The sequence below is a fragment of the Erithacus rubecula genome (assembly GCF_903797595.1).
Source record: "Erithacus rubecula genome assembly, chromosome: 8".
NCBI lineage: Eukaryota > Metazoa > Chordata > Aves > Passeriformes > Muscicapidae > Erithacus > Erithacus rubecula.
This window is the reverse complement of record NC_136659.1, coordinates 1,396,870-1,457,518: the sequence shown is the minus strand read 5'-3', so window position 1 is coordinate 1,457,518 and position 60,649 is coordinate 1,396,870. Positions and strand designations below refer to the sequence as shown.

The following is a 60,649-nucleotide window of genomic DNA, read 5'->3' as shown; positions in this document are numbered from 1 at the left end:
AGAATGTAAACAAGAGGTTTCAACTTTTAATGTTTTCAAAGGAGGTGGCAGCACAAGGGGCAATGGTTTTAAAGTTGCAGAGGGCAGGGTTAGATCAGATGTTTGGAAGAAATCTCTCCCTGTGAGGATGGGCAGGCCCTGGCACAGGGTGCCCAGAGAAGCTGTGGCTGCCCCTGGATCCCTGGGAGTGTCCAAAGCCAGGTTGGGTGAGGCTTGGAGCCACCTGGGATAGCAAGGGATAGAAGCTATCCCTGCCCATGTCCCTGCAGGGTTTGGAACAAGATGAGCTTTAAAGTCCCATCCAACTCAAACCATGCTGGGATTCTGAAATTCTACAGGCATGATCATGGGCACATATCTAACAGCTCTGAGATGCTGAGCTGTGCTGTAGAGATGGAGAGTGGCTGGAAAGCCCAGGCTGCTCCCTCACTGGGGTGCCAGCTTCTGTTAAGCTGCAATCCTCCTTTTATCTCCAGCCCTCCCTCAAGTCAGTCCGTGGCACTATTGCACAGGAATAACCTGGTTTCCTCCCTCTGAAGCCTGAGCAGTGTGCTGACAGCCCCGCATCAGCTGGTTTGTAGCTGGGCTTTGTTAAACCCAGCACTAATTCCCTTTGGTCCCTCTGCCTGGCTCCAGTGAAAGCCATCAAACAGCAGGCACTGCAGCTCTGCCTGGGATTTGTTTGCAAATGTAGACACTTGATGGTGAAAAAAGGAATGCCAGCACTTCGCAGCCTGGGAAGCAGCTGAACCTAGCCCTCAGCACTGTGAAACCGTAATTAAGAATTCAGGAGTGTTCTGCTGAAGCCTGTCAGCTTGGCATGGCAGGGGGATTGTTTTCCCTGCCATGTCAGCGATTGTGACCTAATTACCTGCTTGAACACTGGGTGTCATGCAGGATGGGTGATGGAGATGCATTCTGGGGCTGAAGATACACTCTCACTTTGGGGGGGTCACTGTGATCACTCCTCTGTGCTTCACATTTTGCTGCAGGGACACGCTGAAGTCTTGGAGACCCTCATGTCTCTTCTGCAGCTTGGGAAGGGAATGAACAGCAAAGCTGCTTGTTTCATGCCTTCCTGGGCTGTGCTGCTGCTGCAGTATCCCAGCACCATCCCAGCACTGAGATATATCTGTCACATGCTGTTTGTCCCCTCATCCTCTTCCCAGGAGCCAGTGCTGAGCAGCAACCTTGCTTCAAATGTGCACAGTCCCCTATGGTAGAGCCAAGAGGGACACAGAAATGGATATTCACCCAAATCTGCTGAGCAGCAGAGGTGAGCACATTGAGAAGTGATGCTGTTTGAAGGGGAACAGCTTTGCTGGTAGCAGAATTTTAATTTGGCTTAGGTTTGGTCTGTAGCACAGAGGAGTATTCGAGCTGCTGGAGAAAGGAAAGGTGTGTAGTTAAAGAGCAGGTCACCTGCCAGATGCTCCCAGGCAGGAGGAGCACTGCTCCAGGGATTAATTGGCTTGCAGGGACAGTGTGAGTCCAAAAGGGTCATGCAGATGTGCTGAGACACTCCTGGCACACTTCTTTGCTGTCACTCAGGCCAGGACTGTCCTGGTTGGAGATCCCCATCTGTGGGTGGAGGTCCCAGGTGGGGCTGTTCAGGGCACTAAATGCTCATTCTTTTCTGCCTACTGACCTTCCCCAGGTGAGGAAGTGACTGTTGCTGGTCCCTGCTGCTGTGTCAGTTCTTTAGGAACAGTCTCATTCTCAAAGGGTCAACACAAAAACACTGACAATACATGCAGGGGAATCCCTGCTGCAGCTGCAATGAGCTTGAAAAATCAGAGAGGGCACAACCAGGACACCTTACCTGAACCAGCCAAAGGGATATTCCATGCTGCATGAGGATTACATCAGGGTGCCCAGAGAAGCTGTGGCTGTCCCTGGATCCCTGGAAGTGTCCAAGGCCAGGCTGGACAGGGCTTGGAGCAACCTGGGATAGTGGAAGGTGTCCCTGCCCGTGGCAGGGGGTGGAATGGGATGAGCTTTAATGCCCTTTCCAACCCAATCCATTCTGGGATTCTATGATGATGTGCTTAGCATTAGCAGCTAATGGAAAACAGGAGGAAAGGGGGATGTTCAGGTAGAACTTATTTTCATAGGAAACAACATGGATACTTGCATGCAAAAATCTACACACTTCCACGTTGCTTCTTTAATACTAGAGAAAAATAGAGGCAGAATTACCTGCTGCACATCCCCTGAGCTGCACTAATAACCATCTCCCCAAGCCTGACCCTGGGTGCAAGCTCCATCCTTCTGTGAGAATGTTTGCTGTAAACAATGTACTTGTTATCAGGGAAGTTAAAAGGAGGCTTGTTGGATTGGCAAGAGATAAAAACCCAGCCATGCCTGCTTCCCATTCCAAGGCTCAGGGAAAATCACTGCAGAGCCCAAACATCAGCTAAATTGTCAGGAACGTGGGAATTGCTTGAGATGTAGGGGCTGTGCGTGGCTCTTCCTCTAGCTTTTTTAAGGCTTGGTTGGTATGCTGTCCACAGCAACCCAGGGCATCTTGCAGAATTCCAAATCCTTAGTTAAATGCAGCTGCACTTTGTGAGAACTTCTTTTTCTGGCAGTTAAAAAAAAAAAAGGGGGGGGGGGGGGGGGGAGGGGGAAGGGAGAAGAGATGGTAAAAAATGAAGATAGAAAGGATTCTGATGAAAGGGAATGGCTTATTAAAAGGATTCAGGAAGAAGGAGAGTAAGAATAGATTGTCTCATGGACTTTGAATGGAGCACTTGGGGGAGAGAACTGCCCCAGGGCTGGGAGGTTGAATCTGTTAAGTTTTTTCCTTTAATTTGGGGCAACAGGAATTGCTACAGTGCCTGGATCAGTATTAGACAATGGACAGTAAGCAGGGAGAACCGTGTGAAGCAGAAAATGACAGGACATCTGCCTGTAGCTCACTTTGAAAGAAGTGGCACATCTCTGTATCTCAGTCTCAAAACTGAAGGCTGGACTCCATCCATGGTCTCATACCATAGGAGGAATCACCTAGTATCTGTTGATTTCTGCTTTTCAGAATTTTTTGGTGGATAGTTTCATCATTTCAGGTTTTGCTCAAGGCAGGAACTCAACATTCTTCCACCAGCAGTGTGTGTGGGGTTCTGCCTCTCGCTTGCTAATGTCTGCTTAAATTTTTTTCACTTGCATGAAAAGGCAGCCTAGCAAATTAGAAGCACTTCGTAGGCATTATGCTGCTGTTAATTATGTAGGAGCCCAGACACTATTCACAGCATAATAGGAAAACTACCAAAGCAAATGCAGCAGTCTGAAATGCCAAATTAAGGTCTCAGCTCTTGAATGCAGCTAAATCTGCAAGTGGATGCTGCACACTGCAAGTGTGGGGGTCCATGCTGCCCTGAGTGGTTCCCAAGCTTTATCCAGTGCATGCATCCCAGGATTAGAGCTGTGTTTGCAGGGGGATTCCTAGGTGAGCTGGGAGCCAGGGGAATCACCAGGGGCTGCACTGGGCTCTCTGGTTAAGGAGAAAGCTGCAAATGACCTGTGCAGCAGCTTTTTGGACCACATCCTCCCCAGTTCATGCACTGTTGTTCTGTAACACCTGTTGGTACCTTCTGTGTGTTACTTAAAGCCCAGCAGGTGTTGCAGCTGATAATTCCAGGTGGGGTCTCAGTGAGTGCTTGCTGTTTTCTGTCAAATTTTTTATTTGCCAGGTGGCACTAAGGGAGCCACTTTTACAGCTCTCACTGCACACAGCCAGGCCACTGGTCAGTTCTATTTTCTTTGTGTTGTAGGCTCTGTTTTCATCTCATGGCTGAGTCCATAGCAGAGAGAATTGCCTGGACACAGTCCTGAGAGAAATTCATCTTCATTACAGAAGGTGGGATTTCTCAACCTGAGAGCTCTGCAGTGACATTTACATCAGATTTAGATTTATATTAGGAAAAATTATTGACTGGGAAGGCTCCTGGTATGGGTTACCCAGAGAAGCTGTGACTGCCCCATCCCTGAAGTGTTCAAGTATGTTTGCTGTAGATGGATTGACACATAATTCTGGTGCCTTGTTATCTGTGATTGAGGAATTGCTTTCCTTGTTTGCTACCTGGTAGTTTTCCTGCTGACAGCCTGGATTAGAGGTGGGAAATTCAGCCAGCAGTGCCAGGATCTTGTTTAATCCAGGTATTTTGAGTAACCATGCCAGTGCCAAAGTCAATTGCAAATTCAGCAGGTCCTGACTGAGTTTTGTCATTTCTTGTACAGGACAGCCCCAGTCAGATCAGTCATCCAGCACCTGACTCTGGGGAGACATTCCAAGAACAAACTCCTCTCTGTATTAAGTCTGCTTTTTTAAAGTCTGACATTTATTTTTTTTTTTTTTTTTCCATTTTGTAGCTTCTGAGCTTGAAAATCATGCATTCTAATAATATTGTCCTTAAATATCCTGTAATTATGTGATACCTTTATGGATAACTGTATATCCATTTTTGCAGAAGTAATATAAGAAAGATGCACTTGGATGAGGGGTAAAACACCCCTCTACTTTCTACTTTGATCAGACTTCCTGGATCTTTTCCAGCAAAGATTCTTCAGGAACTAGGAAAAGATTCCCACTCCTCTTCTACGACTGAAAGCTCCACAGGACAAAAATAACTGTCATTAATATTGTATACATATTTTGCCAGAGGATGGCAGTGTGGAAGGGCTTGAATTGCTCTGGGAATGCCTTTGTCTCAGCTGGGGAAGGAAAATGCCACCTGCTTTCACAGCTTATGCACCCAAACAGCTCCACCTTCAGCCAAATCAGAAAAATGAGGTTGAGGCCTGGTGGGTTAAATGGATTTGAGCTTTAATATTGCCAAACCAGTGACCTACCCTGACAGTGCTGTCCTTAAAGGGAGAATAATCCATTGAAGAAACCAGTTTTTTGTTAAAATACAAAGTTTGCATGGGAAGGGAGAGTTAAACATATGTCAGCTAGAACTGGGACTGGAGCACTTAAGTAACTATTCCAAAACTATCCCCAAACTTTTGGAACTATTCCAAAAAGTTCAGCTAGCAATCTGTGAGCCTCTTGGGCTAATCCATAAGAAAGTAATAATGAAAAGTATGTGGGGTTTTTTCCTATTTTTGTGCTCCATCAGCTTGGGTTGGTAAAACCATTAGAATATTTGTCAAAATATTCATTGCCTGCTTCTCCTTCCAGCTTGCAGAGGTGGCAAGAGACTGAAAAATTTACTGTCTCCTTAGTACCAAACCAGTGGCTTTCTTCTGTCTGCAAGGCATTGATCTAGTGCTTACAAACAATTCCATATGCACTTCAGACAAATCCATTTCCCAAGGATCTGTCCTGCAGCCTGGTGTTAGAGCTCCAGATGCTGGCCAGTCCCCTTGTCACTTGCTCTTAAAAGCAAGGGAGAATTTGGATCTGTAACAGAGTGGTCTTTGCACCACTTAATTAGTGGTTTGTCTGCAGATTATTCTGTCTTCATGTTTTTAATCCTGGCTGTGAGTGAAGGAGATGAATTTTATTGTATTTGGGTTTGGTTGTTTATTAAATCTTATCTAAAGTACAGAGAGTTCAGCAACACTTCCATCCACCAGCTAAAAGTGAGCAAAATGGAGATGAGCCCAGCTGCTACAAGGTCTGTTAAAGCTGAACAGTCCAATAGAGAATTAACACCTGTATTATTGATACTTTTGACCCAATAACCAAACTGCTGTGACCCTCAGTGCAGCACTGACTGTCCAACCAGAAACTACTGCCTGAAACCATGGAGAGGAAGGACACCCAAAATCCTCCATCCTGTCCCACACCTATCACTATATTATAAAAACTCCAAATTCAAAACCCTTCACCAATTGAAATCACACACTTCTATTTAACTACACACCTGTGACTTTAACTCCATAACTCAAATTTGGAAGCTTCTCCAAGGCCTTAGCTAAGTCAAAAGCAGTGTTCTTCAGGGGGTCAGTGCCAGAAAACTCAAAAATCCCAGGTTTCTGGGCTCCAACAGGATTCACAGGCTGTTCCCAGGGTTGGGTTTGTGTCCAGCTGCCCCAGTTCCACTGGCTTTGGGACAGCAAATACCAAGTGACCCTCGAGACCATGAGGTATTTCCAGGTGCAGGGGCTGGTGACACCTGCACAGCCCCTCTGCAGAATGATTGGAATTGCTGGGCAGTGAATGGTTTTGCATCTCAGCAGGAAGCTGCTGCCCCCACCTGCATAGTGCCTGCCTGTGTGTGAGAAATGTGGCCAAATCCTGCATCCAGCTGTATCCCAGGGAGAGGAACCTTGTGGCTCTCCAAAGAGCCAGGAATATCTGGAAAAGGAGGCAGGAGGATACCAAAAGCTGCTAGAGGGATTGTACAGTAAAATTAAAACTTGAGGGGTTCAGAAGTGCTTAACAGGAGCTTCCTAGTGCTGATATTAAAGTTAAACCTCTTCCCTGTCCTTTGGAAGCCTAACTTCCTTGAAGGCTGTGCCTTCACACACTGGTGCTGTGCCTGTGAACTCTGTTTGTGCAGCTTCTGAGCACTCGAGGCTGGTGAATACAGCTGCCAGTGTCCTCTGCAATCCATTGGGACAGTGAGGAAATGCCTCCAACACCACCAGAACCACAGCCAGGGCTGGGCTTTGCCTTTTGAAACCCTTTCCTCAGGCCCATGGGGATGCAGCAACAGAGCTGGGTACAGGTAAAAGGGTCAGTGGAAAGCCCCAATCCAAGTCAGGGGATGCACCAGAATCCAGACAGGAGCAGCAGGAGTTGAGGCTGTAGGCAAAGCTGCAGATGGGTCCAAGGGGTCACCTGCTGCCTTGGGATGCAATGCAAGATGTGTCCAGAAATGTGTGTTCTATCACCATCTGTTAAAACCAGCTGGGGCAGTGACCCTGATCTCCTGGCACATATTAAACCAGCTGGGGCAATCATCTTTATCTTTCCCACAGCCCATCCTCCCTCCAGGAAGATATCATCTGCTGCTGGCCCATTCAGTGCCACTGTGTGACTGATAAAATTACATCATCCCACTGGGAGATGCTCCAGCCAGGGGAGCAGCCAAGCCTTTCCTACCCAGATAAAAACTGAGATTTTGAACAGCAAGGAATCTTCTTTCCACTGGATTCCAGAGGAAAGCCAGACCTTCCCACATCATCCCTGGACCTTCAGAGGAAACTGCACCTTCTACAGGAGCACTGCTCCAGCTGAACCACATCTGCCACTGCAGGAGGATGCAGCCACCATTGAATGGGACTGCTGCCAACACCCTGACTGACTGACAGGTGTCAGCTTGGATTCTGACTCTGTCAGAGTTTTTGGGATTGTTCTTTCTAGTATTTTATTTCTATTTTAATTTCCCTGGTAAAGAACTGTTATTCCTAATTCCCATATCTTTTCCTGAGAGCCCCTTAATTTAAAAATTATAATAATAATTCAGAGGAAGGGAGTTTACATTCTCCATTTCAAAGAGAAGCTTCTGCCTTTATTGGCAGACACCTGTCCTTCAAACCAGGACACCTGCCTTCCAGCTCAGGTCAGGACTGGGTGCCAGGCATGGAGCTGAGCAGCTCTGGACAGGACTGCGGGTGGGGGCTGCTGGTGCCATCAGGGTGCTGGTTCTTGTGGCTCTGCACTCAGCCAGCCTCCTGCTTCCAGCTCCATCTCCACTGGATTTCCATGTGCTGATAGTATTGGAGCATTTGCTGTTCCCCCTGCTTGGGAGAATGAGGAATGTTTCACAGGCAAACAATGAACAGGCAATGAATCCGTGTTTCTGACTTTCCACATTCCAGCAGTGTTCCCAGTATCAGTTGGAAAAGCAAGGACAAATTCAACAGCATATTTTCTGTGGCTTACATAGGTCAGCACTCTAATGAAGCTGAGCTCAGCTAGGCTGAGCTTAGCTGTGCTTTGACAGTTTTGAGGGCAAAACTCCTGAGCTGAAGATGCTGTCCAGTTGTTTATTTGCAGTGGCTGAAGAGAACTGCTGAAGAAATAAATCCAGGTTTGCCAAGGGAATTGTACTGTGTAGCTTGGCATCTGTCAGCTGAGTCCTGGGCCAAAGTCACTTCCTTGGCTTCCTTCTCATCTAATCCTTAGCTGGTCACTCCTTGTAATTGGATTGAGCAGCTAGAATATACAGAATAGAGCTGGGACCAAATTCCAGGCTAGCAATGGAGCACAGAAGCCTCTTCTCACACACTGGCCATTTGCTTTGCATCTTCTGCCAAGTCTGTTGTGCTGGGGACTTGTGACACTTTCCATGTGCACTGCACAGCTCCATGCCTGGAGAGGAGACACCTCAAAAGCAACAACAAGCTTTCTCAGAACTCAGCTGGGCTTTGTACTCATGAATAAAATATCTCCCTCCTTGGTTTACTTAGGGATTTTGTCTGCTGAGATGGTGACAGGAAACCAGGAAACTGTTCTGCAAAATAAAAATAGGGTTTATTTACGTGGCTGTCAAATATTTGGTGTCCACACTGGGCTGAAATGATCCACCCCTTGAAGCAGAAAATCTCTGTTGCACATGGGGCACTGTGATTGAATCCTGTTGCCTTATAAAAGTCAGGCTTCAGAGGTTTCCAGTCTCACTGGGGCTGAGTTTTCTGCTGTCACTGTAGTTGTCATTTCTGTCCTTTCTTGCCTCTGTTTCCTCCTGGAAGACACACAGAAGCCCCAGGGATATTCTAGCCTGGCAGGAGTGAGAAGCTTTTTGCACAGACAGGGACATTGCCACTCCCACTAAGGAAAACACCTTCACTGGAAGCAGAATTGTGTTCAAGCAACCTAGCAGCTTTCCATGGTGCACTCACTCAGTGGTGGATGAAGGAGGACCAGAGTCCACCTCAGCTTTAGTAAAGCCTTTGATGCTCTCTCCCTACATAGGAGCTGATAAAGGGCAGGTCAAGGAAGTGGCCAGTGGGGCAAAGTGAAAACTGGCCAAATGACCAGAAGGTGCTGAGCAGTGGCTACAAAGTCCAGCTGCTGCTGAGGTTCCCTGGGGATTGATTACATTGATTGTCATTAATTACCTGGCTGATGGAGCACAGCATTTCCTCCCCACAGAGTCACAGCCTGGTTTGGGTTGGAGGGGACTGAAATTCCATCTCTTTCCACCCCCTGCCATGGGCAGGGACACCTTCCACTAATCCAGGCTGTTCAGAGCCTCATCCCACCTGGCCCTGGGGTCTACTCAGCATTCAGCACATGGCCTGCTGATGCTCCACCACCTGCAATGCCCAGCATCTAAAAGGACATCAAATTATTTCTACTATTTTCTGCTAAGTGTGTTAGCTCTCATATGTAGTTTTTTCAATGATACTTTACAGTTCTTGCTCTGATGTTTATTTTAATACTGAAATAAACATCCAACAAAATTGTTCCCATGGGGGTAATACCTTCACTCTAATGTTCCTCTGCTATAATTGCATTATATTTAAAACTTAGAGAACTAAAGCATAGAAGCAACCTGAATATGGGATTAACATCTAATATTATACCATCAAAATTTCTGTTAAATGACTATATCAATCCAGCATGAGTCTTTTGTTGTATTTACAAATTTTAGAAAACTTTCACTGAGTTGAACAACACATTAAGAGTTCAAAGCAGCTCAAATGAAAATAAACCCAAATTACAATTAGCTCACAGTGCTCCCATCTGGATTCTCCTCTTACTTGTGGGACATCTAGTGGCAGAAAGGAGACTGGATCTTGGGAGACAAAAATGGTATTTAAAAATGTGATTCTTGCTTTTTAAAAAGGACACTGAAACATTTTTCTTCACGATGGTTGGAGCTGAAAGAATTGTGTGGTCTTTCAGTATTGATATTTAAAAACATGTTTGGCTTATAGTGACAAAAGCAGTTTGTGTGGGAGCAGCAGGGACAAACTGCAACTTGCTTTTCTTAGTGCTTTCTGTTGAGAAATAGCTTCAAGAAGAGTTTTCCCTGATCAAGACTGATCCTTGTTCCAGCTTCCCTGAGTCTCATTTATGACACCGAACTGCTGCTTCCAGAAGCTGTTTATACATTTTATTTCCCCTTGATGGTTTCTCTGTCAGATACATCCTACTGCTGTCCCTAAGCTTCTCAGGCCAGGTGGGGGGCTCTTCAGCAGATGGAGCAGAACTCAGCCTGGCTGGTTGAATTTGGAAATACAGGTGACTAGTGAGGTGGGGGGCAGGAAGAAAGAAATGTTGTGCTCAAACCTTGCTACACCTGCAGGATATTCAATGTATTCTGTTAGAACTATTTTGGAGAAAGAAGCTCAGATTTTAATGGGTATGGCCTGGAATGGGACAGCTCCCTTTTCCCTTCTGTGTTCCTCTTTTCAGGCCAGGGAGAGGTGCAGCACAGCCCAAATAATGGATGCAAGAGGAGCTTTCTAGAAGGCATCAGCTGAGGGTGGCACTGAGCTTGCACAGCAAGAGGTTTCCTGGGCATTGTTCTGCTGCCCCACTCCACTGGCTCTGTAAGAATAATTGTGGAAACAGTGGAATGCTTTTCCTTTTCTCTTTCATTTTTTCTCTGAACTTTCCACTCTTCTTGGCAACGCCCATGCAAATATTCCTTCTTGATGGAGCTGGAAGGACTAATATGAACCACTGTAACAGCCTTGGGTATTTCACAGCAGAATCAGAGGTAGCATATGTACTTGCCTTTAAATTTCTGCTTTAATGGTGTGGGGTTTATCACCTTTCTAGCACTTGGCCTGTTTGAGGGCTTTTTTTTGTTTATTCCCATTATGATCTGCAGCCTTAAGGGCACAGAATCCACTCAGCAAGCAAATTGATACTCCTCTGACCCTCAGTTTTGGGAGTGTGTGTAGCGGGGCCCTAATGGGAAGATTAGCTGAAATTTCTGAGTTCTGTCAGTACATTTCTGCACTTTAGAATCTAAAGAAAGTCATGGCTCTGCCCCTTGGCTATCAGCCAGGTAACAGATGGGCTCTGAAGGGTTGGGTGACATTTTCAGAGAGGGTGGAACACCTGGGAGCCCTGTGATGCTGTCCCGTGACACACCCTCACTCCCTGTCCCCTAAATAAAGACCCAATGGTTTCCCTTCTTTTTCTTGGCTGAGCACGGTGCTACAAGGTGTGGGCCGTCCCTTTGGCCAGCTGTAGTGGTTCTGAGGTGATCCAGCCACTCAGGTGGAGGTGGCCCAAGGTCCCCTACCAGCACTGGTTGTTCCAGCATGCAGGTGGGAGGCTCTGGAGCTGTGCCCATGTGTGAAGCCATCCCCACTGACACCTGAGGCTTCAGGAGTGAAGTCCAGTGGTTTTAAAGACTTCCATCCAGGCCTGCAACACTACAAGACATTTTGGAGAGACCCAGACTGCTGTGGAATCTTATCACTGGGAATGCTGGGGTTGGAGAGGTGGAACCCTCCCTGTGGGTCAGGAGAGAGATCCCCTGACCTTCTCTGCAAATCCTCTTTCTATTCCCATTTTCCCAGCCTCCCTCATTGACCAGGCAGCACTTGCAGTTCATGCTTTGATAACATCTAATTTTTCTCATTTAAAATCTCTTTGAATGTTTTGCATTAATTCAATTTGTAACCAAAGAACAGTGTAGGCAATCCCACCATGGATCTCTAGCTTAATTCTTCCACATCCAAAGTTATGACTCAGGTTCAGCCACACTGCCACAGGTTTTACACAGCTGAGCATTCTTGGGCTCCAGTTTTTAGGGTTGTGCCCCTCTGAGCAATCCTTTTGTTGTCCAATCTCCTGATAGCCAGGAGCACCTGCAAGTCTGCAAGCTGAGCTTTAAAATCATCCAAACAATGGTTGTGAAGCCTTGTTTGAGAATGAGCTCACTAAATGTGTGTGTGTTTAGGGGAAAGTGTATGAGCGGCATAAACATTGGATTTTGAGAGAAATCTTGGAATTACAGTAGTTCATTCCATACCTGGAATCAAGGGTGAATCAGGGAAGTTGTTGTTACACAACTCTGGCAACTGGTGGAGACAAAAGGAAGGGCTGAGAGAATTGGGATTGTTCAGCTTGGAGAAGGCTCCAGGGCAACATAACTGACCCTTCCAGGTCCTGAAGGGAACCTACAGAAATATGGAGAGACTATTTACTAGGGATGGAGTGCCAGGACACAGGGAATAGCTTCCACTGCCAGAGGGCAGGGATGGATGGGATATTGAGCAGGAATTGTTCCCTGGGAGGGTGGGCAGGCCCTGGCACAGGGTGCCCAGAGCAGCTGTGGCTGCCCCTGGATTCCTGGCTGTGCCCAAATCCAGGTTGGACATTGGGGCTGGGAGCAGCCTGGGACAGTGGGAGGTGTCCCTGCCATGGCAGAAGGGATTGGAATAAGGTGAGCTTTAAGAACACTTCCCACCCAAACCATTCTGGGATTTTGTGTTCTACTCTGAGGCTGATTGATGCACCAGCCTGCTGAGCCCAGGGCATCTCTGGGCCAGAGAATGGCAGGATTTACTGCAGTTGTTTATTTTGGCCATGACACTGGAGCTGTTGGGAGTCTGGCCAGTCTGACAGGTCTGGTGCTGGGACAAGCCCATGAGCAGCCTTTGGGCTCAGGAAGGGTCAGGTCTGATCTTTCTGGCTCTGGATATCCAAACTGCCATGAGGGGAGCTGCCTGCCTCCCCTTTTCTGTTGGGATGTTTCTTTTCACAGAATCATTATGCTGGAAAACACCTCTGAGATGGAGCCCCTTTCCTGCATTCCTGCCAATTGAGCCACAGGCATAGATACACCTGCTCCTGGTTTTCCTCTGCCATTCCTAAAATTGGGATGATTGGACACATTAAAAAAGGGAATTTCCAGGTCTGTCAGTGGGAAAGGCAGTAAGGTGAGTAAGAGGATGTTCAGCTCACTGCCAGGAATGGAGCAGTCACAAGTACAGTGTGGATTTGGGTAACAAAAAAAGGACATCAGAGCTCCTGCTATGCCCAAAATTTGCTTTAGAGATGGACTTGATTTGCAGGTACCATTAAACTCACCTACTGTGGGATGGAAAATTACTGCCCTCACATTCTGTCTTTGTCCTGTTGCAATCCTAAATACTCAGAGAGATGTTTATCCATGCTGTTAATGTGTAGTAATGGGATTGCTATTTAAAAAATCGATACAAATCTCACACTAAAAAAGAAAAGCTTATAGATTAGTCTGTCAAGAGCTGTCTTAATAGAGCTGTCTGACATTTGAGACACTTTCCCCAAAAGTACTCTTTCAGCATAAATTACTTCTTAAATGTTGCTGCCTGCACATTCCAGCCCAGCTAATATAAGTTGTCAGAGTGAAAACCTTTCTCTGCAGCTTCAGAGAAACTGGAAATCATAAATGTTTTAATTATATTTTTTCATTTGATCAAGAATGTGTTCCCTCCTAAGTTAGGGAGGGGCAGTTTCAAACACATTCCTTACTTTTGTGGTTTCAGCCATCTGGGTAGGCTGAAGAAGCAGGAGAGGTGGGGATGATGGGGAAGTTTAGAGCAGATCTTTCTAATACTGCCACTTGCCGTGTGTGGAAAGCTGAATGATGCTGACTCGATTGAGACTCCTTTTTGAGATGCAAAAAATTGCTAGCAGATTGTATATGCATTTATAGTCTAGGTAATTGAAGCTGGCTTTAATACCCCTTTCATATTTTAGCAGTACTCCTTCTCATTTCCTTCCACAGCTCTGGCTGGAGTGTCTCTGGTCCTCCTCTGTCACTGTACTCACAGCCTTCCTGGTCCTGACTCTTAAAGACCTGTTAAATTGCAATAATTGCAGTTATTCATCAAGTTCAGGGTCATGTCTTTGTGGGCTGTGTGTCCTGGTGAGAGCCTGAGACCAAAAGAGGTTCCCAGTGCCCATAATTTGCAGACCTGCAAATTTTGGAGAGTTGCTGCTGCTGTTGCTCTCTCCAAGACTTAGCACTGCCCTGGGAGGTACAAGACTGTGATTCAGGGGCATGTTTGACTTCTCTCCATCTCAACATCTGCCCATTGTGTTACCATTACTCTGATTCAGAAATAAAATTAGTCTAGAACTGGTAATTGTCTCTCCTCTCCCAGGTAACAAGTGGCAGGACCAGAGAAAATGCCCTCAAGTTGCCCCAGGGAAGGTTCAGGTTGGATATTAGGAAAGATTTCTTCCTGAAAGGATGGTAGGCATTGGAACAGGTTGCCCAGGGAGGTGGTGGAGTCACCATCCCCAGAAGTGTGGGCTTTTTCACCACAGTGAACACCCCTTTAAAATCTCTCTGCCTTAAAAAGCCCAGATAGCTTCAGCCTTGCCTTACCTACATTTTAAAGAATTTTTTGAATTCACAAACTTGCTGTAGAGTTGGATATCCCAGAAGTTAACTTTAAATCCTATTTATCTATATGCAAAGTCCGCCCTCAGGCAGACCAAGGCCAAGCCTAAAGGCCTTAATGCCTGGTATTGCAAGTAGGGAGGTTAATCCTGGTGAAATTTTCCTCCTGTTTTGTAGGGTTTATTCATAACCTGTTCCTCTCCACCACTTTTCCAAGTCTCCTGATTCCCAGTAGCTGTTTTTTAGGGACACACCATTCCTGCCTCATGCTGATCTTGCTGTGAGTGGTGCCTGGCTTTTGAGCAGCCCATTCATCAGCAGACCTTTGTTCCAAGGTTTGTTCCTTGTCAGTGTCTCCATGGTGGTTTTGTCAGGTCTGTGGCTGTATTTCTCTGTGATTTCTCTCTTTTTCCCTTGGAATTCTCAACTGACAGAGTCTCCCCAGTCAGATAACCTTGCTGGAGTAAATATTCTCACACTCTCACCTGCCCTCATCAACTGATGTGACTGTGGGGATAAAAATACTTGCATTTTTTTTCCACCTAATACTTTTTTCAGCTGCTTTTTCCAGGCTGTGCTTCCAGCTGGGACTAAGGCTGGTGTCAGCACAGAGCCCAGTGAGCTGTTCCAGCCTCACTGCAGGCCACTGATGGACCAGGACAGCTACAGAATAAATAAATCACACTCAAAAATCCTTGCTGTCTTTAGGAGGAAACTTCTGCTCTTGGGATTTTGAGTGGTCTTTAACCTTGTGAACAAAATATCTTGGGAAAACAACAAGTGAACACTTTGCATTGCTCTTGTGCTAAGAATGCTGGAAAAAGGCAAGTAGACGATCACAACATTCAGACTTTCACTGGAAAAAGTCCAAGCCTTACAGAAATGGATATTCTGGAAGCAGGACTAAAGGGTTTTAGAGTTTATTAACTGAGTCAATGGTACCTGTTCTGGCAGGGACAGTGACACAGGTGTTCGTGCAGCTGGCTGTGACTCCAGAGGGAGACTGGTTGGGGTGACAGTGATGATGCTCTGTGTCCTCCCTGCTGCATGTGAAATCTGGGAGGTTTCTCAGAAGCAGAAGCTCTCCAGGAGCTGAACTCCAGACAAGTCCTGCACTTCCCCTTTGTGCCTGACCCTGGGCTCGTGCTGTTCTTACCCTCAAAGTCGATCACAGCCACCCACCCTCCCCAGACACCAAGCTCCTCATGGGCTTGGGAGAGCAATTAAATGTGTAAGTGAGTGGATCAAGTTCATGGTTTACTCCAAATCACTTACCTTTCATTTTAATGCTGTGCGATGGACATAAAATCAAGTTGATAAACTACCCCACATAAAGAACGCACTGCTCAGTGTTTTTAAGCACCTAGGCTTGACAGCAGCAGCTGATTAATAATTAATTAAAATAATGGTCAGGGAAAGAAATACAACTTTGCCAATCTATAATTACTTGGATGCTTCTTCATACATTTTCCATGAGAGTCTTTTCCTTGTAAGACTCTGGAAAAGTATATTTAGTGTTTGTTTGCTTTCAACTATGGTTTTCAGCGGATATTGACTGAAACAGCATCTTAATCAGTGTGACCTCAGCCTCCAGGGGATTTTTTTCCATTGACTCTATCTCTTCCTCCTTGCCTCTCCCTGTGTGCTGAAATTCTTGTCAGAGCTGCTAACTCTGTTACCTTTAGTGCTTCCTTTTTAAAGACTCTGTTTAGCTCAAAACTTTTCCCGCACATTCCCATCTTGGGGAGGGAGGGGGCCAGCCAGTTCTTGCTGACTGTGACCCGAGCTAAATTTCTTGAAAGCAGTTTCCTCCCATCCTCCTACTTTTCTCAAACTGATTTTCCAGCAGCAGCTGTGCTGAGAACAAATTATTAAGTAATGCAAAGCACTGTAGAGCCTTCAAGGAGCTGGGTCTTCTGTGTGAAGACCACTCAAAATGGACAATTCAGCTGTATTTTTCTACCTCAAACCTGAAGTGTGGCTGTTTCACTTTTTCCCTGTGAATTTGGAAGGGTTCTTGTGTTGCTTTCATCTCTGAACTCTCTGACACTTAGTTTTTCATTGCTTCCTATTTCAGCAAGTTTAACTGAATCCAGCTTTTTAATTTCAAAACTCAAAGGGGTCCTTGGCTTCTCATTCCCTTGTTGTTTTTAGAAAGCAACATCTTCAGAGTGATCTGGAATGAATTCTCACTTGATTTCCAACCAGACTTTCCAGCTGAACATTCCTCCTGCACTGTCTTAGTATTATTTCCATGGGGTTGATGATTCTTTATTTCTGTCCCAATTTCTTCTGTGGCAGCAGGAAAACAGAAAGCAACAGGACCTGTACAAGTTATCTCCTTGACCTGGTGAACAGGCAACATATTCCTAAAAGCAGAAGGGTTTTTCCATAGCTTAGCTAGAAGTTTGTTAATGCCTGACTGCATGTTTTTGGTCCCCTCCCAGGTAAATCCTGTCCCAGGTGAATAAAATGTCCTGGAATCTTCCTGGTTGGAAAGCACCTTAAATATCATCTTGTTCCCAACACCCAAGGAGAGCTTGAGATGGAAATGTACTGTGGGATCCTCATTGTATTTGCAACTTCCTGATGTGGGAATGTGGAGAGAAAATGGATCAGGCATGTCTGGGGTGTGCAGGAATGGGGCAATGGACACAAGCTGGAGCAAAGGAATGAGAGAAGAGCAGCTTGGGATAGTGGAAGATGTCCCTGATTGTGGCAGGGGCTTGGGATGAGATGGAATTTAAGGTGCCTTTCAACACAAACCATTCTGGGATCTTCTTATAGTAGAAAAAAACTCCACCTGAGGATGTTCAAGCACTAGAAAAGATTCTAGAGAGACTGAGGGATTTATATTCTTTGAGCTCTTGAGTCATGTGTGGTTTAATTCTGACTTACTTGGACTTCTAGAGGCAGCTTCGCACTTACTCTGAACACTCTGATTTCCATGGGTTAAAGGCATTTCACCCAAGATATCTTTGGATATCTGATTAAGTGTGGCTTTTTGGGGTGGGATCATCTCCTGCCTGCTGCTGACACACACCATTACCCACAGAGTGGTGTGAGATTGGAATAGATGTGCAAGGTTTGCATGTTACACCCAGCTCCCAGAGAATGGAGACTGAAATAGTCCCAAGCATATGTTAATTTTCACTGAGTATCAGATGAATTTGACAGCGTGTTTTAGTCCTATGGCTCTGTGGAAACAGATGTACTTCTTCACTGGAGAAGTTTCTTTGGATTAAATGAACACTTGAGAGCCTTTTCTTTGGTGTTACCACTTGTCTTTGTGCTGCATGGCTTTGATTTCTGTATATGATCTCAGTGCATGCAAAGTAGGCACAGGATGTTATGCATAAACTCTTAAAACAGAAAGATTATATAGTTTGGCTGAATTCTGAACGTTACAACAGCGAGTGACAGCAATTCTTGCTAAGGATAATACTCTGAATCTTGCAACAATATTACCATGAGCCTTAAAAAATTAATGAACTTGGTATTTTCCTTAATATTCTAGCTATATTCAAATATACTTGATTACTGAAATGTGTCCTTCCTTTTCATGAAGGTGGTTTTCATGAAGTTTTGATGTGAAACTGAAAATAATTTAATTAATTTATTACTTTAAATTTGAAGTTTTTTTAGTTTTGAAAGTTTTGGTTGCTGAGACTTCCCTGTGATTGTCACCAACTGGAATATTCTGGATTAATGCACATTTTAATTTTGATCCTAGCTAAAATCTAAGAAATCCATGGAGCTGTAGATAAGATGTGAGCCTACAGCATTGAAACTGTTGGAAGTGAGTCTCCAGCTGACTGCTGAATTGATTAGAGCCTTCTTGTTGCTTTTTGTTTGGGTTTTGGGTGTTTTTTTTATCTGGTCTTGAGCATTCATCTCCTCTCTTCACCTCTCCTCATTTTTAAAGCTTGATGAACACTTTCTCAGAACATTTCCATCAAATAAAGTGCATAAAAGCCCGAGGTGCACAATTTCTAGTCACTCAACACTGATAAACTGAAAATTACATAATTCTTTCTGGTGGATTTTTTTTTTTTTCTCATTATTTTTAGGGCTTTTACAGAAAGAATCTGCCAGTGTTCTGTTCCTACCTATTAATATTTCACACCAAAATGCACTTTCAGAGCTTTCTGGGCTGACATGCACATCGGAATGATTTCATTGTTCTTCAAATGCAATGCACTCTCACACTGAAAGGAAATACAAGTGTCTGCATTTAGGAATGCAAATTGTGCAAAAGGGTTTTAAATGCTTGTGGACAGCAGGATGGGTGATGAGGGAGGGCAGGACCACAACTCTCTGCTTTGTTGTATCCCCATTTTCAAGGCCCCACAGCATTAGGTCCTCATCTCTGCAGGATCATGCTTAAATTTTTCCAGGAGACTTTTGTCTTTCAGCGAGACTAGTTTGACACTCAGACTAGTCAGAAGTGCTTCTAATAGATTTGAATTCCATTAAAAATCCCTTTTTGAACAGTTCCAACATCACTAATTGCCAAAATATTGCCATTTTGCACCAGCCTGTGTTCTCTTTTCTCTTTGGTATGTCCTTTAGTGTGTCATTGAAGGTTTGATGGAATGTTCTGTTACACCCTTAGGTAAATGGCTAAAAATTGCTTTCAGCAATTAATATTAAATTAAAAGTCCCTGTGACTTGAGAAGCCAGATGGAAATATACCATTCTACAATATTTGCCATTCAAAATGAGTGAGAGTCACTGGAGCTGGGATCTTCTGTGAAACTTGGGTTGTCTCCAGCAGTACACCTGCCATGCTGAATGTAGAAGAATGGAGGAACCAGAACGTGTTGCCTACACACTGAGCCTGAGCAGTTCTCACCACAGAAAAGTGTTCTCTAGGCTTTTCCAAGATTTTCAAAGACCCAAATCCCAAAGAAATGGTGCTGTCTGTGCTTTTGTTGACAAATTTGTATGCAACAAGACTTATGCCACCTATGCTTGGGTAGTTTCAGGTCTACTTTGAGTAGTTTAATTGACCTTTCTTGCCTTGAAGATCTTCTGTGGCTCCTGATTTCACTGTGCCTTCATACAAGGCACAGTAAAACACTTTACAAAATTAAGACAGCAAATTGCCTGTATTATTATGGCAGATAATCTTCTGTATTTCTCCCAGGTTTTTGTGCTCATACTCATTATGTTCGAGGTGTTTCTAAGGATGAGAAGTGCTCAAGTTATCTTACAGTTCTCCTTTAGGTTATGAATCCAAAATCCCAGCATAAAAAGGGTGAGGAACCACACACAAGTTATTATCCCTGTTCAAGGTGAGCTTCTGCAGCTTGGATAAAAAGGAGAGCAGTGGATTTTTGTACAAGCAGTAAAGTGGTGCAGAAGGCAGGTCATGCACAGCAAATGGATCTCTGTGTGCAGCTGCATCAGTCACAGTTTCCTGCTCAGGAACAGGAGCAGTGTTAACAGCTTGCAGCCAAAGCAAAAGAAATCCAGAGGGATTTGGGGGCTAGGAATGTTCTTTGTGAGTCTCCATGTAACGCTTTGTTTGAGCTGCTGTAATTAGTAAGTACCCTGGCTGTTCTACGACAGTGTTTTGACATTTTGTTCTCTCTGGCAATCCATGGGGAGAGTTGAGATGACAGGATGGTCATGATTAGCACTCAACAGAGTAAGTATTAGTTTTTTTGGCCTGTTTGATCCATCATACTTTTAACTATTGGATTCTGTGGAGCCTAAGCTTTGAAACCCCACGCACAAATCTCCAGCAAGACATTGCCTTGAAACAGTGGGATAATAATTACAGAATCCCAAAATGGTTTGGGTTGGAAGGGACCTTAAAGCTCATCTTTTTCCACCCTCTGCAATGGGCAGGGCCACCTGCCACCAGAGCAGGTTGTTACAATGTGTTCTCAGAGTTCAGCCAAAATAACCTTGCTCCTAAAAAGGGATTTCATGGCCAGTAATGGTGATATCAATGCTCTCAGCGCAGGATGGTCTCCTCGGCATTAAATATGTTGCTTGGTGTGGTTGAACAGAAGCAAACTTAATTTTAAAAAGACACAACCACCCCCAACCCCCTCCATCCCCAAAATAAATACTACAGAAGTGTTAATATTTATTACACAGAGAGTAGCAATAGGACACGGGGAAGTGGTTTTAAACTGAGAGAAGAGAGGTTTAGATGAGATGATAGCAAGAAATCCTTCTTGTGAGGGTGGGCTGCCCCTGGATCCCTGGAAGTGTCCCAGGCCAGGTTGGATGGGGTTGGAGCAGCCTGGGACAGTGGAAGGTGTCCCTGCCTGTGGCAGGGGATGGAATAAGATGGGCTTTTAGGTCCCTTTCAACCCAAATCATTCTGGGATTCTGTGACATTACTAGCCTTTACAGGTACATTGTCAATTCTGCCTTCACCCATAAAAAGCCCCTCTCAAGCTTTCAGAAGTTCTGGGATAGAAAATTATTTACTGTCAGCTACTGAAATAATTCCCATTGTACCTTTTTTTTTTTTTTTTTTTTTTTTTTTTTTTCTGCACAGTGTTATCCAATCCCTGTGGCTCTTCAGGCACCATTTTCCTTAAAACTATTCTCTGGCTTTCTACTTCTTTCTAAACAAAGAGAAGGCTTATTCAGGTGCAGAAGAATCTTTTTTTCTTCACAGTCTCTTCACTGCTCTCAGTACAATGGAAAATATTTTTGTATCCATGTGAATTTCTACTTCTTAGTAATATAAGTGCTTGCTGCATTTATAATAGCTCTCCCTAGTTCAAACCCAGAGTTACAGAATTTCTGTGAATTGGGAGACGAGGGATGTGCTGTGCAGTTTGGCAAGTTCTCACTGAATTCTCTGCTGGAGTCAGCCCTGATTTTGCTGGAATACAGTAAATGCTAACATATTCCTGTAGATTTGGAGTACCTGTATGTGTATTCTCAGATCAAGAACGCAGGAATACTGGGAAGTGTGAATTATTGCCCATGGAGGTGCTCTTGTCTTTGGAAAATATTGATTATCCTTACCCTAAAAACTCCCAGAGAGCATTTTTGACTTATGTTTGGGATACCAAATTTCTTACTTGGGAACCATAAAGTGGCATCCAAAATCTCTCTCTTTCCAGGTTTGCTCTGCCTAAGAGGACCAGGCATAAGGGTTTGTTCCTCAACTGTGCACTAACATTTTAAAAGGAATAACTGAACTCTCTATTTACGTACTGAGTAGTTACTTTTCTTAAGTTCCCAGCCAGACAGGTTTCACATGACAGTGATCTAGGGACTGTCTGGTATAAACCACAGTAAAGATTCATGTTCAGAACCTGGGGAATATTGCTGCATGACCATAGTCCTGCTGTCCATGAAAACTCTGTTTTAGGGAAGCAGGGTGTCAGAAAATGCACAGGAGCTATTTAGCTCCTTCTCAGGTTTAGCTGCAAATCCTTGATACATGTTTTCTTTATATTCCTTAGGAGCAGTGGTATACTGAATGTGTTCTGTCTTTGGGCTCAACACACAGACATTTTAGGGAGCTGTTAGATGCTGCCATGTGAGTGAAGCCCCTAAGTGACAATTTATGAAAATGCAGATGTGTATATGCCAAGGTAATGTGAGATTTAAGACAAATAAACCTACCTTCCATCACAGAAGGAAAGATGACTCTGAGACTTAAAATCCTGGAATGATTTAGGTTTGAACCTCAAAGCTCAAATTTTCCACCCCATTCCACAGTCAGGGACCCTTTCCCTAGACCAGGTTGCTCTAAGCCCTGTCCAGCCTAGCCTAAAGTGGTCCAAACTGGGTGATTAAAAGGCTGTAGGAGGTTCTCCAGCAGCAAATGGGGTAGCACTGCTTTCTGCAGGGAAGGTGGCCTGGGGACAATCCATCTCTCCAAGGAGTTCCTGCATATCGCAGCAATATGAATTGTTTTACCCGAGTGAAAAGCTTTAAATCAAAGGCAGAAGAAAACCAGATTGCTCCATACTGAGTGTGAAATAAAAAACTAAGGAACTGAATCTGATTTTTGTTGAGTAAAAACACTTTTAAAAACTTCTATTGCACTCGAGAGTGCTCCAGCAACCTTGTAGTAAATTAGATTAATAGGTGTGGATTTTACAGCTGCTTCATTATCTCCTGCTACATTAAAATCTAATTATTTATTCCCACAAGTGTTTTCTTTTACTTCTGGCTTTTTACTGGTGCTGTTGGTGCCACAAACGAGCTGTGGTGCTATCTGTTCCTGCAGCCCATGGGCAGCAGGTGGGACAACATCTCTCTTACAAATAACCCACAAGTGCTGTTCCCTGCACCCTGCTGCAATTAAGGAGCTGGTGAATAATTCTGCTGCTCCTGGCTGTGATCCCTCCCTCCCTTCAAACGAAGGCATGACACAGATAAAGGTGGGGCTTTGCCAGCTCGGGTATTTCAAAGCCTTCCTCTCGGAGTCATGATTGCAGAAGGAGTTCTGGGGCATATTCTGGAGACTTTGGTAAGTCTGTGCTACTGATGGAATGTTGGGTTTTGTGTCCTTTGGGTTTGCTGAAATTGTGGGAGCAGCTGCAGCTGAAGTTTTGTGCCATCCTCTGCTACTGGAGAAGTTTCATGTAAAGCCAGTGTTGGGAATTGTTAATGCAAATAGTGGTTATGTTTATCTGGGAGCTTCCTGAGAATGGAGCTGGTCTTGCTTTTGCAGTTGCAGGCAAGTTTCTAAAAGCCTCTTAATTTGTTTCTTTAGGACTTGATTTTTTTACCTTTTTTTTTTTTTTTCCCCTTTTTTAAAGTCACCACAGGCTGAAGATTTTAATGGATATGCTCCTTGAATTGCTGTGGAAGTTACAGTCTTACACTTTAGAGGATTATTTTGGAGATTATCCAATGGTTGTTAATCTTAATATGTGTTGTTTTAAGGAAGTTATGCTTAAATGTGTTGAAGATCTTATATATTTAATTTAATAGGCTGGAAATACAATAGAAAAAGAATAGTTTGCCTGTTCTGTGGACTGCAGCTGTGTCACATCTTTTAGAATCTGTGTAATTGCTGTGTTATCTCCAACACTCATGGAGTTAATGAGCATTGCTCACTGGTATCAGCTAAACGCTGTGCTATCAGTGAGGTTTTTCAGAATTTAAAATTAAATAGCAGGTTTTCAGGGGGGCTCTGCATTCTCACTAACTTTTTTCAGTTTGTTTGCTGCATGTTCGTTATCAATTATTTACAAAAGTAGCAAGGCAAACTTGAAATCCTGTAGTGTTTGGAATTAATAATTTAATGCCCTTGTTTCCTTTTAATCTCTTGTCTCTGCACTTATGTCCATACTCACTATTCTGGTATTAAACTTTATTAAACAAATCAACAATGAAAGTAAAACTGTCAATAAGTTGCATAGATACAATGTAATTTTCCTCCATGGGGCTTTTATCTTGAATTACAGCTTTAAAACCATCTTTACACTGAACACTAATCATATGAAATATTCACAATTTCTTTCTGTGTCATTAGGAAATTGGGAAATGTGTTTCCCAGTGCAGAGCTGCCTGTGTCCTTAAACCTCAGACTTCATCCTTATCAGCTGCCAAGGTGCAGTTTCATGGAGTTTCTTGCTGCCTGTGGCTGTCAGGTGTTTTTTCATGTCCATATGATGTGTGCCAGCTTTGAGCCTTTGTACTTTGTATACAGCTTCCCTCTTTTCCTTAGTATCCTGTTTGACAAGCGTGCCCCATAAGAGACAATATTTTTGGAATAAACATTCCCATAGTATCAATTACTGTTGCTGACCAGGTTTGGGTCCCTTATTCTCTGCCAGCTGGGTTTTCTTCTTCAGTCACTTTTGGATCACTGATGAAGAGATCACACAACAAGGGAGTTCAGAGCAAAGAGGGTTGTACTTGTTGCTCCTCTGGGCTGAGAATCCCAAATAGCTGGGGCTCTGTGGAAGGTGACACCAGGTCAGGAAGGTGCCTGACAACCTTTTCAGTGATGAAATTTTCCCCAATATCCACCCTGAGCCTGCCCTGCCCAGCCTGAGGCCGTTCCCTCTCCTCCTGTCCCTGTTGCCTGGAGCAGAGCCCGGCCCCGGCTGTCCCCTCCTGTCAGGGAGCTGTGCAGAGCCACAAGGGCCCCCTGAGCCTCCTTTGCTCCAGGCTGAGCCCCTTCCCAGCTCCCTCAGCCCCTCCTGGGGCTCCAGCCCCTTCCCAGCTCATTCCTGCCCTGGACAGGCTCCAGCCCCTCGGTGTCCCTCTGGCTGGAGGGCCCAGAGCTGGACACAGCCCTGGAGGGGCCGGGCTGTCCTGGGGCTGTTCCAGCATGGCTGGCACAGCCCAGGGCCTGTGTTCAGCACCATCACCAGCACTGCCAGGGCCTTTTCCAGCTTCCCAGCTGCTCCTCCCTGAGCCTCAGTGTTCCATGGGGTTGTTGTGAGCCAGGGACAGCACCAGGCCCTTGGCCTTGCTGAGCCCGGCCCAAGGATCCAGGCTGATCCCTGTGCAGAGCCTTCCTGTCTCCAGCAGATCCACATCCCCAGCTGAATGTCTGAGCTTGGTGTCCTCCAGCAGATCCACATCCCCAGCTGAATGTCTGAGCTTGGTGTCCTCCAGCAGATCCACATCCCCAGCTAAAAGTTTCAGCTTGGTGTCCCCCAGCAGATCCACATCCCCCAGCTGTGTCTGCAGCTTCCTGAGGGTGTCCTCCATCCCCTCATCCCAATAATTGAGAAAAATGTGACATGGCTCTGGTCCCACTACTGAGCCCTGGGCAGCAGTGCTGGTGACTTGGACACCAGCTGGATTTCATTCTGTAATTCTGTTCTCCACTTTATGGGCTTTTTTCTAATCTCTTCCATCACTCAACAGTGACAGAGTGACTCTGATCCCCGGGAAATCTGCAGAATTTGGGGGAAGTAGCTGTGGGCTTCTGCCACGCACAGTAAACAACACCAAGTCAGTCATGCTCCCCTTCAACATGAAATGTTTTTCAAAGGATTTTTAAAATAACTATATACATAAATATACATGTCTTTGTGGAAACTTGCCTTTTTTTACTGCTTCTGGGTGCCTGCTCACATCGCATTCTGTCATTCTGTTTACAGCTGCAGCTTCCCACTGCCTGTGCCATTCCTACTGTGTTGTGTGCCCCAAGGAAAATTTCACACTTGCTGGTTCTTGGCTCTCAGGAGTTCTGTGTTTACAGGGTGATGCTTCAGTGTTGCTGTGCCTGGGAGGGGTGTTTTGTGTGCCATGCAGTGGCAGTGTCACCCCAGAGGCAAACCCAGAGCACACAGCCAGGGAAAAGGTGGGAGAGACGACAGTGGAGGAAACACAAGAAGGTTCTGAGCTCCCCATGTCAGTTGGCTGACAGCTTTTCTCTCAGGAAAAGGCCTTTTCCAGCATTATTTGCAGAGTGGCATTGAGGGAATTGAAGTATTTGTATTAGAATAAATAAGATTTTGTTCTGTGCTTTGCTGTGAGTGCAGTGATGTTCCTTCAACACAGGGACCTCAACACAGGGATCTGCTTTAGAGGGTGATTGAAATGTGTTTGCTTCTTCAGGTCACTTTTCAACTTCTGGATCCAATATGCTTTAAATGCACTTGCTCTTCAGTTTGCTCGTGTGGACTGTCCTTGTTCTAGGAGTGGCATCAGTGGTGGGTGCTGCTCCTCTAAACTCCTGGGGTCCTGCTGGGCCAGCTGCTTTGACACTGAAGTTCTTCCTCTGTGCCTGAAATGTTTCTTCTTAATATCCCCCTTAATTTGCAAATACGTTGGATTAAGGACTGTTGGTGTATGTAAGCCATGAGCTTGTTCAGAGACAAAAGAGTTAAAATATAAGAATGGATTGAATGGGATGGCATACAAGGTATATATTCCTTTCTCAACAGATGCTGAGTTGGAATTATTTTGGAGAGGGGAAAGAGAAAAGAAAGTCTTTTTGGAGTATGAAATGACAGGAAATATTTTCTCTGAACTTTTGTTTCCCATTTTAGGGATAATACCCTTCCTAATTCTTTATGCTGGATTCAAATAAGCTCTTATTTGCCTTTGCTGTTGTGTAGTGCTCCTCCACCTGCCCTTCTCCCACGCTTTTGCAGGTTTCCATGGGCAGCATGAGGCACCGAAGAAATGGCAATTTTGAGAGTTCCAGGCTGCTCTATTCCAGCATGTCTCGCAGCATAGACATGGCTTGCAGTGATGCTGTGAGTACCTGGCACATGCTGGCCCTTGGGAGGGACCACACTGGTGGTGAATTATGTCAAGGGCAGGGTGATGGATTTGTCACTTCCCCTTTATGGAGAAATTTTCCTAACCAGCGTGAAAAACGAGGTTTACTCTTTTGGTCGATTTAAAAAAGTTTAATAAAAGACAATAAGCGACAAATAATCCAGCAAAAAGTTATAATGGCTGGTTGTTTAGTATTTAGCTAAGAGCTAAATACTAAACTTGTTTTGGAGACACTCTTTAAATGTATCAGCCCATTGCATATTTATAGGCTTGTTATATATTTTTTAACTTTTTTTATAAACTGTTTTTCAATATTTTGTCCATTTACATGGCTACTTTTTGAGTTTGTTTTTTAGAACATGTTTTTTTTTAGAGTGTGTTTTTTGGCTGTGGTTTTAATTTATTTTTTATTAGTCTTAATTTGGGCTGTGGTTTTTAATTTTTATAGATGGTGTTGGTAACTGATATATTAGTAGCAGGTGTTTTTACTGGGTGTTAATTAAGCAGATAGTTTTCTTATTACAATGACACTTTTAAAATTTATTTATGTTACTTTTAAAGAAAACTCTATCTTAAAAACCATTTCAACACTATACATATAGTATTCACTTTAATATTTGTGAAAAGCTAATGCCATAATATGTATTTATAACACCAGTGACCTCCAAGCAGCAGCTGGCACAGTGAAACTCTAAGGGTGTGCTGCTTTTGAACCCTGTAGCTCTTTATTGTGTTTTCTTCATCCCTTCTGCTTTTGAACCCTTTTGCACATGCCAGTAAGAGACAAATTTCTCTGTGTGAAGAACCACCCCAAGCTCTTCTAGCAGCTTGATGGCCAAGGCAGCAGCCAACATATGGTTATGTTAAGCATCCTTTCAAGCCTGAAAGATTTGCTGATTCCAGCAGTCCTGTGGCAGATTCCCTGTTCCTCATGGGTTTGCAGAAGGCCCTGATGGCCAATTCTTGGGACTTTAGCAAGTGCTATCCCCTCTTTAATTTTTTTTTTTTTTTTTGGTCTTGTGTGTTGTGACTTTTACTGGTTGAATGTATTCCCTTCCATTTTTCTTTTTTTGGATATAATACTTGTAATGTTTTTTCTGCTTGGAATAACTTCCACCTGCTGTTTAACCACAAGAGTTGTGTCAAAGGGGTGAATTAAACCTTAGCTTGGTTTCTTTCCCTTTGTGTCCTGAGTGAAATCTTGCCCTGCAAATCTAAACTGTGCTTGAAAAAGCTAACAAAAACCCTCAACCCTTTATCAGCAAGTGAGAATTCCTCTTTGCTTTCTTAGCAGAGGCAGATTAGGGGTGAATTTGCATTCCCCGTGGCTGAAAGCTTCTCCAGGGAGTTTCAAGGTTAAAAGGAGTGTAAATGGCTAAACAAGCTGGAGAGACTTTGAGTTCCACTGAGCTCCCATAAAGGAGGACATGATTTGAATGAAAGTGAAATGAGTGTGTTGAATGAAAGCAGCCCCTACCCTAAAGAACCTTACTGTCTTCTCTTTTTAATCTTTATTTCTTTGGGAAGAATGTCTGCCATAGTGTTTTAAGCAGTATCTTTTTACTGAGTTCTCTTCTGTTTCCTGAGTTATCAGAAATAAACTTAAAAAAATTATTTTTCAGGATTTGGCCAACTTCATCCAAGAAAACTTTAAGAAGAGAGAATGTGTCTTTTTCACAAAAGACACCAAGTCAATGTAAGGAGATACTTTTCTCTTGTTTTTCAAGAATGGGGGGCTGGTAGGTGAGGCTATTTCTGTCTGCCAAGGCAAGGAGTAAAGTTCTGGGATTTTTCTGTTCAGAGTCTGGATCTAGCAAAGCAATCTCACCTTGGTCCCCTTGTTTGTTACTCCACAAGTAACTTGATGCCAAACTAGCGCTCTGATCTTCCAGCAGCTCCATCACAGGGTTGAATATCAAATTCCCTATTTGAAACATAACTGGGGTAATATCTAGGTGTTTTGGAGAATACAGCACTGGTATTGGTGTATGACAAGGTATCTATCAGAGGTTTGCATAATTTAAATTTTCCTTTGAAACCCAAATCAAAACTTTCATGCACAAACCTTACACAGGCACTAGGTTTTGCTAAGGCTGATGTTCTCTTAAGACAGGATTTTAAACTGGCTCCATTTTCAGGTACGGGTACCAGTGCAGTGCTGGTTTGAGGACCATAACATTGTTTTGTGGTTTCTGAGTTTTTTGTTTCTTTAGGCTCAGGAGAAAAGTGATCAAACTAATATAGCTGCAGAAATCCTAATATTGAGCTCTGAGGGCTCTCTGACACCACTCTTCTCTGAACCTGGGAGGAAAAATGCCTCAGAGAGAGGGAGGGAAATTAGTCTTATTTCAGAAAGTCTCACTCAGGTCCTCCTCTGCCACCAAAAATGGGATGTCTGGCACAGCACCAGCAAAGGATGGAGGAGCTGGTTCTCATCAGCTTCTTCCTGCAAGCCCTCTGGGAGAGGACTGCAGAACTTGCTGCTGGGTTATTTTTGTCTAGATAGTTTTAAGGTAAGCTGGTTTCATTTGCACAGCAGAACAGAATAGTAGAAGCCTTTCTAGAGGAGACCAGCAATTACCCCTGCTCCATGTCCTCTGAGGAAGCAGCAATGTGGGATATGGAGAGGACCTTTAAAATCAAGTCAGCCCAGCACCACCACTAAACCACATCCTCTGTGCTCAGGATTCCTCAGGGGTCTCATGCCTGTTCACTCTTCTTTCAGGGGTAACTTGTGTAAATGTGGATACCCTGAAAATCAGCACATAGAGGGCACCCAGGTTAACACCACTGAAAAATGGAACTACAAGAAGCACACGAAGGAGCTTCCTACCGATGCCTTTGGGGACATTCAGTTTGAAAACTTGGGAAAAAGAGGAAAGGTAAGGGGAAATATTGAGGATATTCATGAGGCCCCAGTTGAGTACCAGTGGAAGCTCCTCAAAAGCAAGGAAGGTGAAATGGATTTTAATCTTAGGGCAGGAGTTAGGCTACAAAGGGACAGGAATTTGTTTCTCAGGCCCTGAATGTAGGTAACAAAGGATAATTCCTTCTGTGTTACTTGTTGGTTAGGCTGGTGATGGGAGTGAAAAGAGAATCTCTGTTTCCAGGCATGGCAGGAGGATGGGTGAGTGAGTGTGATATTCAAGGATTATTTTGTATCCAAATAGACCAGCTTGCTCAAGCCTATAAACAACTGAATATTGAGTATTTCCCAGGGTGGAGATGCAACAGTGAGAGTAAGTTCTGGAGAGATGTAAAATATCTGTGGAACTTCAAAAGTTTTATTCCATTTGTTGGGTTGTTTTTTGTTTGTTTTTTCCTGTATCTTTGCTCTGAGTGGGGACAGTGGAGGTGTGGGAAGAAGAAAATAGCTGCTGTTGCTGTTTCTAGTGATTTATACTGATGCTTGTGAGGAGCATGTGGCTGAGTTCATCTGCCTCCTCTAAATGACTGATAATTAACACCAGTGCAGGTTACCTGGGACAATCAAATAAATTAGGGAAATCAGAGCCTGCTATGTAAATTAGTTGGATTTGTTTTATGCAAAGTAGCAGAAATAGGAGGCATTTGAGTGGGAAGTGAGACTGAAAGTTTCAAATCATGCTTAAACAGATCTGTGTACTTCACATATTTTTTGGTATGCACATTTTAGCTTTGTACTACTTTGTTGTAAGCGGCTGTGTGACTGTACTGGAACAAAAAGTTCTTTGCTCTGTTTCAATATTTCAGACTTCTCAAAGGTTAAATGTTCTTCCCTTAGGTTGTGTCTTCCCCACTTCCCACTGTGGAAATGAGTTCATGTGCCCTCAGATGTTTCATGCAGACTCTCAAGGCCACTGTGCATATTTCAGAGCATACTTTGTTCAAACACTGCATACAAATTTCCTAGTCCATCCCATTAGAATGTTGCCTGGGTTCACATCTCAATTCCCTGTTCCAACTCCCTACACAGCAAGGCACCTGCTGCTCCTGGAGATTGCCAAGTATTTTCTGTTGATAAGCAGCAGGTAGGGCTTCAAACTCAGGATGACCTAAGAACTGCTGTCAAGTATCAGTGAGGGATGGGAAGTTTTATACCCTGCACTGTGCCTTTTAGGACAGAGGAGTCCTAAAAAGTTCAGAGTAGAAATGAGATGTGAACAGACTCATAATGAGGTTTGAGGACAGGCTGGGAGAGCTGAGGGTGCTTAAGCCTGGAGAGGAGAAGGCTCCAGGGAGAGCTCAGAGCCTCTTCCAGTGCCTGAAGGGGCTCCAGGAGAGCTGGAGAGGGACTGGGGACAAGGGATGGAGGGACAGGTCACAGGGAATGGCTTCCACTGCCAGAGGGCAGGGATGGATGGGATGTTGGGCAGGAATTGTTCCCTGGGAGGGTGGGCAGGTCCTGGCACAGGGTGCCCAGAGCAGCTGTGGCTGTCCCTGGATCCCTGTGAGTGTCCCAGGCCAGGCTGGACACTGGGGCTGGGAGCAGCCTGGGACAGTGGAAGATGCCCATGGCAGGGATGGGACTAAATGAGCTTTAAGCTCCCTTCCAGCCCAAACCACTCTGGGATTCTGTAAAATCTCACCCTCTGTAAGTCCAGCTTTTGAACTCTTTGTTTCTGCTGTGCTGCTCAGACCCTGTAACATCCACAAGCATTGCAGTCACTACAATTAATGAATGTTCTGGGAGCCCAAAGCCCAAAAAGACTTCCCCGAGTCACAGCCATGGTCCAGGAGCAGCATCCAGCAGTACCAGGAGATGGCATCCTTGTACTTTGGAGGAGAGAAGCAGCTGAGCTGACTGAGTTCACCCACTGCTGTGGAGCTGGCAGGGTTTGCTGTGGGCTGGTAATTTTCCTGGTTTCTCCCTCCTTTCCTATAGGGGATCCTCTCCAGAAACACACCCAAAGCTTCATGCTGCTGAAGCTTCTTAAGGCAGGAACTGAGGCAGTCCCTTAGCTCTCCTGTCTAGCTGCTGGAGCCTGCTCCATATCCTCTGTGATGCCCTAAATGCTTTAACTCCTTTTGGGAACATGAATGTTTTTATTCAAGTTCACTCTCTCTAGGTAGGGGCATTTCCTCCTCAAAGTAATCCTTTCATTTTGCTCTCCTGCAAATACTGGGCAATGGATACAAAATCCTCTATGATTCAGGTCCAAGCTACTCCTTTTCTCCAAATCTCGTCATTTGGCTTGTGCAGCCATGAATATCTTCCAAAAGTGATGAAACTGAAGAGGCTTTTGAATAGCAAAGCAAGACAAGGCCAGAGAAGCTTTTACATAAATGGACACATGTTGAGTTCACCTGAAGCCAGATTCTCTCTCTTGTGTGCTTTTTGGCATCTTTGTAGAGTGTTTCAGCTTTACTGCAAACTTGACATTTCATTTTTGTGTTATACTTGAAGCACTGCAGTGGGTAAATGTTGAGAGGGAGACCACTCACATGGAGCCTGGAATTTGTTGCATTTTAAGGCTGTAAGAGTGGTGAAAAGGATAATGCAACATAATTCCTTGTGTAATGGAGAAACAAGAGAGAAAGAGCTTTATTTAAAGCAACTCTACACATATATAAAGGGTAGTACGTGCAAAACAGAATAGGAAAGACTCACTGGTCAAAGAAGGCAACACCTCCTTGAAAACATGCTTTAAGCAAAACATCACGAGACACTCACACACCCTGCAGATGCATAATCATTGTAATAATTTCTTGACCTTGTAAAGGCCTGAGAAAGGTAAGGCTTCTTTTTCCCTGGTTCCCAGCAGTGTCCCACAACAGGAATTTATTTGAATAGTGCAATCAGAATACAACTGTCATCATTATTAGTTCACTTGCAATGATGCTGGCACCAATTCATTATGTGAGTTTTAAATAGCACCATTGGAGTCAGTTGCTATAGTGGTGGTGTATTCATCCTTGCAGAGTTCCTCTGAAGCCCAAGGTTACTGCTCTTGCCTCCTCTAGAGGAAGGTGGGTTGGGTTCCTGGTTGTGGGGGAAGGATGAAGGTGCTTCAGAGGAAGAAACAAGGATTTCATCACTTGTTGGAATGAGGTTGGGCAGCAGAGAAGAAAATGCCACCCCTAGGTTGTTCCCAGGCATCTCACTTCATCTCCTGCTGCATTTGCTCTCCTATTTTCTCTCCCCCAAGTACATCCGCCTGTCATGCGACACGGACTCAGAGACGCTCTACGACCTCATGACCCAGCACTGGCACCTGAAAACCCCAAACCTCGTCATCTCCGTCACCGGTGGCGCCAAGAACTTCGCGCTCAAGCCCCGCATGCGCAAGATATTCAGCAGGCTGATCTACATCGCCCAGTCCAAGGGTAAGCACCGGCCCCTGTTGCAGTGTGGGGGAAGCAGAGTGTTCATTTTGCTGCTGGACTTGGGACACATTAATGGTGTGGCAGTAACATCACTGAGAGTTAGGGGATGCCTGAGGTGAGTTGTGTAGCGTCTCCTCTGTGTTCAGTTGAAAATTAAAGCCCCAGGGTCACAGATGGGGTTTGGGTTACGTCTTCAGTGCCATGGGAGGGCGGGTGTTTGGCTGCGTGCACCCGGGTGACCGGGTGTGCTTCCAGGAGCCTGGATTTTCACCGGGGGAACGCACTACGGGCTGATGAAGTACATTGGGGAGGTGGTCAGAGACAACACCATCAGTCGCAGCTCCGAGGAAAACGTGGTGGCCATCGGCATCGCGGCCTGGGGCATGATCTCCAACCGGGAGACGCTCATCCGCACAGCCGACAGCGACGTAAGGAACGGCATCCTCTCACCTCACAATGAGGCTAAAGTTAAGGCTGGGGAGCTCAGACTGCAGAGGTCACGGGCAGCTGTCAGCCAAACACTGCCATCACCATTAAACCACGTCCTCAAGTGCTACACGGATGGGTTGGTGGGAAAAGAAAGAGGAGGCTCTGCCTCAAAATGTCAGAAGCTCTTCCCAGAACAGGAGGAAAGTAAAATGTTCTCACGCCCAAGTTAGTCACACACATCAGGCCTGGTGAGGAGGATTTCAGCTCTGCCAGATTTTGGCATGCCTGTGTGGGAGTTCAGCTGCTGGAACTCCATGTCTGGCATTGCTTTAGGGAATAATCACTCCCATGGTTATTCTAGCTCTGAAATCCCTGTGCACTCCCCTGCAGTAGGGATTCCCATAAGCTAAGGCACATGGTACCTGCTTAGGATCTTCACTGACACTGCCATCCCACTTGTCAGATGCACTGGGGTAGCCTTCCTTGTCTCTTGTCCACCAAACATGATAGAGCACATCCCAAAAATCATCCCACCGCATAAAAGTGGGCACGCCCTTGTCCTTGAGTCTCTGTCCAACGCTGTGCTCGTGCCCTAGGGGAGCTACTTGGCCCACTACATCATGGATGACCTGAAGAGAGACCCTCTGTACTGCCTGGACAACAACCACACCCATCTCCTGCTGGTGGATAACGGCACCCATGGGCACCCCACCATCGAGGCCAAAGTGCGCACCCAGCTGGAGAAGTACATTTCGGAGCGGGTCATCCCAGGTATCCTCCTGTCCTTGCAGGCTTTGGGGCTGATCCACTGGGGTTTTCCTGGAATAAGGAAGTAGTGGCAGCATGCTGTGGCTGCTGAGCTGCAAGGGATCTGTGTGTTAATTGCAATGCATCTGGAGCTCTTTTGGGAGCTACACCTTCCTCTCTGTATGTCCTTTGTGTCACAGCAAATGTTTCCTTTCAGCCACACAGCCCTTCTCTCCCTATCTCTTGGAAGCTGACCCTTCTATAAACATCTGTCACTGAATTCCAGGTAGCTGGAGCACAATTACACAGCAGCTGAAGTTATTTATTTAGGAGGTGATTGAGCTGCCTGTAACCTGCTGCTAAATAATTTCTCTTTCACCCACTTCTTTACCAAAGTGCAAAAAAGAAATCAAAGGTCTTAGCAGGAAATTCTTAAAAAGCTTTTGGACATGTTGTTGTTAGGCTTTTTTGGTATTTTTTTTTTAATGTCTCTCAAACACTAGCTCCTAGAGTTATGGAGTTCTTACCTTTCTTTCACAATTAAAAATATGAACTCGGATGTTCTGTATCTTAAGCTTGTGATAAGAACATTTTACCGAGACTCAAAATGGTCAAAGGAGGGGACAAATACAATAAAAATTCCATTTTAAGGACTTCAGAGATAGCTGACTTCAGACACCCTTCTCCAACAGAAGTGTCTCCCTCTAGAAATTCTAATTTTTCCTATGCAGAATGTTAGGAAAAATGGAATTTTGTTAAAAACAGTTGTTAGTAACTGACAAAATCAGCAGCAAACAGTATTTGCATGGATGGCTTGGAAATTCTTTCCTTGCACTCAGAAAAATTAGTTGTTCAGACTGCATTAATTGATGTAATCTCTTTCCTTCTTTTTTTTTTGGTATATTTCACAGAATCTAATTATGGTGGGAAGATCCCAATTGTGTGTTTTGCACAAGGTGGTGGGAAGGAGACTTTGAAAGTAAGTTTATTTATTTTATTTGTTTCCGGGAGTGACAGCAGGGGTTTTCTCTGATACTGAAGACTCCAAAAGAAACTTGATGAAGTAGACTGTGCTGTTATTTACAGAAGCTTGCCTAGCACTTGCTACACAAGGACCTTGTTTGTAATTTACACTGATGAAATCTGTTTCTGTTAATATTTCTGTGCTAAGTTTCTGGTTGGCCTTGGGCTGACATCCTGGAAAAGTGTTGGCTGGGACAGTTGATTTGTCTCAGTTCTTCCACATCACAGAATGTGAAGGGACATTAAAGACCAGCCAGTCCCACACCTGCCATGTCCAGGGACACCTTCCACTATCCCAGGTTGCTCCAAGCCCTGTCCAACCCAGCTTGGGACAGTTCCAGGGATCCAGGGGCAGCCACAGCTGCTCTGAGCACCCTGTGCCAGAGCCTGCCCACCCTCACAGTCAATCATTTCCTCCTAATGTCAATATAAATGTCTCCTCTTGTAGTGTAAAACCCTACCCATCACTATGTGCCCATGTAAAAAGTTGCTCTTCTTATTTCTTCTAAGCCCCTTTAGGTACTGAAAGGCCACACTTTAAATCTAGTTTAGATCTAGACCTGGTTTGAATCTTGGCAGCTGAGCAGGGCAGGAGGGCTCTGCTGACTCTGACCTTTCTAAGCCTACATGAGGAAGGAGCAGGCATCATCGTCAAACAGGTGACAGGCAGGAGGAGGATGAGCAGAACAAAGAAGCTTCTTGAAACAGGATGTCTAAGTGACACTGAGGCAAGGGGGAAAGGGAGATGGCTTCTAAATCTCTCTCAGGGTTAAAAACCAAGGTTGCTACTTGCCTGTTCAGCTAGCCAGTGAAGGTGAGTGGCATGAGGGAGCAGAGGGACCTCACCCAGGGTTTTCAAAGTGAGGGGATGTGAAATCAGGCTGTGTGGGAACAGTAGCAGTGAGGACAGGCTCTGACCAACTACAGGGTGAGCTGATTTAGCCTGTACTAAAGAGCTGGGAAAGGGGCTGGATTTTGCATGAGTAGGATGCAGCAAAAATAAAGTTGAAGCAGAAGGATATTTATGATTATTTTGTTTGCACATGTTACCTTGGTACTTCCTGTTCTGACCAGAGCTGTGCTGTTACTGTTGATGTTAATCAAACCACTTGGATTGTTAGGAGGATTAACAATGTGATTTCAAAGCATGATCTCTGCTGCCACTTCACTGCTGGTGTTAATCAATTGGTCTGAACCAGTGTGTGGCACTCCAGATGGTTATCTCAGCCTCCCTGGATGTTTCCTGGGAGCTTGTTTCCATTCATATGATGAATTTTCTCTTTGCCCAATTGTAGATGAATGCAGGTGCAGTGTTAATCAGAGGTCCTGAGATGAATTGAAGCATCCATTCAGGTTTTAGAGGAAAGCTGTGCTCAAAGGGTTGTGTTGAATATGTCCATTTCCTTTTAGCTCCAAATTGCTGATGTTTGAGAAAGGATTTAGCCATCCCTGAAGGAACTGACTGACTGCCAGGTGCTGTAGCTGTGTAGATTTATGATTCCACATTTTTGGTGAGACCTTAAACCCACTGTTAAGCAGTGATGTATAACACAGACTTAGTAGCTGCCTTAGCAGAATGAGTAAAAGGCTTTTAAAATCAAATTCATAATTCCTGGCAAGAGTTTCCTCTGGGGAGTACCTGGATGATGGTTCAATTAAGGGTTCATGCCACTCTCTTGGCTATTTCATAGGATCATAAGACCTCTAAGGTCCCAAAGTCCAGTGTTCAAGATTGTGCCATTATCATGTTCACCACTGAACTGTGTCCTCAGGTGCTACATCCACACATTTTTTTTGCACATTTCAGGGATAGTGACTTCCTTAAGCAGTCTGTTCCAGGCCTTGACAAGCCTTTCAGTGAAGAATTTTTCATGATATGTAACCTAAACCTCTTCTGGTGCAACTTGAGGCTGGTTTATGTCTTGCTTAGTTTTTATTTCGTGTTGTAAGTGCACTGAGAGATTTGTGCCTGCCCTCTTGCTCATTTGTAGGTGAAGCCTTTTTTCAAGGAGTAAATGGAGTCTCTGACCAGCCCAAATGGCTCAGCAGAGTCCATGCTGTGGATGTCTGTCCTTGCCATGCCTGGGTTTTAGCAGTGCTGCCCAGGAAAGGCTCCCTCATTTCACAGCTTCTGTGACTGCTGCACAATGACAAGAATCAGCATTAGCAGGGGAGAAGTAAAACTGTTCCAAGCTTCTGTTTTAAATTCCCTGTGATGTAAAACATGCACTTTAGCTGAACCCTCTTTTAGAAAGCCACTTTCATCTAGCTGATAAGAAAAGCCTCCTTGCCTTTGTCAGAGACCTGCTCTCCAGCTGACAGGAGGAATGTGCACACGGTTTTGATGACTCTGGCTTGAATGTTTTTGTTTTTTCTCAAGAAACTCCCTGAACTAATAGATGTTCTGTCTTTCCAGTGCTTGATGATAACTTGCACTGACTCCCCTTGTACAATTTACTGGCAGCCAGCTTGTGCTGTGACTCTGTTGTCACTGTAGTGATGCAAATGAATCAGTGTCTCCTATGGTGGTCTTTGCACCAGGAGGGTTAATGGTCCTTCCAGCATTATTTCAGCAGATTTTTGTCTTGCTGTTAATCCATGTACAGTGTTGCTGTGTGAGAAATCACGTAAGTGGCTATTTGGAGGCTTCCAGTAACATTAGAGTTGAATGTTCTTGTGGTGCTACAGAAGTGATTTTTCTGTAAAACACTGCTGCTTCTGCCTCCAGCATATAAATCCAGAGCCCTTGATCTGAGCTGAGCAATGCTGTGCCACAAACCAGCAGTGACTGTAACTGAGCAGCACTGTTGTTTGACCTGAACGCCATTTCCACTTGGCAATTGTCCTGATCTGCTGATGCACTCTAAAACTCAGCAGCCTGGTCTAGTGGGAGGTGTCCCTGCCTGTGGCAGGGGTTGGAACAAGTCGTGCTTTGAGGTCCCTCCCAACACAAATTGTTCTGTGATTCTCTGAAAATTTGACAGATGGTAATTTCTGGCCCTCAGTCTCCGTGGGGCTCTTCACAGCCCTCTGTCATTAGATGGATGATGCTTTAAAGAGTTGTCACTGGTAATGTATCAGTGGATAATAACAAAAACACTGCTGTGGAGTGAGCGTGGGGTTCTGTGGTTCTCTGGGCTTCCTTACCCAATGGCAGGCTCTGGTAAGAGTTGATGGTTCCAGTGCTCTCCTCTCCCTCTGTCTCCTCAGTCCATCAACGTGGCCATCAAGAGCAAGATTCCCTGCGTGGTGGTGGAAGGCTCTGGGCGCATTGCTGATGTCATTGCCAGCCTGGTGGAGGCTGAAGGCACTCTTGCTTCCTCCTGTGTCAAGGAGAGCCTGCTCAGGTTCCTGCCTCGCACCATCTCCAGGCTCTCAGAAGAGGAGACTGAGAGCTGGATCAAGTGGGTGAGTGTGGGAGCAGGCTAGGGGAGCTGCTGGTGATTTCCAGGGGTGTTGCTGTCTGGTGGCACCTGCACAGTGTGCAGGGCTCCTTGCCACCCTATAGCTGCGCAGATTTAAAAAGGGGAAATTCCAAATCTACAGCAATTGGAACGAAAGCTTGGGGGGCTGCAGTCAAGTCAGCACGTGTCTGGTCACAGGAAAGCTGAGAAGGTTCCAGAAGGATCTCTTCCCTGGGGAGTGTGGAGCTGCTGAAGGTAGAGTTCTTGCCACAGCTTCTGCTGGGCTGCTTTGACGTGTACCTCCTCCTGCATCAGAAATAGCCAGGATAATTTCTCTTCTGTGTGCTAAAATGAAATGAACGCTACAAAGCTTCATTAGGTGAGAAATTATCTGGTTTTGACAAAGCACCAGGGGGTAGGGACTGTTCTCTAACAAACTGCTGGACATAAGTTGAAACTTGTGCTGTCACAATCTTTCCTACTTTAAGAGTCGCTTCTAATTACTGAGATTATATCTTCTTGTTAAAGATGATCTGCATAGGGGAATCACAGTTATTTGCTGTATGTTCAGAGGATAATTAATGTTGTCCTTTAGTGACTTTAAAATCAAGCTCATTATCTACTTCTATTTGGGCTTGCTTAAATTTGTTCAAACCCAGGACTGATGAGAAGCAGCTTTGCTATAATGTGGTGGCAAATTTCAAAAGGATCTCAGAGATCTGCTACTAAACAGCCTTGATAGCTTTGAAATAGAACTTTTTTTTTTTTCTTCTTGTTTTTTTTTGGTAGATCAAAGAAGTCCTTGACAGCCCTCATTTACTGACAGTGATCAAAATAGAAGAAGCTGGAGATGAAATTGTGAGCAATGCCATTTCCTTTGCCCTGTACAAAGGCAAGTAACTGTTTTTCTGGGTTTGTTTGGGGATTTGAAAATAAATGGAAAAGGGATGGCTATTTATTGTCTAGAACAGGTTTCATTAGAGCATTGCCATCTCCCCAGAGCTAAGCTCCTGCCACAGTGTGGAGCCTGTGTTCCTCTGAAGGGGTGTGGGCAGGCTACAGCAGCAGTATGGGATCTCTCAGTGTGGGCAAGATCCAAACCAGTTATTGGGACGGTGTTTTAGGGAGCCCTGGGGATGCTGATAGGGCCCCATTGGGAATCCTGAAGAATCTCTCTCGTGCAGAGGGGGCAGGACTCTGAGGAGCCTGAAGGCAGCATTGTGCTGATCTTGGTTTTGAGGTGCTCCTGGCAGCTCCTCTGTGGCCTGTCTTGGATATGAATGCACCCCTGAGCCTCCAGCATGCTCCAGCCCCCAGCTGGGAAGATGTGCATGAGTCTGGAGAAAGCCACTGGGAAGGAGTCTTGTCCTGGCAGTGAGAGAAGCAGAAGTGATAAATATGCCTGGTCTTTACCCAGAGGTTGTTCCTCCTCTGCAGCTTTCAGCACCAACGAGCACGACAGGGATAACTGGAATGGACAGCTGAAGCTGCTGCTGGAGTGGAACCAGCTGGACCTGGCCAGTGATGAGATCTTCACCAATGACAGGAACTGGGAGGTACAGCCCCTCCTGAGCGAGTACAGGGAGCTGTGGGGAGGGACACATCCCATCTGGAGCCACTCCCAGCACCTCAGCATTGAGAGAGTGTCTGTTGCTCCTCACTAGCTGTCACTTTCCATTCAGCCTGGAGAAGAGGAGGCCAGGCCTCCTTGGAAGCTGCTGCTTCCTCACAAGGGACAGCTCCCACCCCTGCTCTGGGACAGGGACAGGACCCCAGGGAGCAGCTGGAGCTGTGTCAGGGCAGGGTCAGGCTGGAGATCAGGGAAAGGTTCTTCCCCAGAGGATGCTGGGCACAGCCCCAAGGCTGCCAGAGCCCAAGGAACATTTGAACACTGCTCTCAAGGGTGCACAGGGTGGGATTGTTGGAGTGTCTGTGCAGGGACATGGGTGTTGGACTTGATCCTTGTGGGTCCTTTCCAACTCAGGATATTCCATAGAGCCATGATCCATCATTCCATGGTGATCCATGCTATATGATCATTGGTTGCAAAGGTGATCTGCCCATGCCCAAAATGCTCTGGGCCATTGAGCCAAGGCAGTTGTGTACAGAAAAAAGCCTGCTTCTGATGAAAATGTGACAGTGGCCATGTGTCAGGCCTTAGGTAAGATTTGCATTTCTCACATGATCCCTTATGTTTGCTTTTTCATTTCTTCCTAGTCTGCTGACCTCCAGGATGTGATGTTCACAGCCTTGGTGAAAGACAGGCCCAAATTCGTCCGGCTCTTCCTGGAAAATGGCTTGAATCTGCGCAAGTTCCTCACCACAGAGGTCCTGAGGGAGCTGTACACCAACAACTTCAGCAGCCTGGTGTTCAAGAACCTGCAGATAGCCAAGAACTCCTACAACGACGCCCTCCTCACCTTTGTGTGGAAGATGGTGGAGGATTTCCGGAGAGGTTTCAAAAGATATTACAAAAACAGCAAGGATGAGATGGACATAGAGCTTTCAGTGAGTGATGAGCAGGTTGATCCTGCTGTGAATGAGGTTAGCTGGACTGCAATGGTTAAAGCAGGAAGTGCCTTTTACACAAATCTTCTTTAATGTCAGCTTTGGGAAAAACGGGAGGCTGAGTCTTCCTTGTCAAATACAAAATTTTCTAGAAATATTGAATATAGCCTAACTCACAGTAGTGTGTGGCAACTGGCAGAGAGCTGAGAGAAGGAATTGGTGGGGTGGCTGGGAAAGGAAGAAAACACAAAACCAGGAGAATCCAAGCTCAGATTTGTTCCAGTTGAAAACATTGGGTGAACTTAGGTCTGAGTTGTTGCTCTCTTTCAGGAGGAGTGTCCTATCACAAGGCACCCACTGCAGGCTCTGTTTATTTGGTCAGTTCTTCAGAACAAGAAAGAGTTGTCCAAAGTCATTTGGGAGCAAGTAAGTTGAGTTCTCCTTTATTCCTCTCTGCTGGCTGTGCAGTGGGGTTCTGTGTCTTTGGTTTATTGGCCTTTGAAGGCTCCACATGCAGCTTCAAACACACCACCACAAGAGATAATTGCTAGGTGACTCTCAGCAGGTTTTCCATTGCCCATTTTGTGTCTGGGTGTGGACTTTTTGTTTCCATTTCCTAGGGCTGTATGTGAGTCAGCAGTCCACAGCATCCATTGTGTGTTTTGTCATCTGTGCTCAAGCTGGGGTGCTGAGTTCCCACCCATTCCACAGCATGGGTGTGTTCTGATTCCAGGTGTTTGATTGAAATGCAGTTTCTAATTTGGATTAGGCAGTAATTTAAGGATTGTAGAATCAAATAGATCATTCTGGACTGGGAACTGAGAAGCTGCAAAATGGAGGATAATTTTTAAAGGATTCCACCTGGCATAGTGGAAGGTGTCCCTGCCTATGGCAGGGGGTTGGGATGAGATGGTCTTTAAGGTCTTTTGCAACCCAAACCGTTGTGGTTTGAGGATTCTGTGATCATGTTCCCTTCTCAGAGGGATTTGCATGATTTCACTCTCTCTCCACAGACCAGAGGCTGCACTTTGGCAGCCCTGGGGGCTAGTAAGCTCCTGAAAAGCATGGCCAAGGTGAAGAATGATATAAATGCTGCTGGTGAGTCTGAGGAACTCGCTAACGAGTATGAGACAAGAGCAGTAGGTAAGTGGGAGTCCTCTAGAAATGTAGTGGGAAGGGTGAGAGACCAGGCAATTAAAACCTAGATATCGAACATTAAATACATTTTTTAATGTCAACATCTGATTTTGCTTCTTGGAAATTCCTTCCACACCATTTGTTCCTAGAAGAAATTTTGTTTCATGTCTTAAGAGCTTGGCTTCAAGAGGTGGGTGTTGTGAAGTGTGGGGTGTTTTTTTGGGGGATGGAGAATTCCTTTCATGGGGAAGAAAAGCTACCTAGCTCTACTGGCAAGGCTGAACAGGGGTGCCCAGAAACAGGAAAGAGAGTATGGAAAAAAGGAAAATTCCACAAATACTGGTAGTATTCAGGCTGGCAGAAACACCTTTCAGATTTGTGGGAGTGAGAACAAGTCACAGGTAAAAAGTAGATTGATGATTCTGTGACTTTATAAGGACCAGCTCAAGGCCACGCTGGAAATATCTTGCATATTTCCAGAGAGTATCTCCTATTCCACAAAGCAAAAAAAAAAAAAAAAAAAAGCTTAAATAAACTTTTTTAAAAGTATCTACATCACTCAGACCTGATGACACTAAGGAGTGAAGAGGAGTGAAGTGCATTTCCCAGTGAAACAGCATTCTGACTTTTTCAACCCTCCTGTTAATTTTGGACTGACTATAATTCATTAGATCAGTGTCAAATGGAATTTAAGGAAAGAAGATAAAACAAGTAGATTTACTGAGTTATTTAAGGAGAAAATCACTTTTTTTACTCAATATTTTAGTGCAGAACTAAATGCTCTGTGTGATTTTTAATGTTACAGTTTTCCATCTAGACATGAATTTTGTATCACAAGTTGAAGATGTGCAAGTGGGTTGTAAAGGGATGTACAGTCATTCTGCAGTGCTGAAAAGGGTTCTTGCCTGCTTGCTTTGGTATTACAAACATTACAATGATGATGTTTGCACCCAAGCTGGTGTGGGATTGAAACTGGAGCTCAGTGTGGAGCTGCTTCTTTCCTCCAGAGCTTTTCACTGAGTGCTACAGCAATGATGAAGACCTTGCTGAGCAGCTGCTGACTTACTCCTGTGAAGCCTGGGGAGGGAGCAACTGCCTGGAGCTTGCAGTGGAAGCCAGAGACCAGCAGTTCATTGCCCAGCCAGGTGTGCAGGTAATGGCAGTGAAGGAAAGGTGTGCAGGGCACTGTGCCTCTTGTGCTCTAGCAGGAGATGTGGCTCCTCTACCCACAAATGTAAATCAGGAGGGAAAAAATCTTGACATGGGGGTAAAAATCATAGCGAACTGGGTAATAAAGACTGCCTGAAGTGATTTCTGCTTTGGGCATGCATGGTGTGGATGCCACACCCAGCGTGGATGAGCACTGCATATCCTGCAATGGTTTATAAGGGTTTCATCAATCAGGCCAAGTCCTGCTCAGCCTCATTTATAGCTCCTCATCACACAGATGGAGGATGGTCGCCCTAAGGAGCCAGAACAGTAATTCAGAAAGCTTTCTGTTCTGTTGAAACAGAAATCTCTAGTATTTCAATTAAAATTTCAAAGTTTGTTTGTTTTGTTTTGTTTTGTTTTGTTTTACCAAATCAAATGTTCTAGAACAGCATTCTGAAGTTATTTTGTTGCTGTTAGACCAAATGAGGGTGTTTCCTTCTTCCTTGCAGAATTTCCTTTCCAAGCAGTGGTATGGAGAGATTTCAAGAGACACTAAGAACTGGAAGATTATACTGTGCCTGTTCTTTTTCCCTTTAATAAGCTGTGGTTTCATCTCATTCAGGTAATCAACTTTTCATTCGTGGGAAGACTTTCAGAGGGAAAACAAGTTAATTAATTGTAGAATCTTAGGGCGAGTCAGGCTGGGTGGAGATCATCCAGTCCAACCCTGTGCTCAGAAAGGGACAGCTGGAGCAGGTTGCCCAGGACTGTGTCCAGTTTTGGATCTCTCCAAGAGTGGAGACTCCACAGCCACTCTGGGGAAGCTATTCTAGTATTCAGTCAGTCTTAGATAAAGGTTTTAAAAAGCCAAACGGGCTTTTGACAGTTTGTTGCACTGATCTTGGATTTAAGACAATAGAATCATAGGATGGTTTGGGTTGAAAGGGACCTTAAAGCTTATCTTGTCCCAACCCCTGCCACAGGCAGGGACACTTTCCACTATCCCAGGTGTCTCCAAGCCCCATCCAAGCTGGAAGATGTACCAGTTTGCTGCCTGAGGGCAGCGGATGCAAGATGTCTTTACCTCTAAATAACACCCTGAGTTAGACTGCACCCTTTTCTCTATCGCTTTGAAGAAAACAAATGTTTCCAGGCATAAAATCTATGCTTTTCCATCTTCTAATTCCTCAGGAAAAAGCCTGTGGAGAAGACTAAGAAACTCTTCTTATATTACGTATCTTTCTTCACCTCCCCCTTTGTGGTCTTCTCCTGGAACGTCATTTTCTACATTGCTTTCCTGTTGCTCTTCGCCTACGTGCTGCTCATGGATTTCCAGAAGGAGCCCACGGCCCTGGAGATCATCCTTTACGTGCTGGTCTTCATTCTGCTTTGTGATGAAGTGAGACAAGTAGGCAGCGCTTGCAGCCCCAGAAAGTTTAGTGTCAGAGCCACAGCCTTGTGGTTTTCCCCTCCAAGGCAGTCTAGGCTGGTGATCAGGGGAGCCACTTCCCAGCAGAGAGGTCCAGGCAACTCAGGGCTCAGTGAGGGGTTTTTTCCTCTGCTGTTTAATTCCTGCCTGTGGCTCTGTAGCTGCAGTGTCTGTGCACCAAGAGGTTATGTGATGCCAGTACAGATGTTTCCCAGGAATGCTTGGCTGGCCAAGGTAGTTGATAATAAAGGATTAGATTTAGCATATTTATCTTGGTGCATGCCTTTAGATTAAGTAATTCCTCCCTCTCTTTTCTGCATTCCACCTCCTTTATATTTTATTTTACCAGTAAGCCACATATCTTTATGTATTTCCATTTAGCTTTTAATAATCCATACAGTTTTTGCTGATTTAGTGTAGACTCAGGGATCAGCTTTGGATTACCTGTGGTGTGGGAACTGCATGTGGGACTGCCTGTATAGCCAGCAACTTGTCTGCTATCTCCTCCTGATTTCACATGGAATTTGGTGGGTTTGGAGCAAGCTGGTCTCTGCCAGTCCATGGTCAGGGTGTGTGGGTTTGGTGCAGTGCTGCTTTCTGACTCTCCTGTAAGGCCTGAGTCACCTTATGAGTGTTTGTGGGTGATCTGCTGGATCATCTCCCCCTGAAAGAATGGTTTACACGTGAGGTCAGATGACATTTCTGATGCTGCTGTTACTGTGGTATTTTCCCTCTTTAATAGTCAAGGTGGAAGCCTGTTTATGGCAACTTTACTTGCTAAGAAAATGGGGAGAAAGTAAAATATTTTTTTGCCACAAAAACACTAATGGAGCGTTTGTTTCTGCTGATTTAGGTTCTGGTGTCTGGACCTGTCCTTGCACATCCTGTGTACACCCAGCAAAAGTCCTGGGGAAAGCCTTAGGGATAGAACCCTTACTTTCCTAACCATGTCCCTTTTTCTCACTACCCTGGGCAGGTAGACCTGCTGCTGTTCCCCTCAGTAACTGGTGGCCATACTGTATCAATCTGGCAGTGGAGGCAGCTAAATTTGAAGATTTAAAGTTATTTGAAGCCAGTGTTCTGGCTGCAAAGCTGTTTTCCTGAGGAGGAGAAATGGAGCAGAATGCAGAGCAGTGTCCCAGTCCTCTAAACTTCTCAGGCAAATTCCTTCCTGGCTTCCCCTGAGATAGACCATGTGTACATTGGTCTAACTGCATCAAAATTTTGTCTGTGTCCTTTATATTTAAAGAGAAAAGAAAAAAACCAAGGAGAGGAGTATTTCAGATTTTTGTTTTCACACCCAAGGCAAGGTCAGAGCAGCTTGCCTGTGTCCCACTGCAGCTGCTGCAGTTGGATAAGCAGTTCTGGGGAGAAATCAGCCCTTGATCTGGAACAATCTCTGAAGTGTAAGCCCTGCTTTCCCTTCTGGTGGTCCCAGGGATCTGTAAGGAGCGGAGCTGCTCCCTGTCCTGTTTAGAGCTGTTGTGGCCATAGTGAGATGGGAGAGGCCTTTTCCCTGCTGGCTCCTTAGCCACATGGAGGTAGCCTCCAGCCAGGTGAGTGGGTGGACTGGTGGGGTGTGAAGGAAAGCCCTGTGTTCTCCAGTGGAAAAAGACTCTGGACAGAACCTCTGTGCATTTTACCTCTGAGCTTGGAATTTGGAGAACTGACCTGCACCTCAGTCCCAGATGTTTGATTTAGGGAGCTGCTGGGCAGAGACAGCACCTAGGAGAAAACACTCTCTGATTTCTGTTTGCCATAGAAGTACTAAGGGCTGAATTGTCTTCCTTGGATATGCCAGCTGGAAGTTCACTGAGCAGTACTCTCCAAAGTTTTGGTTATTTCAATGAAAATTGAAATGAAAAAGAATTATGATTGGGGATGCAGTTTATTTCTCCAGGCCTGGCAGAGGTTTGTCCTGATTAAGCTTCTTGTCCTTATGAGTCACCTCTGAATTGATTCTGGAAGTTGGCCCTTGCACAGACTTTGGATCCAGGCTGCTGTGTCAGTCAGTTTGGGAATGAGCAGGGATTCTCACTAGACTCGCAATTCAGAAATAGAGAGTAATGTAATTAGAAGAATAAATTGAATCTGCATCTTGGATCCAAATCATGTGCACGTAGCTGGGGGCAGATCAGTGAATGAGCTCTGTGAAGGGAGAGAAGCCAGGATGAATCAGCTACCCTGGAACTGTGACCACCCTCCTCCTCCCACAGTGTTCCCTGGGTCACACCAAGACCCAAAAACCAGGTTGCCAGTAACTTGTGGCATTGCTGGGTACATTAAACCCCTTTTTCTGGGGAAATTGAAAGCCATCTGAGCTCTGGTGTTGCCTGCTGTGTGACAAAAAGTTAACTGGGCAAGGAAACTGTGCTGTGTGGGGATTACTCACTGTTCTTTTTCCTTCCCAGTGGTACATGAACGGCAGCAAGTATTTCTCAGACCTGTGGAATGTTATGGATACCCTTGCAATCTTCTACTTCATAGCAGGGATTGTGTTCAGGTGAGTAGTGCTTTCTTTTGTGTCTGTGTTACGGCTTTGCTTCCCTGGGCTTTGATTACAACCTCTAATGAAATTTTGGGGAGCTATGTATTCATGAAATATGCTTTATGGAGGCCCCAATACTGACTAGTGTTCACTGAAAAAAAAAAAAAATAAAAAAAGTTAGAAGATCTTTAGGATTTTCTGTGGCTTCTGTTACTGGCCAATTAGTATGACCACCTGGACTTTGTGTTATATTTAAGAGGACTGTGATTGTCCCTACATCAGCCTCACAATGTCATTATCTTCCAGAAGCTGTTCTACACGATGGGGTGAGTTAAACAACTTGGCAAAGAAATTATGGAAAAGCACTTTCCAAAGCAGTTGTTCAGTCAGCTGTAGCTCAGTCTTTGTTGCCTCAGTGCAGTGCAGCAGCTGCTGCACTGTGGTGGTTTCAGAGGGCTGTGGGAGTAGCTCCAGGTACTCCCACGTTTTTTTGCTGTTAATAGCATTAAGGATAAGAGAAAAATGCAGGGATGATGCATGTCAGGAAGAAAGAGTATAAATGAGGTGTGCATTAACCATCTCTGTCACCTGTCATTAGATGGGGGAGGCCATGGGGCCTGGGTATCTGTGCTCTGCTTTCAAGTTACTCACTTTCCACTCTCCATTTCAATGTTCCAGTGTGTTTTTACCTGGTTTCTGCATGATTCACCCAAGGCTTCTCTTTGTTTTCTTTTGCTGTCTCCATCAGGCTTCACTCTGATGAAAGCTCTTGGTATTCCGGGAGAGTAATTTTCTGTTTGGACTACATAGTTTTTACCCTGAGGCTCATCCATATTTTCACAGTTAGCAGGAATCTAGGACCCAAAATTATTATGCTGCAGAGGATGGTAAGATTCTGGCAGCTATTCAAGAGATTCTAAATAAATGATATGACACTTTTTTTCCCTTCCCTCTTAATAGTGAAAGCACCACGTTCTGGCAGCAAGTTAAATCTGGTAAATAAGACAAATTAAGGTTTAAATGGGACCTAATTAAGAGCAAGGCATTTTTCTGTGTGAAGGGAAAGAAAAAGGATCAGGCTGAAGAACAGCAGGGGAAATTTGCTTTCTGGTAGCTTTTGTCTTCCATACCTCAAACATTTCTGTTGCCGCCTTGAGTTTTGCCCGAACAAGACAGTGATGATAGAGGGTACAGGAGGAGGATTTTGGTCCTCCACTGCAACCATGCCATGAGTACCTGAGGAAGAGGATGGTAAGCAGCCTGTCATGCAGTGCTAGAAATTCATGCAGCCATTGGCCAGAGATTCTGGGCTCTAAATGCTGGTTGGAAGCCACCCAGAGTGGCAATTCCAGAAGCTTTCACCTCACAGGGGTGAGGTGAGCCACAGTTCTTGTTGTGGTTTTTGTGGAGCCTGTCTGATGCCAGGGGAATATCCTGTATTCCAAAACACACCTTGCTTTTATGGTTGCTTAAATATTTTTAAGTTCTCTGAATGGGAGTGGTCAGTTATTCCCATGTGCGTTGGTGAAATTAGGAGCAAAAAGCCATCCAGTTGTGGCTTGCAGCAGACCTGCAGCAGGGCACTGACTGATGCCTGTTGTCCTTTGTCAGATGATAGATGTCTTCTTCTTCCTCTTCCTCTTTGCTGTGTGGATGGTGGCCTTTGGTGTGGCCAGGCAAGGCATCCTGAGGAAGAACGAGCACCGCTGGGAGTGGATCTTCCGCTCGGTCATCTACGAGCCCTACCTGGCCATGTTTGGCCAGTACCCTGATGACATTGATGGTATTTATCTTCTGGGGAGGTCTTCCCTGGGTGGGGGGAGAGGTTGTCCAGCCCTGTGCTGACCCCTTGCCTCCAGGGGATGGAGGAGGCCACAGGGATGAGGGCAGGACCTGGGGCTGGTAGAACGAGGAGCTCACTGTCTGCTCTCCCTCTCACTCTCTGAGGTACCACCTACAACTTTGACCACTGCACTTTTTCTGGGAACGAGTCCAAGCCCTTGTGCGTGGAGCTGGATGCCAACAACCAGCCTCGCTTCCCAGAGTGGATCACCATTCCCCTTGTGTGCATCTACATGCTCTCCACCAACATCCTGCTGGTGAACCTGCTCGTGGCCATGTTTGGGTGCGTAACGAAGGAGCCGTGGCTTCCTGGTCATCTCTGGGAAAGGGGGTGGAAAACAGCAGGAAGCCAGCCCTTGCCTCTGCATCTGTCACAGGAGCATGGGAGAAGCTGGGGCAGTGTCCTGGGGAGGGATTGCTGCCTGTCCTTTGCCTCCATCCCTAAGCATCCTCTGCACAGAGGACATGGTGTGAACCCCCGTGGGTCATGCAGGGGCTGATACTGGGTCAGGGCCTTACCAAGGGTGAGTTGCTGCCCCAGTAACCTTGCTAGAGTGAATAAATGAGTTACTCTTCAGGACACTGTGGTTTTACTAAGCTGAACTGTTGTGTGGTGAGGATGGGTCTGGTACTGCCTTGATGGACCTGCAATTTATTGTTCTGTCTTAGACCACAAGCAATGGGCCACATCCCCTTGGGACATATAAAAGGACTTTGTCTTGAGAAGTGCCATCACCACTAGACCAACAAGGGCAGGGAACATCTTCCTTAGGTTCTTCCAGAAATCTTTGTTGCATCTGCTGCAAGCCCTCACAAGGGGTTGATGTAATCTTGGGAGGTTCTTCAGATCAGACTTTGGGGGTGTGCTGCCTTTGTGTCTCACTGGGGAATCAGCTGGATTAGTGCTGTGGCTCTGTTCCCATTCCCAGCCCTGCTCCTCTTCTGCTTTATACTCACAACATGAGCACTCAACCTCTGGCCACCATTCTTGAGGACCACTAGGTTTATTTTTGTGTTTTGATGGTACCTTGGCAGGGAGTTGCTTTGGCAGCAGAAGTATTGACAGGGGTCTTGGTGCTGCTCCACAGGATCTCTCATCTGAATGACAGTGCCTGTGTTTGCTGGCCTGAGATGAGATGCTTGGATGAGAATGCCTCAGATTTAGGTTCTGCTCTCCCCTTAGCTCTGAACCTTTCTCCCCAGGCTGACCTGGACTCTGAAGGCAGTTAAAATGTTATTTTTGGCAAGGCAGCCAGATGGGTACAGCTTGGGGAGAGACAAGCATACTCATACTCCCCAGAAAGGGTGTGAGTACCTCACAATAATAAAGGAAAGTATAGCAGTAAGCCAGCTCTACCCTAAAAATCCTTAGTATTTGCTAGAACACTTACTTTAACAGCACCAATGGTAAATGATCTATTTTTTGCTGTTATGTCAGTAAAAAACCCTCTAGTTTTTGCCAGTTGTATTTATCTTTTAAACAAAAGGAGAATTTCCACCAAGGGAAGGTTTTAATTTATCTCATGTAAAGGTCCATTAGGCTCTCAGCAGAGGCATTTTGGGAGCATCCATCTGTGACTTAATGCCACACTGAAAGGTCAGGCAGCCTGGGAACTGCTTTCTCCTGTGGCTGTTTCTTTGCTGAGTTCATACAGTGCTTTGTGCTGTGGGCTTGATGTGTGCCTGGGGTGTCCTTAATACCTCTACTAAAAATTGTAGGAGCTTTTAAACTTTTTGAAAGTGTTCTAGTTTTAGGTTTGTTTTTTATTTTCCTAAGAAAGGAGTAATCTGCTCAATTAATAAGACACAATATCTTGTGAAGAAGCATCCTTTTCTCACGTTTCTAGGCTAGAAGAGGATTACTTAGAGCTGAGTAGTAAAAGTACATGGAGTATTTTCTTCCTATTCAGATTTTCTCCAGTTTATTTGTAACTTCAAGGGGTTCTTTTTCTACTGTCTTAGTTCCTCCCATTTGCAAATCACTCTCTATGAAGAACAAACTAAATAATCTCCTTGTCAATAAAAACTACCATTTTCAGAATGGCTGGGGCCCCTAACATCAGAAGGGCATGAAGATCCTGGAATGAGCCCAGAAGAGATGCTCCAAGGGCTGGAGTCCCTCTGCTCTGGAGCCAGGCTGGCAGAGCTGGGAGTGCTCATCTGGAGAGGAGAAGGCTCCAGGGAGAGCTCAGAGCTGTTCTAGGGGCTAAAGGGGCTCCAGGAGAGCTGGAGAGGGACTGGGGACAAGGGATGGAGGGACAGGACACAGGGAATGTGTCCCACTGCCAGAGGGCAGGGATGGATGGGCTATTGGGCAGGAATTGTTCCCTGGGAGGGTGGGCAGGCCCTGGCACAGGGTGCCCAGAGCAGCTGTGGCTGCCCCTGGATCCCTGTGAGTGTCCAAGGCCAGGCTGGACACTGGGGCTGGGAGCAGCCTGGGACAGTGGGAGGTGTCCCTGCCCCTGGCAAGGGATTGCAATGGGATGGGCTTTAAGGTCCCTCTCAAGCCAAACCACTGTGGGATTCTGTGACTATAAAACCATGCTCTGGTACAGCAGAGGAATGCTCTGTTCTTGGCTCTGATGCAGCTCTTTGGAGAACAACTAATCCTGAGTGTGTTCCCTCTCTCCCATTAGCTACACTGTTGGGTCAGTGCAAGAGAACAATGACCAGGTGTGGAAGTTCCAGCGTTTCTTCCTGGTCCAGGAATACTGCAGTCGCCTGACCATCCCCTTCCCCTTTGTCATCTTTGCCTACATATTCATGGTGATGAGGAAATGCTTCAAGTGCTGCTGTAAGAAAGAAAGCAAAGAGCCATCAATTTGTTGTGAGTTGGATTTTTCCTTGTTGCCCACAAGTCATCTCTGCAGCTGGTGCATTGCAGTTCCTGCATGGCATCTTGTGCTTATTCCAGGCATTTTGTGCTGTGCTGGGAAGTTTCCAAGACCTCTGTCATGCAAATCCACTGTGCTGCTGGAAATCTCTTCAGTAAGATTCAAGGTTTCAAGTGAGATTTATCCAGTGCTCTCTTGTCCAAGCTGTTTCGATGTAGAATTGTCTTGTGTGTGTAAATCAATTAAGACTTCAGATTAATCCTAACTCTTTAGGGCTGCCTGTGCTGCTTCCCAGCTTTGCAAGGTTGTGAGTTTGTCTTTTTTGTCATTCATTCTGCTGGCTGGGGAGTGACTGAAAGAGCATAAACAGTTTCCTGGCCCTCTGGATGTAGCCAAATGAGCAAACCACCTCAAAATTGTGGCGAGTCAGTTCTCTGCTATTTTTCCCTTAATTCCTCTGTCAGAGGACACAGACAGGAATTGTTTTAACAAGCTCTCCCCACCCCCAGCAAATGTAGTGTGTTCTCAGCTGGGAGAGCATAAGTTGAGTTAATTGACTGGCTTGTTCCCATCCATCAGCAACCTGCCTGTTGCCCTGCAGCAGAAGCTGCATTTGTTACCACTTTAGGAGGAAGAGCATGCTTTGGGGTATGAAATTGTTTAGCACTAAATAGTTTTGGCTGTCCAAATCACTGTGTGTATTCCTTGCTGGGGAAACTGAAGGAAGATATTGCCGCTCAAATGATGCACAATTGATGCTGCAGCTCTGAAAGAATGGGAGAGTTAATGAGAGCCAGAGAATGATTGTGGTTTTGCTGACAGGAACTGAGAAGTGCATGGAGGAAGCACCTTGATGTATTGACTGTTGTAAAATCCTACCTTCCCCATTTAACTCTCATGGAAATGGTTGGGATTTGGGGGCTTAAATGCCTGTTGGAATGGGGGAGAACAGCTGAGGGCTATGTGAGGTGAGAGGAGCACTGGCTGGAAGAAAGGGATCTTCAGCTGTTTGCCAGCTCTAGGCTTCTTTTGTCTCAGTTAATTTTTTAATTTTTTTTTTATTTAAACCCCTGTGGTTTTTGTGGTCCTCTTGGAACAGTATAAAATGCTGAAGTATTACCTTGGAAAGGACCTTGATGCCTCAAAGTGTCAGTTCTTGAATTTACATCACCCCCACAAAATACTTTTTAGAGAAGAAAATTCTTCATCACTCTGGAGTGTTTCAGTTCAATGAAAAATATTAGATCATGGTTCTAAAAATGTTACTCTTAATGATCCAATATGGAATCATGTAGAAACAAATGGAAAGCTCAAACCCAGATGGGAACCTGCTGGAATGTCCTATACCTGTTGAAGCAGAGGCACCTGTGTTAACCAAGACTCAAAAAAGTCCAGAAAGACTTTTGGAGCTTGTTAAGTTAGAGGGTTTTCTTGTCTGTTTGTTTGGAGGGTTTTGGGGTTTATGTTTGCTGTTATTTTGTGTTTTCAAGTGACTGGTTGCCAGGAGCATTGAGTGAAAGGCATTGGTGTTGCCTGTGTCAGAGCTGAGTCACAGGTGGGCAGTGGGGCTGCGGGTGCTCAGGGTGTGGAGAAGGGAATCATTAACCTCTGAATGCACACACTGACCCAGCCTTTTTGCATCTTGGCTTTGGAAAGACAAATTAAGTATTTTTTTCTTCAAATGCATTTCCCAGGCTCAAGAAATGAGGACAATGAAATCCTGGCATGGGAAGCTGTCATGAAGGAGAATTACCTTGTCAAAATCAACACAAAAGCAAATGACTCATCAGAAGAGTAAGTCTGCCCATCTTTGCCTTCATTCTCTTAATTTTTTCTGGAACATTTCTAGTGAAGGCAAGTTTTCAGCAGCTCTAAATGTTTGCAAACTACGGAGTAAGTAGATAAACTCAGCATAAATGTGCTTTTTATTTCTAAAGTGAAATGATGCTTTTTGTCTGCTGCAGAGAAGAAAATGTCTTCCCATGGTGTTTTGAGATCTCATCATGGAAAGCAGTGCCACAGCCAGCTCTTCTTGTAGCGTTAGTTTGGGTTGGATATCAGGACAAAGTTCTGTATGGAAAGGCTTGTCCAGCTCTGGAAAGGCTGCTCAAGGCAATGGTGGCACCCCCATCTCGGGGTGGGGATTTAAAAGGCATGTGGATGTGGCACTTGGGAACACGGCTTAGTGGTGGAATGAACTCCATCTTTTCTAACCCAAATAATTCTATGATTATACAGTTAGCAGAGAATGTTTACCTTAGGCCTAGAATACCAGGCATTCCCACAGCAGTAATCCAGATGGAGATTTGTAGGTAGTAGCCAGGAGTAGGGAAGACCTTTGAGGAAAGGAAGAGGCTCTTTGGATTCATGGTGTTTAAAGCTGGGAGACTCAGACTTGGATGTTTCTTTGACTGCCAGCTCATAAAAACATGGTCTTTGGGATCTGTCTCACTGTTTTCAGAGGAATAGTATAAGAGAAAAAAGAAACAGGAAGCAAGCAAGAAAACAGAACACTGGTAGAGACAAAACCTGCTCTATATGATTGCTTACTTTGCTAACTTCAGGCAGCTTGAGTATTTCCCTTAATCAGAGAGAGCTGATAGGAATGGGTGAGAAGAATCAGACCCTTCCATATCCATGGGCATGAACATTGCTGTCTGCAAATAAGTGTTTAGGGTAAGACTAGCCAGAGACATGCAGTGTTGGAAAAGAAGCCAAATAAATACCAAAAACATCTCCTTGGTCCTGGAAGCAAAAGTGTCTTGAGAAAGAAAATGGAGTAGCATGGTACTAATAGTAATTCACATATTAGTTCATGTACTTGTACTAAAAATGATGCCAGTCACGTGCAATCCTGCCTCCTGGGGAGGATGGAACACTGGGGGCAGTTGTGGTGTGGTAATTAGCTAGGTTTTCCTTGATATCCAGACTGATCCCTTTGCTCTGTGTTCTCCTTCTGCTTCTAGGACGGTGCATCGATTTAGACAACTGGATGCAAAGGTACTTCTGTCCCAGATTGCTCTGGGGAACATGATTCTCTCTAGTAAAGCAGGGGGTGTCCATGGCAAGGAAAATGAGCCTCCCAGAGTCACGTGCAGTCTTTGTCACTGTCACCAGGACCCCATTTTAACTGGGCTTTTTCACTGTGCTGTGTCATTCCATAGATAGGAATGTCGGGCATGTAGTGATTAGGATAAGAGGGAATGGTTTTAAACTGAGAGCAAGCGAGATGGGATAATGGGAAGAAATTCTCAGCTGTGAGGATGGGGAGGCCCTGGCACGGGTCCCCAGAGAAGCTGTGGCTGCCTCTGGATCCCTGGAAGTGTCCAAAGCCCAGTTGGACATTGGGGCTTGGCGCAGCCTGTGTCCCTGCAAACAGCAGGGGTGGAACACAATGAGCTGTGAGGTCCATTTTAAGGCACAAGAGCTTCATATTGTCCTGGAAAATGAAGCAGAAAGACACTTGCTTAGCACTGGAGGAGTGTTTCTCTGTTCCTTATGGGATGGAATAGAATAAAAGTGATTTCCACCTTAGAGTAAGACTGCAATATTCAGCTGTGTAAAGGCCCATGAAACACCAATGGGAAGAAGGGGTGTCACACACTTGAAATGTCCCCTTCCCAGAGGTGTCTGTCAGGTTTAGCTTCTGGTGCTGCAGGCATGGGATAATTAAGCAATATAAAGCTACCGATCCACCAGAGAGCATATAATGAGAATTGCTACCAAATCATCTTTTTATGCCTGTGATGCTGAAAAGACTTTCATAGTGAGTATTTTCTGAGGCTTCCTTGAATTACATATTTGGCCTCTGGAGTGGGGAGCCTTCATACCAATGCTTGGATATGAAGAAGAGACTTCGTAATGAAGGAAAGCATTGCTTTCGTTCAGCTAGATGGACTTTACAAAAATAACCTTCTTCTTATTTTTTTTTTTAAGCTCTCTGATTTGAAAGGCCTTCTGAAAGAGATTTCCAGTAAAATTAAATGAGTGCAGCTGAAATCCAAGAGCAGCTACTGTAGCAGGGTAAGCCCTCTTGAAATCCATTCTCTGCCTTGAAAAAGTTGCCACATTTGTGGTGTCAAATTGTGCCTTTGAAAGAAGAGTTAGTATTAGTTGTTGATGCTTATATTCATATTGACTGGGAAAGAAGGGAGACTTGAATTCTCTTCCTTGTTTGTGTTTTTCTTTCTGAAAAATATAATTTTCCATCTGGGGTTTCGATCAGTTTTTGGCACAGTTTAAAATACCTTGTTTTGCTTGCTTGCCTTTGAAAAGCTGTGACTAACCCAAGGTTATTTTAGTTATCTTTGTGTTGGAGGCCCTCTAGAAAATGAGGAGCTGTGTGCTGGATCCCTTTACCCTTGATACCATTTAACTCTGAAGAGCAGGAAACCCAAATAGAAATTACAGAAGTGAGGGCAGGAATAGGGTTCATTTTTCCACTCTCAAAGTGGGGCATTAGGCTGGATCCCTTGTAGCCTTCCCATGTCCTGTACAAGAAGCTGCAGTGTGAAGAGCTGACCCAAAGCCTCTGGTCCAGCTGAATGTCTGGACATTAGGGCCTGGCTCCTTCTTCCACAGAAAGGTTTTGTCCATGAGAATTTAAACCTGTCCCAGTCAGTTCACCATTTTCCTGGAAGAACTGAATGTTAGCTTGACCTAAGTTCCATTTAGTCATGAATGATTTGCAACCACCAAATAAAATTGACAAGGATCACCAGTTCCTGGGCTGATTCTAAGGATTTTCTGGACTGCAAGTTGCCTAAAAACTAGGCTGTAGAATAGTGGAGTTCTGGAGGCCATTCAGTCCAATGCTGCTCAAACAGCTCCAGCTCAGTTGAAAGGGAGCTGCAGTGTGGCTGGAAAACAGGTTGTAATTAGATATGCTGGGGCAGCAGTTTATGATGGAGCTTGTGGGAAGAGACCTCCCATTCTAGATGACAGTGCCTTTAGAAGAATCCTAGAATACCAAAATGGTTTGGTTGGAAGGGACTTTAAAGCTCATCCAGTTCCACCCTCTGCCATGGGCAGGGACATCCTCCCCTGGACAAGGGATCCAGCCATCTGAGCTGATGATGTAAGGATGAAAGCCAAGCCTTGAGGTGGGCTGGGAGCTCTACTCTCCAATTCTTTCTGTTGCTCACACAGGTACCAATTCATGAAGAATTGCTCGGAGCTGGCAGTAACCCCCAAGCAGATGGTAATGGAGGCACCAGAGTGTCACTGTCTCTGCAGGACAGGATTTTCTTGCTGTTTTTATTTTGGTTCACCAAACAACCCTTTCTGCTTGTTGCAAGGTTGTGGTGAAACAGGAGATGACTGCTTATCTCCTGACAGGGTTCCCACATTACCCAAATTATTCTCATCTGCCCTAAAGTCCAGTGGCAGGAATTAGACCTTGTAAGCTGTTGTTGCAAAGCACTCCTACTTCCAAGAGTTCTGCTGCTGTTGCCAAAATGCCTTTGCTTTTCCATTTCACTCAGAGGGGCCTGTGCATGTGTTTCTTTCAGGCACTAATTGCTTGTCTGAAGGAATCTGTCTCTCCTCCCATTCCATCCTGTAGTAGTCAGATCTCGCTCGCTCCTTTCACGGGCTGTCTGAGACACCTGCTGGGGTCTGGAATCCTGGCGTGCCAGAATGCAGTGGATTTCAGCATCATTCCCCCAGGAAAGCCTTTGGTCCAGGCCTGCATCCCTATTTCGGACTGTATAGGAAAACTGTGGACTTCTTCCCACTCTACCTGGAACTGTGCAGCAGTGCAGAAGTTCAGCCATTACAGCCCTGCATGGGAGAGACTTGAATTCATCTAGGAAGTGTTTCCTAAGGCCTTGTGTGCAATCCTTGCTTGGTTTTATTAGTCATAATTTATATCCCGGGAATACTGGAATTCATTTGACTTTTTCAGCATGTGTTTGCTGATGTTTGTATTTGGAAATGGAGAAGAGATTGTTGGAAGCTTTAAATGGAACAGTGCTTGATATGGTGATGTGGCACTTTGTGCTTTCTGTCTAAAATAGCAGCTGAATTTTGTCATATTTGGTGTGTTCTAACTGAGGACACAGCCAACTGAAGGCACCAAAACCGGCATTTATTGACATGGCAAAGCATTGTATCAGTTTTCATTCTCAGTGTCTAGGAATCATGGAATGGTAAACTCTGCAGAGTGGGAAGGGACCCACAAGGATCATGGAGTTCAACCCCTGGCCGTGCTCAGACACTCCAACACTCCCATCCCTGGCAGTGCTGTCCAAACACTCCTGGAGCTCTGGCAGCCTTGGGGCTGTGCCCATTCCCTGGGGAGCCTGGGCAGTGCCCAGCACTCTCTGGGGGAAGAACCTTTCCCTGATGTGACCCTGCCCTGACACAGCTCCAGCCGCTCCCTCGGGCACTGTCCCTGGGCAGAGCGAGCAGCGACTGGAGCTGTCCCTCAGGATGAAGATGCAGGCCATGCTGAGATCTCCTCCCTCTCTCTCCTCCTCTTCTGCAAGCTGAACAAGCCAATTGTCCTCAGCTGCTCCTCATACTTCCCCTCTTGTCCCCTCATCATTTTCATGCTCTTTGGATACTCTCTGTTAGCTTTATATCCTTATCATATCTTCAGAAAGGCTGTTCTTTTCTCCCTCACGACTCAACCGTACTATATGCTGTGCATGACATGATCCTGGGGCATCCAGCACTACCAATCGCAATGGTATTTGCTTACATGTGGAAATATTTGTATTTTCCTGCTGAAAAGTTTCTAAAAGGGCCAGGCTTTCAGTGATCCGTGTGGCAGTTAGCTTGCATCATAAATTCTTAAGGCTCCTTTTTAGAAATTATTTTTCCTATATCATTTGTATGACTTGGATGTGAAATTCGTGCTTTTTGTTCACTCCTTTCTTATATAAAAACCTGCTTTTGGCTCTAGAGGTCCGTTGTCTTGTAAATGTGTGAATGTAATTGTGAAACTGTGTTCTGTAAGGTCTGAATTCTGGAGTCGATCTCCATGCAGTGCTAGACCCAGGGGCTCCACGGGCTCTTCTCCAGGCTCCTGTGGTGTGGGGAGTGCCTGGCAAAGGGGCGGAGCCCACCCCAACCCTTCCCTCCTGCCACAGCTCGGCCTGGCATCGTGGAGCCCTGACTGCCCAGTGCCCAGTATTTGGGCTGGGAGGGAAGGGGGGCCCTGCAGGGGCTGTCCTCTGGGTGCTGCCACTAAGGGGCAGGGGGCAGAGGCAGGGCTGGTGCCCAGGCCACGACGCTGTCACCAAGGCCCCCCTGACACAGAGCTCTGGGCCCTGGGGGCTACCAGGGAGAGGGCAGCAATGTCCCCTAGAGCAGGACTGCCCAAGCGGCTCTGGGTGCAACAGAAACAGCACCAGAGAGTGCACAGGAATGAGCACAAGAAGAGCAAGTCTGCTTCCAGCACTTCCCCTGGCTGCTCCCTCAGCGTGCTGGCACTGTACTCAGGAACACAGAACAGCTTCTCCTCCCAGAGTTAGACCGAGCACTTTGCAAATGCACTGGAGATCAGCTTCTGGCCTCAGCTGCGGACACGAAAATGCTGACATTAAACTTAAGATTTGGCTGCTTTTTCATTTCAGAATACTTGAAAAACATACAGAAAAGCCAAAGGAAACATGACAGTGGCTCTGTAGAGTCTCTTTCTCCTGTGAAATTCAGCAGGTGTTGGTGCTTTTCTGCTGTTGCTAATCCCTTCTACAGAAAAAATCATTTCAGGAAGGAGCACAGCCCCCAGTGCACGTGGGTTTTGGCTCCCTCTGGCACAGAAGCCCCCGGGGCAGGTCTCTGGGGCAGGAGCCAGGCACCAGCACTGCCAGGGCTCGGGGGGTGGCAGATCTGCTTGGGCAAGGACTCTGCCACACCCGCTGATTTCAGTACTCGCAGGGCCCAGGGGTCAGAGCAGCATTTGTGCCCTGGCCCACACCATCCTTGACTGTGTCACAGCCGTGGGTTTAGGATGGCCACCAGCCAGGACGTGTCCCAAGGAGGCCGAGCCAGCTTCTGTGCAAGGCCCCGTGCCCTTCCTGCTGCAGCTGCGTTGGAGCCCTGGGGGCTCCTTCTGCTGCCCTGAGCCCGCAGAGCAGGGCAGCGATTGCTGATGGTTTGAGCTGTTCCTAAAGATCCTGTTGGGCTGTCTTAGACACTTGGGGTGAGGGATTCCTTCCAACCTGGGCCACTTTGGGTGGGCTGGGGGCAGCCCCAGAGCTTGGGCCTGTGTGTGCAAGGGCCCCTTTTGATATGGGGCAGCGTGGTCCCCATGGCATGGATCAGGACAGCCTGGCCGAGCTCCAGGCAGAGCCTGATGTCAGCCCGGATTTGCCTGAGCGCTCAGAAGAGTCTGACACTGTAAGGAGTGATGACAGGGTGCAGGCTGACATGGCAGTGACTGAGGATGTGGGCATGACAATTGATGACCCTGGAGAGGCTCAGGGCATCACAAACACTGACACCACTCCCACTCTGAGTCACTCTGAGGAACTCATAGTGGACTACTTCAAAGACCATTGTGCTTCTTCTCAACACCACTTAAGCAGCCTGTGGCCAGGGCTCCATGCCTCCCAGGACTGTGTGCCCACTCAGGCCATGGTCACTGGGCCCCCTCAGTCATTGAAGGCAGCACAGCGTGGCAGGAAGAGAAGCACTGCTCGGTTGAAGCTTGGACAGCGCTCCAAGTCTCCCAGGTGCCAGCCATGGTGAAAAGCAGTCACCAGAGACTGACATCCCAGGGCACTTTAGATGCAAGGCTGCACACTGACATCCTGAGGCTGGCTGGAGAACACCCTGGTGACCTGGTGTTGACCCTCCTGCGCTGTGCCCCAATGTGTGACAGGTACGTGGCCCAAGGGCCTTGAGAGCTCAGGGCTCAGCAGCCTTTAGGGCCCATTGCCCTGTACAGCCTGTCCAATGGGGCC

At 45.6% G+C, this 60,649-nt stretch overlaps 1 protein-coding gene across 2 annotated transcripts; it reads left to right on the top strand.

Moving 5' to 3' along the window:
• Positions 1-22,649: 22,649 nt before the first annotated feature.
• Positions 22,650-58,645, top strand: TRPM8 (transient receptor potential cation channel subfamily M member 8). Of its 2 annotated transcripts, XM_079311099.1 has the most exons (26): positions 22,650-22,713; positions 26,309-26,413; positions 28,061-28,134; positions 29,164-29,320; positions 32,567-32,744; positions 33,000-33,172; positions 33,770-33,944; positions 34,832-34,899; positions 38,154-38,351; positions 39,137-39,239; positions 39,785-39,903; positions 40,565-40,855; positions 41,186-41,281; positions 41,869-41,998; positions 43,000-43,145; positions 43,654-43,766; positions 44,336-44,543; positions 46,985-47,076; positions 47,810-47,948; positions 48,673-48,844; positions 49,009-49,186; positions 51,540-51,730; positions 53,432-53,531; positions 54,704-54,737; positions 55,674-55,760; positions 56,886-58,645. In XM_079311099.1, the coding sequence occupies exons 1-25, from the start codon at positions 22,672-22,674 to the stop codon at positions 55,722-55,724; spliced, it is 3,333 nt and encodes a 1,110-aa protein (XP_079167225.1). In that variant the 5' UTR covers positions 22,650-22,671; the 3' UTR covers positions 55,725-55,760; positions 56,886-58,645. The 2 variants fall into 2 exon arrangements, with proteins under 2 accessions (XP_079167225.1, XP_079167226.1); XM_079311100.1 differs by lacking the exons at positions 22,650-22,713; positions 26,309-26,413; positions 28,061-28,134; ... (11 more) ...; positions 43,000-43,145; positions 44,336-44,543 and having other exon boundaries at positions 43,649-43,766.
• The last annotated feature ends 2,004 nt before the right edge of the window (positions 58,646-60,649 follow it).

Excerpts from the sequence above, each read along its gene's own strand:
- TRPM8 (XM_079311099.1), top strand. The coding sequence starts at position 22,672 with ATGATTGCAGAAGGAGTTCTGGGGCATATTCTGGAGACTTTG. Across the intron at positions 33,945-34,831 it reads TTCGGAGCGGGTCATCCCAG|AATCTAATTATGGTGGGAAG; the intron begins GTATCCTCCTGT and ends TATATTTCACAG. Across the intron at positions 53,532-54,703 it reads GCAAATGACTCATCAGAAGA|GACGGTGCATCGATTTAGAC; the intron begins GTAAGTCTGCCC and ends TTCTGCTTCTAG.